This window comes from Oncorhynchus clarkii, unplaced genomic scaffold (genome assembly GCF_045791955.1).
Source record: "Oncorhynchus clarkii lewisi isolate Uvic-CL-2024 unplaced genomic scaffold, UVic_Ocla_1.0 unplaced_contig_8870_pilon_pilon, whole genome shotgun sequence".
Lineage (NCBI taxonomy): Eukaryota > Metazoa > Chordata > Actinopteri > Salmoniformes > Salmonidae > Oncorhynchus > Oncorhynchus clarkii.
Genome location: NW_027258265.1, coordinates 26,476 through 88,892, shown reverse-complemented (window position 1 = coordinate 88,892; position 62,417 = coordinate 26,476). Strand labels below are relative to the sequence as shown.

At 46.0% G+C, this 62,417-nt stretch overlaps 4 protein-coding genes across 8 annotated transcripts; 2 read left to right on the top strand and 2 right to left on the bottom strand.

The window, feature by feature from the left end:
- Positions 1–1,752: 1,752 nt before the first annotated feature.
- On the bottom strand, positions 1,753–8,653 carry LOC139396398 (heat shock factor 2-binding protein-like). The gene is made up of 6 exons (XM_071143436.1): positions 8,560–8,653; positions 6,374–6,521; positions 6,141–6,244; positions 5,339–5,488; positions 2,401–2,545; positions 1,753–1,874 (listed from the first exon to the last, which is right to left on the bottom strand). The coding sequence occupies exons 1-6, from the start codon at positions 8,608–8,610 to the stop codon at positions 1,753–1,755; spliced, it is 720 nt and encodes a 239-aa protein (XP_070999537.1). The 5' UTR covers positions 8,611–8,653.
- Positions 8,654–10,327: 1,674 nt separating this feature from the next.
- On the bottom strand, positions 10,328–15,388 carry LOC139396395 (origin recognition complex subunit 4-like). 3 transcript variants are annotated; one of them, XM_071143430.1, is made up of 14 exons: positions 15,320–15,366; positions 15,026–15,094; positions 14,663–14,739; positions 13,990–14,080; positions 13,810–13,885; positions 13,621–13,706; positions 13,490–13,538; positions 13,236–13,387; positions 12,524–12,697; positions 12,299–12,385; positions 12,100–12,208; positions 11,887–11,982; positions 11,733–11,800; positions 10,328–10,697 (listed from the first exon to the last, which is right to left on the bottom strand). In XM_071143430.1, the coding sequence occupies exons 2-14, from the start codon at positions 15,080–15,082 to the stop codon at positions 10,515–10,517; spliced, it is 1,305 nt and encodes a 434-aa protein (XP_070999531.1). In that variant the 5' UTR covers positions 15,083–15,094; positions 15,320–15,366; the 3' UTR covers positions 10,328–10,514. The 3 variants fall into 3 exon arrangements, with proteins under 3 accessions (XP_070999531.1, XP_070999532.1, XP_070999529.1); XM_071143431.1 differs by lacking the exon at positions 15,026–15,094 and having other exon boundaries at positions 14,663–14,757; positions 15,318–15,388; XM_071143428.1 differs by lacking the exon at positions 15,320–15,366 and having other exon boundaries at positions 15,026–15,152.
- A 1,418-nt stretch (positions 15,389–16,806) lies between these two features.
- On the top strand, positions 16,807–35,543 carry LOC139396397 (methyl-CpG-binding domain protein 5-like). 3 transcript variants are annotated; one of them, XM_071143434.1, is made up of 10 exons: positions 16,807–16,872; positions 19,078–19,575; positions 19,804–19,906; positions 20,831–21,011; positions 21,448–23,934; positions 26,714–26,958; positions 27,180–28,523; positions 30,524–30,597; positions 32,432–32,507; positions 33,597–35,543. In XM_071143434.1, exons 2-10 carry the CDS (start codon positions 19,454–19,456, stop codon positions 33,666–33,668), a joined length of 4,704 nt encoding a protein of 1,567 aa, XP_070999535.1. In that variant the 5' UTR covers positions 16,807–16,872; positions 19,078–19,453; the 3' UTR covers positions 33,669–35,543. The 3 variants fall into 3 exon arrangements, with proteins under 3 accessions (XP_070999535.1, XP_070999534.1, XP_070999536.1); XM_071143433.1 differs by having other exon boundaries at positions 16,818–17,249; XM_071143435.1 differs by lacking the exon at positions 16,807–16,872 and adding an exon at positions 18,587–18,791.
- Positions 35,544–37,192: 1,649 nt separating this feature from the next.
- LOC139396396 (kinesin heavy chain) lies at positions 37,193–55,586 on the top strand (the record flags this gene model as incomplete). The annotated part of the gene is made up of 15 exons (XM_071143432.1): positions 37,193–37,618; positions 40,856–40,943; positions 41,675–41,748; positions 42,353–42,457; positions 42,661–42,709; positions 43,046–43,101; positions 44,881–44,968; positions 46,020–46,144; positions 46,525–46,629; positions 47,105–47,253; positions 48,807–48,955; positions 51,695–51,876; positions 52,129–52,197; positions 54,343–54,429; positions 55,467–55,586. Coding segments are annotated over exons 1-15 (1,575 nt in total), but the record flags the coding sequence as incomplete, so codon positions are not given.
- Between the last annotated feature and the right edge of the window lie 6,831 nt (positions 55,587–62,417).

Genomic DNA, 62,417 nt, shown 5'->3' with positions numbered 1-62,417 from the left:
ATGAAACAGAAAGGGTGAGGGAAGAGAGGATGGGCAGAATCAGACAGAAACAGCATGAGAGGAAGGGAAAAGAGAGAGATAGAATGAAACAGAAAGGGTGAGGGAAGAGAGGATGGGCAGAATCAGACAGAAACAGCATGAGAGGGAGGGAAAGAGAGAGATAGAATGAAACAGAAAGGGTGAGGGAAGAGAGGATGGGCAGAATCAGACAGAAACAGCATGAGAGGAAGGGAAAAGAGAGAGATAGAATGAAACAGAAAGGGTGAGGGAAGAGAGGATGGGCAGAATCAGACAGAAACAGCATGAGAGGGAGGGAAAAGAGAGAGATAGAATGAAACAGAAAGGGTGAGGGAAGAGAGGATGGGCAGAATCAGACAGAAACAGCATGAGAGGAAGGGAAAAGAGAGAGATAGAATGAAACAGAAAGGGTGGGGGAAGAGAGGATGGGCAGAATCAGACAGAAACAGCATGAGAGGGAGGGAAAAGAGAGAGATAGAATGAAACAGAAAGGGTGAGGGAAGAGAGGATGGGCAGAATCAGACAGAAACAGCATGAGAGGAAGGGAAAAGAGAGAGCGAGAGAGAGAGAGAGAGAAAGAGAGAGGGAGAGAGAAAGAAAGAGAGAGAGAAGGAGAGAGAGAAAGAGAGAGAGAGAATGAGAGAGAGAGAAAGAGACAGAAGGAGAGAGAGAGAGAAAGAGAGAGGAGAGAGAAAAAGAGAGAGAGAAAGAGAAATATACAGTCTTAATCCTCCTAACTGACCACAACACGAGTCCTTCTTCGCTGATCTGAGTTAAACACACTGATGCCAGCTCTCTGACCTCTGATTCAGGCTCTGTCTTTCGGACACACACTGGACTCTTGGACGATTAGCCCCATTGTGGGCAATAAGAGATCCAAATTAACAAACAAACGCTTTTGAATGCACACATTTTATAACGCCACATACAAAGCACACAAGCCCACCCCTCACACCCCTCTTACCTTCCAAAAGGGTCCAGATGAGAGAGAGAAGTCCTGGAAACTCCCTGATATACTTCAGTCCCTTTACACTGATACTGACATTATACAAAGCCATCAGCATCAACCTGTAACACAGAGAAACTACAATAACCACCATCATTCATCCACTTGCAGATAAATTACAACAACCATCAGCATCCACTTGCAGATAAACTACAATAACCATCATCATTCATCCTCTTGCAGATAAACTACAATAACCATCATCATTCATCCACCTGCAGATAAACTACAATAACCATCATCATTCATCCTCTTGCAGATAAACTACAATAACCATCATCATTCATCCACTTGCAGATAAACTACAATAACCATCATCATTCATCCACCTGCAGATAAACTACAATAACCATCATCATTCATCCACCTGCAGATAAACTACAATGGACATCCACATCCACCTGCAGAAAAACTACAATAACCATCATCATTAATTTACCTGCAGAAAAACTACAATAACCATCATCATTCCTCCACCTGCAGAAAAACTACAATAACCATCATCATTAATTTACCTGCAGAAAAACTACAATAACCATCATCATTCCTCCACCTGCAGAGAAACTACAATGCCTAGTTAATTTATTATTGTAGGTATCATTTGATCTGGATTCAGATGGCTGTGTGTATTGATGTTGAGTGTGTGTTGGGTCGGCCAACATAACTGCTGAGGAGACCGTGTGTGTGTGTATGATTATTAATGTGAGTGATTTAGAAGTCCTCCAGTCTTACACTTTGAGTTTGGGGAAGACCCCAGGCTTCAGGAGCTCCAGCAGCTGCATCAGAGTCTCCAGGAGGACGTGGGCGGAGCTGGACAGGTAGTCCCGCCCACACGTCACCGCCGCCACGTCTGAGTGGACAATCAAACAGCAGAGAGGTCACCGATTGGAGAGCTAAAGATGATAACGCTGAGCAGGGTGTGCCATTTATTATAAACTGGGTGGTTCCAGCCCTGAATGCTGATTGGCTGACAGCCGTGGTATATCAGACCATATTTCACAGGTATGACAAAACGTTTATTTTTTCTGCTCTAATTACATTGGTAACCAGTTTATAATAGCAATAAGGCACCTCGGGGGTTTGTGGTGTATGGCCAATATACCACGGCTAAGGGCTGTATCCAGGCACTCGTAAGAACAGCCCTTAGCTGTGGTATATTAGCCATATACCACGCCCCCTCATGCTTTATTGCTTAATTATATGATGCAAAATATGTTATATAACACAGCATAGACTGGAATAACTCACAGTGAGATGGTGTAATTATAAACTGTGGTTATCAAAATACATTCAGTAGACAGTTTGGATGCCATGGTGACATAGCCGCACACTCACTGGTGACGACTCCGGCCATGGTGACATAGCTACACACTCACTGGTGACGACTCCGGCCAGCGCCAGAACAAACTGCTGCTCATGGGAGTTGGAGTCTTGCTGCTCGGCCTTGGCCTCCCCATCCAGAGACTTGACAAAGCTCTCCAGGGTCTGGCCCGCCACGCTCAGGAAGGACTGCAGCTTACCCTACAATTAGAGTAATGAGGCAGGGTCAGAGGTGGCCAGAGGGAAAGGGGAGGAATTAAGGAGGGGAACAAGGAGGATGATGGAAGAGGATAAAGGCAAAGAGAACCAGGATATGGACTGTAGTTTATAGAGAACCAGGACATGGACTAGAGTTTAAAGACAACCAGGACATGGACTAGAGTTTAAAGAGAACCAGGACATGGACTAGAGTTTATAGAGAACCAGGACATGGACTAGAGTTCAAAGAGAACCAGGACATGGACTAGAGTTTATAGAGAACCAGGACATGGACTGGAGTTTAAAGAGAACCAGGACATGGACTAGAGTTTAAAGACAACCAGGACATGGACTAGAGTTTAAAGAGAACCAGGACATGGACTAGAGTTCAAAGAAAACCAGGACATGGACTAGAGTTTAAAGAGAACCAGGACATGGACTAGAGTTTAAAGAGAACCAGGACATGGACTAGAGATCAAAGAGAACCAGGACATGGACTAGAGTTTAAAGACAACCAGGACATGGACTAGAGTTTAAAGAGAACCAGGACATGGACTAGAGTTTAAAGACAACCAGGACATGGACTAGAGTTCAAAGAGAACCAGGACATGGACTAGAGTTCAAAGAGAACCAGGACATGGACTAGAGTTTAAAGAGAACCAGGACATGGACTAGAGTTTATAGAGAACCAGGACATGGACTAGAGTTCAAAGAGAACCAGGACATGGACTAGAGTTTAAAGAGAACCAGGACATGGACTAGAGTTTAAAGAGAACCAGGACATGGACTAGAGTTTAAAGAGAACCAGGACATGGACTAGAGATCAAAGAGAACCAGGACATGGACTAGAGTTTAAAGACAACCAGGACATGGACTAGAGTTTAAAGAGAACCAGGACATGGACTAGAGTTTAAAGACAACCAGGACATGGACTAGAGTTCAAAGAGAACCAGGACATGGACTAGAGTTCAAAGAGAACCAGGACATGGACTAGAGTTTAAAGAGAACCAGGACATGGACTGGAGTTTAAAGAGAACCAGGACATGGACTAGAGTTCAAAGAGAACCAGGACATGGACTAGAGTTTAAAGAGAACCAGGACATGGACTAGAGTTTAAAAAGAACCAGGACATGGACTAGAGTTTAAAAAGAACCAGGACATGGACTAGAGTTTAAAGACAACCAGGACATGGATTAGAGTTTAAAGAGAACCAGGACATGGACTAGAGTTTAAAGACAACCAGGACATGGACTAGAGTTTAAAGAGAACCAGGACATGGACTAGAGTTTAAAGACAACCAGGACATGGACTAGAGTTTAAAGAGAGCCAGGACATGGACTAGAGTTCAAAGAGAACCAGGACATGGACTAGAGTTTATAGAGAACCAGGACATGGACTGTAGTTTAAAGAGAACCAGGACATGGACTAGAGTTTATAGAGAACCAGGACATGGACTAGAGTTTAAAGAGAACCAGGACATGGACTAGAGTTTATAGAGAACCAGGACATGGACTAGAGTTCAAAGAGAACCAGGACATGGACTAGAGTTTATAGAGAACCAGGACATGGACTAGAGTTCAAAGAGAACCAGGACATGGACTAGAGTTCAAAGAGAACCAGGACATGGACTAGAGTTTATAGAGAACCAGGACATGGACTGTAGTTTAAAGAGAACCAGGACATGGACTAGAGTTTATAGAGAACCAGGACATGGACTAGAGTTCAAAGAGAACCAGGACATGGACTAGAGTTTATAGAGAACCAGGACATGGACTAGAGTTCAAAGAGAACCAGGACATGGACTAGAGTTCAAAGAGAACCAGGACATGGACTAGAGTTTATAGAGAACCAGGACATGGACTAGAGTTTATAGAGAACCAGGACATGGACTAGAGTTTAAAGAGAACCAGGACATGGACTAGAGTTTAAAGAGAACCAGGACATGGACTAGAGTTTAAAGACAACCAGGACATGGACTGGAGTGGAAAGCATCAGATGAGTGCTGACCCCTGAATCTTTATTTAATCAGGTAGGCCAGTTTAGAGCAAGTTCTCATTTACAACTGCGACCTGGCCAAGATAAAGCAAAGCTGTGTGACACAAACAACAACACAGAGTTACACATAAACAAACGTACAGTCAATAACACAAATTAAATAAACATCAAAAAATCTATGTAATCTATGTAAATTGACCCCTAGGCCATCGGTACTTCTGTGTCGGCGCTATAGAGTAAAACACCACCAAGTCTATTAAAGAGTGTGATGAAGCTACTGTCATCATGTTATAACTATCCAGTCCTCTCAGATCTCCACAGGTGTGATAAAGCTACTGTCATCATGTTATAGCTATCCAGTCCTCTCAGATCTCCACAGGTGTGATGAAGCTACTGTCATCATGTTATAACTATCCAGTCCTCTCAGATCTCCACAGGTGTGATAAAGCTACTGTCATCATGTTATAGCTATCCAGTCCTCTCAGATCTCCACAGGTGTGATGAAGCTACTGTCATCATGTTATAGCTATCCAGTCCTCTCAGATCTCCACAGGTGTGATGAAGCTACTGTCATCATGTTATAGCTATCCAGTCCTCTCAGATCTCCACAGGTGTGATGAAGCTACTGTCATCATGTTATAGCTATCCAGTCCTCTCAGATCTCCACAGGTGTGATAAAGCTACTGTCATCATGGTATAGCTATCCAGTCCTCTCAGATCTCCACAGGTGTGTAAGCGGCTAGGGGTTGGTTTGGAATTGGGTGAAAGGTTTTGTAAGGTCTGTGGATGAATGCCTCTCACATCAGCCAGGATGTCTTTGACTGCCTCCTCCTTACTGGAGGTGCTCCACAGCAGGGTGCAGGAGGCAGCCCCCAGCCCAGTACAGAACTCAGCCTGCTGCTGCAGCTGCTCCCGACTCTCCCACAGCTGCTCCCTCAGAACAAGCTTCTCCTGCAGGGGCATGCAGCAGACAGGTTAACATGATGACACACACACTTACACTCAGACACACACACACACTTACACGCATACACACACACTTCCACTCAGACACACACACTTCCACTCAGACACACACACACTTCCACTCAGACACACACACTTCCACTCAGACACACACACTTCCACTCAGACACACACACTTCCACTCAGACACACACACTTACACTCAGACACACACACTTACACTCATACACACACACTTACACTCAGACACACACACACTTACACTCAGACACACACACTTACACTCAGACACACACACACACTTACACGCATACACACACATACTTACACGCATATACACACACACTTACACGCACACACACACACACATACTTGTCCCAGGAACCATCTTCTCTTGGTCTACAAGTGAGGCCTTAAGACATACTCTGACACACACAATGTTACCTAGGGAACAGGTTACCTCTCTCTTTATCTCTCATCTCTCTCTCTTTAATATCCCTCCATCTCTCACCCCTCTCTCTTTAATATCTCTCCATCTCTCACCTCTCTCTCTTTAATATCCCTCCATCTCTCACCTCTCTCTCTCTAAAATCCCTCCATCTCTCACCTCTCTCTTTAATATCCCTCCATCTCTCACCTCTCTCTCTTTCTGACACTCGCTCTGCGCTGCGTCCAGGCGAGAGCGGAGGTGCAGACACTCCTGTCTCAGTTGCTCCTGCTCCTGACCAAGGCGCTCCTTCACTACACACACACACACACAATTTTCCCTTTCACTGTTTAGGCTATTTCCCAATACAAACATTCATGTTATTCATTATCAGCCTACTTGTATGATAACATCCGCGTAGAGCCGTTTCAAGGGCAGCTTACTTGTCTCTGCAGCACGGGCTTTCTGCAGCATCTCAATCAGGTCTCCATTCACTACTTTGGGTAAGAACTCTCGGAGCTGCATGACCTCTGTAGTCAATCTCTCCAAGTCTCTTTTTCTGATTTGGACCAGGCCATCTCGGCTGTCAACCTAGAACAGAAAATCAATAGCCAGTCATGTGCATAAATGTTTTGTTACAGCTTTTACTTGATTTTTGCAAGGTGTGGCTTATTTTTGCCAATGTGCCAGGCAAATACACTACTGTTCAAAAGTTTGTGGTACTTAGAAATGTCCTTGTTTTTGAAAGAAAAGCACATTTTTTGTCCATTAAAATAACATCAAATTGATCAGAAATACAGTGCAGACATTGTTAATTAAGGCCAGCATCCCTGAGCCGCCTCTTCACTGTTGACGTTTAGACTGGTGTTTTGTACTATTTAATTATGCTGCCAGTTGAGAACTTGTGAGGCATCTGTTTCTCAAACTAGACACTCTAATGTACTTGTCCTCTTGCTCAGTTGTGCACCGGGGCCTCCCACCCCTCTTTATTTTCTGGTTAGAGCCAGTTTGTTGCTGTTCTGTGAAGGGAGTAGTACACAGCGTTGTACGAGATCTTCAGTTTCTTGTCAATTTCTCGCATGGAATAGCCTTCATTTCTCAGAACATGAATAGACTGACGAGTTTCAGAAGAAAGGTCTTTGTTTCTAGCTATTTTGAGCCTGTAATCGAACCCACAAATGCTGGTGCTCAGGATACTCAACTAGTTTAAAGGCCAGTTTTATTGCTTCTTTAATCAGTCAACCGTTTTCAGCTGTGCTAACATAATTGCAAAATGGTTTTCTAATGTTCAGTTAGCCTTTTAAAATTATAAAATTGGATTAGCTAACACAACGTGCCATTGGAACACAGGAGTGATGGTTGCTGATAACGGGCCTCTGTACGCCTATGTAGATATTCCATTTAAAAAATCTGCCGTTTCCTGCTACAATAGTCATTTACAACATTAACAATGTCTACACTGTATTTCTGGTCAATTTTATATTATTTTAATGGACACATTTTTTTTGCTTTTCTTTCAAAAACAAGGACATTTCTAAGTGACCTCAAACCTTTGAACGGTAGTGTATGTGTATGCAGTAGTCATATCTGTAGTCTCCCTAGGCACAAAGGGTGCCTTCACAATGTGAACAATGCTCCTCGTGCTGTTGCCCGAGGTCTGGGATTTCCTGAGACTATCATATCTGTAATATTAGGTGGTATGCAGTAGGCATATCTGTAATTTTAGGTGGTGTGCAGTAGTCATAGCTGTAATATTAGGTGGTATACTGTAGTCATAGCTGTAATATTAGGTGGTATGCAGTAGTCATAGCTGTAATATTAGGTGGTATGCAGTAGTCATAGCTGTAATATTAGGTGGTATGCAGTAGTCATAGCTGTAATATTAGGTGGTATACTGTAGTCATAGCTGTAATATTAGGTGGTATGCTGTAGTCATAGCTGTAATATTAGGTGGTATGCAGTAGTCATATCTGTAATATTAGGTGGTATGCAGTAGTCATATCTGTAATATTAGGTGGTATGCAGTAGTCATAGCTGTAATATTAGGCGGTATGCTGTAGTCATAGGTGTAACATTAGGCGGTATGCAGTAGTCATAGCTGTAATATTAGGTGGTATGCTGTAGTCATATCTGTAATATTAGGTTGTCATTTAAGAGTCCCTGTATGCATACAGATCACTAGAAGCAGACCATCTTTGCTAGCTCTGAAATAGTTATTGCAGGTCTGGCATCTAGTGGACAAATCTGAAAATTACAATGTAAATGTCAGGACAAGGACGGACAGAACTTTCAGGTAAATTATCTCTTCACACGACAAATAACGGACTCGCTCCTGACCAGACCGAAATAGTAACCTAATCCAACATTACTCGACCTACAAGGCTAGCTGACAGTGACTCTTCAACTTTGTTTGCTGAGATGGTTGTTACAAAGAGAGAACTTACTTGTGAATAAGTAGTAACTTCATCGTCATGTAAGTAAGTACCTGTGTATTCGTGTCTGGTTAGCTCTTGTTAGCTAATTACAGTAGCCAGCGGTAGCTAGCAAACGTGCAGCTTCATGGAAGCTAATCTGCGAGCTCAATATTTTTGTTTTACTATAGTGATAGTCAAAAATATGATATAAATACCTTTCCTTTCTTGCACAAAGCCCACATCTTTGTGTCTATGAATTGAGTCATTTTTAATTTATCTGAGGTTTGTTTTGAGATGAGTTTAGTGCACTTGTCACTAGTGATGGGCATTCCGAGTCTTTTCGGTGAGCAGAGCCGGCTCATTTGGCTCCGTTCAGGTAAAAGAGTCGGCTCATTTGGCTCCGTTCAGGTAAAAGAGCCGGCTCATTTGGCTCCGTTCAGGTAAAAGATTCGGCTCATTTGGCTCCGTTCAGGTAAAAGAGTCGGCTCATTTGGCTCCGTTCAGGTAAAAGAGTCGGCTCATTTGGCTCCGTTCAGGTAAAAGAGCCGGCTCATTTGGCTCCGTTCGGGTAAAAGAGCCGGCTCATTTTGCTCCCAAATGGCTCCTCGTTCAAAATGTTTAAATATATCTAGAACCAAGGAAAACGTGCAAATGTCCTATGTAAATCACAAAAGTAGGCTACCATTATGTCAGATCGTGAAATGCGTGTTCAAATGCATTTTTACCTGGATAAATTATTCAGTTCTTTTAAACGCACTGCACATTTTTAGGATGGACCAGAATGACGCGCTCTCCCCACTATTGATTGTTTCTGCAGTGAGAATTCACCCTCTTTAGATAATTATTTAGTAACTTATTTACAGGTAAATTGTTTTGAAAAAAACTGTTTGTAGCTGTATGTACATCACCAAAAAGAGCCGTTTGTTTTGCTCAAAGGTTTATTGGTGGAATGTTTAATTACTCCAGCATAATTTCCAATAATCATACATAATCTCTATGCAACGGCACTGTTTCACTAGGACACCAGTATCTTTTGTAAAGATACACCCACCCCCAAACATCTTCCTGCACTATGACCCCTGGGCCCTGACCTACATCATGTCACGTTTGACCTTTCTAGCTTCCAGTGGGCTAGCTACAGTTCAGTTTCAAGAGTTCCTCCGTCATGTACTAAACATCTACAGTACTCGCTGTATATTTGACCTCTCTCTCTCACGGTTCAAATGTCTCATTCTCTCTGGTCGTGCTGTTGTTAAAGTGTACGAACGCAGTACGGCGGCTGGACCTCCTAAACAAGAAATTGTATGTCTGAGACCAGCCCCTCACGCCTCATGGAGGGGGCAGTACCTCCGCTGACCGGGCGTCCACTGTTTCTACAGAGGGGAGCCGTGTTCTTGAGGATTGTGGTTGACTGAGTGGTAGCTGTAGATGGAGAAACTACCACGTCATGTTCATTAGAACAGGTACTGACTGTTGAATGACAGCTCTTCATCAGCCCAATACACACACCTTATCTTTTGAGCTAGTCCCTCAGTGGTAGTGATGTCTGGGTGGATTCTACAGTTAGCTGAAGTGTCCTGCTCCCTGACAGAGGGAAAGGTGCAGAAGGCTGTGCAGTACGCTGCTGGGGACACCAGCATCAATGCAGGTCTTCCAGACCCCAGAACCTGTAAAAGTGCTGCGTCTCTAGCATGGTAAACACATTTAATGCAAAACCTTAAACTGACATACTACTGTTCAGGAGTATTACATTTTCTTATTTTCTGAGTGACATTGACGATTATGCGTTTATCTTTGCATTAATTTCAGATGCCTGGTTAAATATTGTACAGAGAAAGTGTATGCTATTCCCCCTGACATAAAGCATGATTGCTCAATGTGAATGGATTTGTACCCTGTAATGTCAGTTCCAAAACAGACCACTAGATGGTGGCATTTAGCATTGAATACTTCTTAGGTTTCAAGAACTGGTAAACTGATGACCCCCAAAAATTGCATGACTTTATTCAATAAGTACAGCCAAATATTTACATTTACACACAAGGAATGAACACATGGCAGAAACATTTGTTAGGTCATTCATTGTCTATCCCCGAGGACAGGGTCCAGGCCACAGTCCCATATCTTTCATAACTGCCCCACTGGACGCAATATAGAGGAATATGTACCTTTAACCAAAAGCAGACATGGCCCACTGTTTAACATCTGTGGGGCATTGTGGGTATTTCTGCAGGGCCTCCATGATCTGGCTGTGGTCCAACAAAAGTTTCATCAGCTGGTACTCCTTCTGGATCTTTGCTGTGGAGCTGTCCATAGACTTAATCAGCTCCAACTGCTGCAGGTGTTCAAACGCCTGGAACAGAGTGTTGTTGGGTTGAGTAAATCTTGAGTATCAAATAATACAGTCTTAGCCACATGTATGCCATTGTATGTATACAATAAACTTTAGTCAGGGGTATTACAGAGAAGGGAAAACCAACTGCATTACATACTGAATAAAAATAAAACGCAACATCCAACAATTTTACTAAGTTACAGTTCAAGGAAATCAGGCAATTTAAATAAATGAATTAGTCCGTAATCTATGGATTTCACATGACTGGGCAGGGGCTCATCAATGGGTGGGCATAGGCCCAGCTAATCCAAATCAGTTTTTCCCCACAAAAGGGCTTTATTAGAGACAAAAATAATCCTGTTTCATCAGCTATCCGGGTAGCTGGTCTCATACGATCCTGCAGGTTAAGAAGCCGGATGTGGAGGTCCTGGGCTGGTGTGGTTACACGTGGTCTGCGGTTGTGAGGCCGTACTGCAAAATTCTCAAAAAATGCCGTTGGAGGTGGCTTATGGTAGAGAAATTAACATCCAATTCTCTGGAAACATTCCTGGTGGACATTGGCAGCATGCCAATTGTATACACCCTCAAAACGTGAGACATCTGTGGCATTGTGTTGTGTGACAAAACTGCACATTTTAGAGTGGCCTTTTATTGTCCCCAGCAGAAGGTGCACCTGTGTAATGATCAAGCTGTTAATCAGCTTCTTGATATACCACACCTGTCAGGTGGATGGATTATCTTGGCAAAGGAGAAATTATCACTAACAGGGATGTAAACAAATTTGTGCACAAAATAACAGAAATAAGCTTTATGTGCTTATGGAACATTTCTGGGATCTTTTATTTCAGCTCATGAAACATGACCCCACTTTACATGTTGCGTTTATATTTTTGTTCAGTATACATCAACATTCAGCACATATCCACCCTTCTTCATTGTGTAATAAACTTACCTTGAGAACGATCTACAAAAACATTATAGGAATTTTATGAAATATACTATTGGAAGGGTCTGATGTCATTCTACTGAGACCATGATGTCATGCAGACCCACCTTTATGACGACTGGCTTGTCAAAGTTATGTATAGAATGGGATTTCCTCTGCAGGAATTTCTTGAACTCTGACAAAAAATAAAATATCTATTAACACAAACGGATGTCATTCCCAACTATTACACACCAGCTCTTACTAACTGTTGATCCTTACCATTGTGAACCATCTGGAAGTTAAACGGCTCTCCTTCATAGATGTCATTCAAGTGTTTCATGGCAATTATCAGGCACAGTTCGAGAATGGACAGGCCTGGAAAGACCAACAAAGCAAAATGCAGGCCAAATTATCAATGTTTCATCAAATGGTCATGTGTCCATCAAAGAAATCCTCTAATAATGACCTTTACCCCTAATGGCTTTAAATTACCATGAAGTATGTTTGCTTTAGAGTCCACCATACAGACTCTACTGGCCTCCAGAAGATCAGTGGGCTTGATGGCAGGTTTAGATGCGCTCACTCGGCTCAGAGCCAGCATCTGCAGAGAGGGGTCCACACACACACACAGCAATATTTAGAGGGTTTTTCCCCCACTCTTTGCTTTGATACGACAGATACACACTCTTACCAGTAACAAGTGCAGGGAACGGAAGTCTTTGCTGGAGTTATAATGACTTTGTAAAACGTCCACCACTAGTTGGTCTTCACATAGCGTCTGAAAGAAAGTCAGAGAGCATTGTGGGTAAGAAGAAAAATGCCTTTCAGATAAAAGCCAACTACAGCACATCACAAATCTAGTACTGTTAAAAAATATATATATAATATTAAGTTTACAGTCCTGGACTGGCCTCACCTTGATGCCGTCATTCCACTCGTCATAGAACTTGGTGTCGGGGAAGTCTTGTGGCAGGCTGAGCTGTGAGCGGACGTTGTCCAGGTACTGTATGAAGCTCAGGGAGTTGAGCAGGTGGATCTGTCTGTGGCTGAACCTGGACTTGACCCTCTTCTCTAGCAGCTCCAGGACATCCTGCAGCAAGCAGAGATGAGACCAGTTGTGATCACCAGAGGAGAAGGTAGAGTAAAGTCACAGGAGACTGCTGAGGGGAGGATGGCTCATAATGCCTGGAATGGAGTAAACAGAATTTTATTTTTTTTATTTAACCTTTGTTTAACTAGGCAAGTCAGTTAAGAACAAATTCTTATTTTCAATGACGACCTAGGAACAGTGGGTTAACTGCCTGTTCAGGGGCAGAACGACAGATTTTGTACCTTGTCAGCTGGGGGATTTGAACTTGCAACCTTTCGGTTACTAGTCCAATGCTCTAACCACTAGGCTACCCTGCCGCCGAATGGTATCTATACGCATGCAAACCATGTGTTCGATACTATTCAATTGATTCTGTTCCAGCCATTACTTAGAGCCCGTCCTCCCCAATTAAGGTACCACCTGTGAGTAGAGTAGAATATAATTAGATTGAAACCTATCCTTTTGAAGCTAAAACTAGTTCATCACTGGAGAGGTCTAAAAGCTAGATAGTACACAACTGAGGTAGAAGAGACCCTACCAGTCTGCAGGTGAGGCCGATCACAGCGACGGGAGCCTGGGCAGACTGGGAGACATCCAGGAGGTTGTAGAGCAGAGTCTGGTTCTTATGGTGGGCAAACAGGTCAAACTCATCCAGAATGAAGAGGACAGGACGACTGCTGCTACGATCACCTGGGACAAAGAGAGAACAGTACACTGTAGAGACATACTGTCAGCATAAAGGAGGGAGGATTCTCCAAAATTATAGCGAGGGCAATGTGCAGAAATTATTACCTTTCTTTAACGCCTCAAGAAGGAAGGCCAGGTTTTCTGCAAAACTACCCTGAAAATAACAATAAAATTAAGAGCAAGCAAAAAAATTGCAAAGGGACAAAACATACAGCATAACTTCTGTAAACACTTACAAACACTTTGTCTCCAACAACATTCTCCAGATTGAGCTGGCGTGTGATTTCTTTGAGCGCTATTCTATCATCAGTCTGTAAAAGACCTAGAGAGACAGTAAAGAAGAGTTGGGGAGAGAATTAACAGAGTGCAGAAACAGACAGAGAATCAACAGACACAGAAACAATCACAGACATCCTACTACCAACCATTCAGGTGGACAGGTAACACATTCTTATTGACATCCTTCACCTCCAGCAACTCTCTCAAGACACAGTTAAGGAGCTGGAGAAAACAGAAGAAAGTCAACATGCATGACGACGACAATAGAAGTTGGCTATACAGCACAAACAGATCTGGGACAAGGCTATCCTCGTAGCATTCCATACCATTGTTTTCCCAGATCCCCTGGGTCCAACGATGAGTACAGAATTACTCTCTCCATGGACAGCTGTCCTCCTCAGCAGCTCCAGCAGGTGTCTGGAACATCAACACAAGGACCGTTACCCACAATGCCCCACTCTCTGCAGATCAGTAAACAACCTGGCCAATTGCCACGTTCAAAACAACTGAGAACTCTCCGACTTCAGCGTGTTCAAAACAAATGGGAACTTGGGGAAAAAAAACAAGCTTCGACTGGGAACAATCTATTTAAACGGTTATCTAACTCGGGAACTCAGGCCTCTTTCTAGAGCTCTGACCTCGTATTTCTCAGAGTTCCCAGTTGTTTTAAACGTGGCCGATGGCCGCCACACAGAAACTAGCTTGACAGGTGTAGGTGGGGCTGGAGACAAATAATAAACAACAGCTGGGTCCTTGTGAAATTGAAAATCTAAACAGTTAATCTTATTATGCTGAGACTTTCACCCCCCCAACAAAATGCACATTGCCATGACACTGTGGAGTACCCCTCATTAAACACACTTGTCATGTGTTATGGCAAATAGACCCAACTCATACCATTACCCTTACATTAATCAATCTGCTACAGTAGTCAGTGAATGTCACGTTTGTCAATTAATAAAACCTTAGTTAGCAGGTCAGCACCACCAAGGAACCTACTTGTGTTGTGACTCCATTCCCACTGGCTTTTCAGGAAGTCTCTGATGACAGAATCTCTCCCTCAATATCATCTGAACCTGAAAAATATATCCATACTAAAAAGAGTCATTATTAAGTATTTGCGAATAATGTTGTCCATGGGACATCATACCTTAATGTGTTATCTGGGTAAGGTTTAAAAAAAAATGTTTAACCTTTGTTTAACTAGGCAAGTCAGTTAAGTACAAATTCTTATTTACAATGACGGCCTAGGAACAGTGGGTTAACTGCCTGTTCAGGGGCAGAACGACAGATTTTTACCAGCTCGGGGATTCGATCTAGCAAGGTCACCACAACCAACTCATGTAACAAACGAATACAAACCTGAGAAATACATTCGCCGACTGGCATGTGTGTTTCCTTCACTTTTCGTTTACTCATGGTGGCAACAGTCTAGAATGGACAAAACACAAGAGACTTGCGCTGAAGCTAACTACAGTAACGTTAGCTAGCTAGCAAGCAACATGGCATGCAGCGCAAACAACGCGATATATTTCTCTATTATAGGAACTAACGTTAGCTGCTGACTCGCCTTATAAAAATACAAGAGTAAGATGAAACATATAACTAAGTGATATTTACAAGTTTGGTGACGTTAATAATAATAACTATTTACTTTTTTTTCCCGATGACAGTGGTCTAAGCGCGAAATTGGAATCTTTGCGAAGACATTTCTCATTTAACAATCACAACTCCGACCCACTTCCGGGTCACCTAATTATTGGACCTACAATAGGAGGCTATATTACTGCACAAAACAATCTACACACATTTAAATTAATAATTCCAGTATGTAAGATTCCCTGCATCTAATTAATATCAAATGTACTTAATCAAGGAAGGGATGTTCTCTTCCAACAGTGATTATCTTACCACCGCCACCAAGTTAGCACTTGTGATGGGAATGCATAATGAATGGTCCAGACCTTTTGGTAGACAGAAGTAGTAGTATGCTCTTGGAAGCTTTACTTATTCTATATCAGGTCAGACACATATGTGTTGAGCCTTTTATCAGTGGTGGAATAAGTACCCAATTGTCATACTAGAGTAAAAATGAAGATACCTTCATAGAAAATGACTCAAGTAAAAGTGAAAGTCACCCAGTAAAATACTACTTGAGTAAAAGTCTAAAAATATTTGGCTTTAAATATACTTAAGTATCCAAAGTGAAAGTATAAATAATTTCTAATTGCTTCTATTAGGTAATCCAAACGGCAGAAATGTATTTTATTTATTATTTACGGATAGTCAAGGGAATACTACAACATTCAGACATCATTTACAAACAAAGCATTTGTGTTTAGTGAGTCAGCCGGATTGGTGGCAGTATTGATGACCTGGGATGTTCTCTTGATAAATGTGTGAATTTGACATTTTTCCTGTCGTGTTAAGCATTCAAAATGTAACAAGTACTTTTGGGTGTAAGGGAAAATGTAAAAATTACATTATTTTCTTTAGGAATATAGTGGAGTAAAAGTTGCCAAAAATATCAATAGTATAGTACAGATACACCCCAAAAAGTTGTTTTACTTAAGTACTTTACACCACTACCTTTTATTGAATCAGCAGAAGTGAAACGTGACAGATTTGTAATTTAATTTGAATTAATATCTGGACAGACACTTTTCTGTTGGGTTCCATGTGTAACACGATGTGTTTCTTGTTTTTGCTCTTTGCTCTAGTCCTGTCAGATAAACATCTCCCCCCACTGTGCTCTCGGGAAAATACTAAATGGAATCCTTGGGACATCCCAATTCTGACGTCACTCCTTTAGAGTTGCAATTTAAAAAGACAAAGGCAAAGGCAAATAGGAAAAAAAGGCAAAGGAGGCAAAAAAGGGCAAAGGAGGCAAAAAAAAGCAAAGGAGGCAAAAAAGGGCAAAGGAGGCAAAAAAGGGCAAAGGAGGCAAAAAAGGGCAAAGGAGGCAAAAAAGGGCAAAGGAGGCAAAAAAAAGGCAAAGGAGGCAAAAAAAGGCAAAGAAAAAGGACAAAGACAAAAAAGGAAAAGAAAAATTGCAAGGTTTAGAGTTTAGGGTAAGGACGTCCCAAGGATTCCGAATTGCGCTAACTCTGTGCTCTCCAGCTCTCTCCTCATCTCTCTGAGGCGCAGGAGCAGTAAAGCACTCCATCTTTATCCCAAGCCTAGGGAGAACCAGCCGAGACATTTGATGGGTAGGCTTTTTATTTTTATTTTTAAAGGGCCAGAAGAAGCAAATTGGAGGGAGTTGAAATATACTATTTCAGCCACCATGGACTTTCAAGGAATCATTTGATACTCTGAAAGATGGAAAAACGTTTTTATAGGCAATAAGATTGGAATCTCAAAAGCTCCTGTCTTTGCAAAGCAACCCTCTGCTCAGCTATTCTTTCACTGGCCTGTCTCTGCCTCGTCCCTAGCTGGAGACGTTTCACATTGGAAAATACGCTCAACGCTCCCCAGTTACGATTTTAAAAAAACTTCGACTTTCAATTCGGGATATACTTTTTTCGTACAGTGGAATATCGTTAAAGGCATGTTAATGTTTTGGAGTTTGTGTTAGATTACACGGGTATGTTTATTTACAATTGCTTTTCGGTTAACGTTAGCTACTTACTAGCATTAGCATTCTGCTAGTTAGCTAGCTTAGCTAAGTTGGTTACCTAGCCTGCCATCGATAAATCATGTTTGGCTAGCTGTCTACTAGCTAACGTTAGATAGCTAGTCATTATCGGTGGGCTAAATAAGGCCCGCTAGTGGTTGTTTTTCTTCGTTAAAACAACCGTCTTATATAGACTTTGTAACGTTAGACCGAAGAGTTAGCTAACTGTTAGTGAGCTAATATCAGGTGACTAGATATCACCCACCTACCAGTAAACATGTTGATTCTTTGTAGCTAACGTTAGCTAGCTAGGTTAAGTAACGTTGGATATCAGCTGATATGCTAGTTTAGTAGCTAGCTATGTAGGTAGTTCAGTTGGCAAGGTAGCCAACTATGCCACTATCTAGCTAACGTTAGCTAGATAAAAACTCTGTATGTCCCCCAAAGCTAGCTAACGTTATCTGGGTAGCTAGCTAACTTGTAATAATTTATAGTAGCTAGACCTTTTTGATTCTGCAGACGAAAAGGAGTGCTCTATGTACAGTAACGTTATGCTATATGATGCATTGATCGACCCATTTCCACAAGCCATTTGATTTGGCATTTCAGATTTCTTTGGTGCAATAGCTTGCCATTATAGATCGTGCCAATTATTAACAATAGCCTAGTTTCGCAGCTGTACAGGTGTGTGTCTTTCTTCCTCATCTTCGTGTGGTTGTCAGTTTAATAAGAGTTAGTGAGCTACCTGCTGTCATTTCTCAAAATATATTGTGGAAATGCAGCACCTGACTCACAGAGAGCTGTGCAATGCCATTATGCCTGCTGTCATAAATGGGTCGTTGCTTTTCTGCAACCCAAAATGGGCCCAGTCTGATGTGTCAGCCCCATGACATTCCAGAGGTTCAGCCAGTAGATCTTTCACCAAATGAAATCCTCACGCAGGAGATTTGTCATAGATGTATTAGCCCTGTAACACCTCCCTATTCATATTCAGTGTTTTTGGCATGATGATTTCCATAAAGACGATTAGGTGTTCTTTGACAGTGAATAGAGGTTTTACATAATCAACTATCATAAGTAGTAAGTAGCCTTGGCTTGTGCAAGTGGAGCGGCTCATCTCCTGTTTCTGTATTGTGAGGCAGCTTGATGTACACTTACACCTTCTGGACAAGACGCTAGTCTATAGCAGGGCCTTTACCCGCAATCAATCTCCTTAACGCTGAGTGCCAAGCAGAGATGCATCAGGTCCCTATCATAGCTACATCATATAATACAGAGCCTTCTCTCTTCCCATCTGCTTGTTGTGACCCTGGGCGCCTCTCCACCCGTCCGCCCATACCTTGACTCCAGATAGAACCTGATGCTTGTGTTGCCTCTTTAGCTCTCCCCCTCCCTCCATCCTTACACAGGGACAGTTATGAGTCAGCACACAAGGGCTTGGATTAGTAGCCTGTGACAGTACAGCACTGAGCCTTCCGACAGTCAAGGCCAACGCATGGCCACACAACAATAGTAAGATCCTTAGTCTTTAGAAAATACATTTCCATGCCCGGAGTGCCACTCCTATATATTTGACAGAACTTGTCTGCAATGAATTATTCAGTGTATCAAACTGATGTTAAATCTGCACCGTCAGATAATGGTGGGTAGGTCTGAATTGGACATAACATGAATGTAGGCTACAACAACTGCACATACACAAACCTTTCAGTTTGTTGTTGCATGTAGTTTTGTGTAAATGTTGGTTGATGTCATACAACAATGTTTTCTAATACTTTTCTTTATTTGTCCCAATCAGGAACCATGGGAATCCCTCAAATAACCTGCCCCAGAAGGAACCCCTAGCATGTCTTCATGAGCCACTCCTGGTTCCATCTGTTGCCCCAGCCTCTCTGAATCTGATTCAGTGTCTATGGCTCTGAATGACCGAGACAAATATGGAAATCTCGTTGGTGTTCAGTAGTAAAACTATGAAGGGTCTGAAAGGTTAGGATTCACAGTGAGCTTGCCTCACATCACACAGACCCCAGCCCATACTTCATCCAACTTTGAGAGTGAAATTGTAGTGCACTACAAAGTCCTCTTTATTGGAAGACAAAGATGCCATGTACTCTGAAGTCTCTGGTTGATGTGTGATATGCTCTAAGGTGTTGTGTACTAAACCAACTAGAACAATGAATGGAGGAAAGGACTGTAAGGGAGGGGTCTCAGAGGGGGTGGGGCATACAGCCCCTGTCCAGGTCCCTATTGGCTGGCATCGCAAGGTGGATCCAACTAATGGAGTCCTCTACATCAGGTAAGACCCATTGCAGTGCTCTGTTTTTTTGTAATGATACCACAATAATGCACTTCTATTTGGTTTGTAACCTACAGTCTTGGTGGGCTAGTATCATCTATCCAACCTGTGTGTTTCTTTCAGAGAGGTTGGGATAAAGTAACAGATACATTTCCTTATGAGACACTCATGTATATTGGACGATAAATGTTTTTCTTCTAAACATTAGTTTTGGTTTGTAACCTCCAGTCCCAGTGGCTCGGTGCTGTCCTGTCTAGACCAGGTGAAGAGCTACCTGCTCACAGACGGGACCTGCAAGTGTGGCCTGGAGTGCCCGCTCATCCTCCCAAAGGTACGTTCACTAACCATCTTGGTTGTCCTGTCTGTCTCAGTCTTTAGCTAACCTAAATTGACTCTCTGAATGCGTAGCTGCCAAAGAAACACCACACAAAGCTTGAAGGGATACTTTGGGATTTTGTCAACAAGGCCCTTTATCTACTTCCCCAGAGTCAGCATGCTAGCAGAGTTAGCAACTGCGCTAGTAAGCAACTTCATTCAAACCGCACGCAGAGAAATAAAACTGGTATCCACAAGTTTATCAGACTCTGGGGAAGTATCAGGCCTCATTTCCAATATCCCAAAGTATCCCTTTTAAGGGTGGAGATTAAAGTTTACTCCCAAGTGATGCAATGAACAGTTTTGTTAAACCCAGATATTCAATTAAACAGAGGCTGTTTTCCCATATATAGCAGGGTTATATTTAAAAAAAACATATAGCAGGTTATATTAAAAAAACATATAGCAGGGTTATATTAAAAAAACATATAGCAGGGTTATATTAAAAAACATATAGCAGGGTTATATTAAAAAACATATTGCAGGGTTATATTAAAAAAACATATAGCAGGTTATATTAAAAAAACATATAGCAGGGTTATATTAAAAAACATATAGCAGGGTTATATTAAAAAAACATATAGTAGGCTATATTTTCTGCTGCATACAGTCTTAATTTATACTTTTTTTGTGTGTTGCGTTATATTGAAACTGAGACTGGGAAGGGAACTGCGTTCCTATTCAAGGCAAGGCCAATATGTATTCATATGCAAATGTGATGTGGTCTTCTGGAGAAGCAGGAGGCTTGGAGGAGGATGTGACCTGACAAGTAGCGGACGTTCCATTTTTTACTGATGTTTACTTTATGTACTTGTGGATAAACGCCGCTCCTTTCACCAAGACAGGCCAGGTAACAGAGAGCTGACTCTCCTTTCCTCAGGTGTTTAACTTTGATCCGGGGGCTGCCGTTAAACAGAGGACGGCAGAGGACGTGAGGGCAGATGAAGACGTCACCAAGCTGTGTATCCATAAGAGAAAGCTGCTGGCTGTGGCCACTCTACACAAAACTATGGCGCTACCACACCCTGCTCTGACCCTTACCAGTCCCGGTGGAGGTACAAGTAAGTATCCTAGTGACTGTGTATCACTACTGTTTTGGTTGTTTTTCAATGATAAATTTCTCACAGATTTCAGACTGTTTCATGGGTGATATAGAACAAGGTCAGGAAAAAAAGGTGGACATTTTGAAATTGGCTTCACAGTGACATTAAACACTTTCAATGTTATAAAGCTGGAATCCGTAATGGTGAAACTGCTGCGTCTCTTTGCGGTATTACAAAAACAAAGATGATGCTTCAAACAACAAACACTGTTTATAATCACTCTGACATTGTATGAGCGATAAAACAATCAAGCCTTTTTTTCTCTCCCTCCACAGTGGTGAATCTCCTCTTCTCTTTCATCAACAATAACAGATGTCCTCAGGCAAACAGTGGTGCTGTTTCCTCTATTGCAGCTTTCAGCTTGAACACTCATTTCACTTCTCTTCCCCCTCAGGTTCAACATCAATGGCCCCGTCACATTCCACGAATCCCCGAGCAATACGGAATACATCTCACCAGTCACCGCTACCCAACTCTGTGGTTCCCAACTGCAAGAACCCTTTCAAAATGATGATGGCGGCTGCAGCAGGTCACCGGCACTTTCCCCAAGAGCTAGGAGGTCCGCCCCAGCAGCTGGAGCTTTACCCTGGTTATCCCAACAGACAGCGGAGACTGAGCAGTGAGCCTGGGCCCAGGTCTTCGTACTGCTCTGGCTATGGTAGCATACTGAGTCCAGGGGGCCCCGGCTCCCAGCTCTATGGGCCCAGGGACGGGTCACCACTCTCCCCTAGCCTCAGGTCTGATCCTCTGGGGAGCCCAGATGGGTTTAGAAACAACCCCTGTGGCTTCCCTGGAGCCACCAGCTCCAGCCCCATCCACGGGGCCAACAGAATGCCTCTCTCCCCACCAGGGATGCTCCTCCACGGTTCTCCGACTGGGACCCAGACGTCCTGCGCTATGGCAGGAAGGACTAGCACACCCCTCTCCCCTACCGCCACTGCCAAAAGCCCAGTCATGATGAAGAAGCCTGTGTGTAACTTCCCCAGATCCCCCAGTATGGATATTTCCATACGACCACCGTTTCACCTCAATACACAGCCCAGCGCCCCACACCCCGGCCCCCCGTCTGCCATACCTCCCTCCTGCACCCTCCAGAAAAAGCAGATGACCTCTGAAAAGGACCCGTTAGGCATCCTAGACCCCATCCCCAGCAAGCCTAGCATCAGTATCAGCCAGACAAACTCCAAAACAAACTCCAACTTCCACCCTAGTGTCCATTCCTCTCAGGTACCAATGATGAATGTAAACATGAACAACCACCCTCCTCCCGCCATTGTCCCCTTGCCAAGCAACCTCCCTCTCCCCACTGTCAAACCCGGCCCAGTGGGCCACAGCCATGGAGGTCACATGCAGAGGACTCAACATCAGACCTCCATAACCACCTCCATGTCCCCCTCTCCCGTCACCTCCCCAGTCCACATGTCAGGCCCTGTCCTGGGCAGCAGGATGGAGGCCTCTCCCCAGCGCTCTCGCTCCTCCTCCACCTCCTCGGACCATGGGAGCTTTGCCATGCCCTCAGGCCCCAGTCAGGGTCCGTGTGGCGGGATGAAGGCTCCTCCTCGCTCCCCCCGGCCCGCCATGCCCATTAACATGCCCTCCAGCCCCTCCTCTGCCAAGCCTGACTCACACCCACTCCACCAGTACAAAGACCTACCCAGTCAGCTGCTGGTTGAGATGAGTAACCAGAACGCTATCAACACCCAGCACAACAACCCCGGCATGTACCCCTCTGCCACCTCCTCTGGCCCCTCCATCGCTGCTCCTCACCAGGCCCAGAACCAGAAGGGACAGAACCACCCAGGACTGTTAGGGATGCCCCTCAACCAGATCGTGAACCAGCAGAATGCTGCGTCCTTCCCCGCCAGCAGCCTACTGTCAGCAGCAGCCAAAGCACAGCTAGCAAATCAAAACAAACATGGTGACAACAGCAGTGAGACTGGCAGTAGAGGTGGAGGCCCAGGTAGGGTTGATGGTAATGGTGATAGTAGTGGAGTTGGGCATCCCAGTGGCCCTCTCAGCGGCATAGAGAGGCCCAGTAGCAGCACTTTAAACCCCATGCTTCCCCCTAACCCCACCATGCCCACTGCGGAAGCAGCAGCAGCAGGGGGCCAGAGCGGTCGGGCTGCCCTCCGGGACAAGCTCATGGCCCAGCAGAGAGACAGAGGAGACCCCCTGCTCCGTAAGCGCAAGCAGCAGCCGCCAGGCCCACCACCGCCCAACAACTCCCTCAACCACCACGACAGCATGGTCTTCAACATGCTCAACAAGTCTCCTAACATGGGTGGAGGTCCAGGTCCCAGGCTACCACTACCAAGCTCAGCAGAACAGCTGAGGAAAGTGGCCCGGCTTGGGGGCCTACAGACCAACACCTCCATGGCCCAGCTGCTTCAGTCCATGAGCAACCACAACAACCACCATAACCAGCACCAAGGCCCTGTAGGCCCCCCAGGACCTGGTCAGATGCACTACAGCGATGTGGCTGGGATCATGCCTCCTGGAGCCTCCCAGCAGCAGAGCCTACTGGCCCAACAGAGGATGCTAGGCCAAGGGGAGGGTCAAGGTATGTACTGCCGGAGTATGGACTCTGGAGGCCCTCATTCTCACAGCCCTCGGTTCCCAGGGTTGATGAACCAGATCCAGGCCAATTCGTTGGTGAACTGTGGCCCTCTGGGGCCCGGTGGACAATTGGGCCTTGGCCCAGGGAACATGCCCCTGAGCCACCATCCTAACACTAACCCACCACCACTGTCCCACCCAAGTCAACATCCACATCCGCAGCAGCAGCACAGTCACCTTCACGCTGCGCTGGGAAGGACTAGTATGTCAGGAATGACACTCGGCAACAATGATGGGAGTTGTGGTCCAATCATCTCGGAGCCAGGTGAGCTACTGAGAGAAACACACACTTTGTTCGATGATCGCGCTTTGCTCTGTGATGGTGTGTGAGTTTGATAAATCCACCTAGATGGCCTTTGAGTTGAACGACAGTCTTTAGTCTCTCGTAGAGAGTGTACGTTGAGAGGCTGGCCCTCATGTTTGTATAATCATTGTGGCTTCTCTCTTTATTAGCATGCTAGTTGCAGTGCTCAGCTCAGTGGCAGAATAACATGAAAACAGATCTTTTTTTCTCCCTCCTTTTTTAAGAAACAAGCTCTTGACCAGATATAGTGAAGAGCTGGTGTGAGCTGGCTGGTAGCTATAGTAACGCTTGCTTCTGAATGGAGGCCTGGGTGAAGCCTTTGGAGAAGGGTTGTGTTCCTTCATTAGCCTTATTATGTGTCTGCTCTGATATAGGCCTAACTGAATAGATACTTTTTTCCTTTGGCCCACTGTGTTACACATGGCTGTATTTGGCCTACTGTTGTGTGAACACGATAGCAGGAAATAATGCTAAATACTATAAGATATGGCATATGTTTATCAGGAAGCATAGTGGCTATCTTTCATCTCTTTGTGGACTGCTAGCCTATCTCCCTAGATGGGTTCATTCCAACCAAGCACTTCTCTTCTCCTACCTCATGCCCAGACAGCTCCCCCTCCCCAGCCACCACCATCCAAGCATCCAGCCCTGCCTCTGACCCCATCCCCCTGCCTAGGCTATTAAATCACATCCCTTCCTCAACCCCCAGTCTTCTTCCAGGCTGCAACCTCTGAAATAAGCCACGGCTCAGACAGCACCACCAATCACACCGTTCCCATAGCAACCTCCCCGGCAACCATCACCACTATATCATAGCAGTGCAGCCACACTGGTTGAGCACTGCGGAGGCTAGTGGGAAGGGAGGGGAGGCTAGTGGGAAGGGAGGGGAGGCTAGTGGGAGGGGAGGCTAGTGGGAGGGGAGGCTATTGGGGGAGCTGGGGAGGGAGGCTAGTGAGAGTGGAGGGGAGGAGAGTGGCGTCTAGTGGGGGGAGGTGAGGAGCTTGGGAGGGGAGGCTAGTGAGAGGTGAGGCTGAGGCAGAGGCTGGTGAGAGGAGGAGAGGAGCTAGACTGGTGAGAGGAGGAGAGGAGCTAGACTGGTGAGAGGAGGAAAGGAGCTAGACTGGTGAGAGGAGGAGAGGAGCTAGACTGGTGAGAGGAGCTAGACTGGTGAGAGGAGCTAGACTGGTGAGAGGAGCTAGACTGGTGAGAGGAGGAGAGGAGCTAGACTGGTGAGAGGAGGAGAGGAGCTAGACTGGTGGGAGGAGGAGAGGAGCTAGACTGGTGAGAGGAGGAGAGGAGCTAGACTGGTGAGAGGAGGAGAGGAGCTAGACTGGTGAGAGGAGCTAGACTGGTGAGAGGAGCTAGACTGGTGAGAGGAGCTAGACTGGGGAGAGGAGCTAGACTGGGGAGAGGAGGAGAGGAGCTAGACTGGGGAGAGGAGGAGAGGAGCTAGACTGGGGAGAGGAGGAGGGGAGCTAGTGAGCGAGGAGGAGCTAGACTAGTGAGAGGAGGGGAGCTAGTGAGCGAGGAGGAGCTAGACTAGTGAGAGGAGGGGAGCTAGTGAGCGAGGAGGAGCTAGACTAGTGAGAGGAGGGGAGCTAGTGAGCGAGGAGGAGCTAGACTAGTGAGGGGAGCTAGTGAGCGAAGAGGAGAGGAGCTAGACTAGTGAGAGGAGGGGAGGTAGTAAGCGAGGAGGAGAGGAGCTTGACTAGTGAGAGGAGGGGAGCTAGTGAGCGAGGAGGAGAGGAGCTAGACTAGTGAGAGTAGGGGAGCTAGACTAGTGAGAGGAGGGGAGCAAGTGTGCGAGGAGGAGAGGAGCTAGACTAGTGAGAGGAGGGGAGCTAGTGAGCGAGGAGGAGAGGAGCTAGACTAGTGAGAGGAGAGGAGCTAGACTAGTGAGAGGAGAGGGGCTAGACTAGTGAGAGGAGAGGGGCTAGACTAGTGAGAGGAGAGGGGCTAGACTAGTGAGAGGAGAGGAGCTAGACTAGTGAGAGGAGAGGAGCTAGACTAGTGAGAGGAGAGGAGCTAGACTAGTGAGAGGAGAGGAGCTAGACTAGTGAGAGGAGAGGGGCTAGACTAGTGAGAGGAGAGGGGCTAGACTAGTGAGAGGAGAGGGGCTAGACTAGTGAGAGGAGAGGGGCTAGACTAGTGAGAGGAGAGGAGCTAGACTAGTGAGAGGAGAGGAGCTAGACTAGTGAGAGGAGAGGAGCTAGACTAGTGAGAGGAGAGGAGCTAGACTAGTGAGAGGAGAGGGGCTAGACTAGTGAGAGGAGAGGAGCTAGACTAGTGAGAGGAGGGGAGCTAGTGAGCGAGGAGGAGAGGAGCTAGACTAGTGAGAGGAGGGGAGCTAGACTAGTGAGAGGAGGGGAGCTAGTGAGCGAGGAGGAGAGGAGCTAGACTAGTGAGAGGAGAGGGGCTAGACTAGTGAGAGGAGGGGAGCTAGTGAGCGAGGAGGAGAGCTAGTGAGCGAGGAGGAGAGGAGCTAGACTAGTGAGAGGACGGGAGCTAGTGAGGAGGAGAAAATAGACCTGTGAGGAGTGGAGAACAGTACTACAGCCTAAGCCATCAGGCTCTCCAGTTTATTTGTTCAATTACAAGAATTTCCATTATCCCACTCTTCTTCCATCATTTGGCTCAGAATTGAGTTACCCCTCTGACCTGTCTTCTCCAGGCAGTTAAGGTGTGGAATTTCCCTGATTTGAGAATAACAATGAACAGTATTATTCTTCCACCCCAACAGGAGACCCATCTAACCTCGTAAACTGCAGCATGACCAGCCTCCAGCCCCACGTCATCAACAGCTCCAGCGGTGGTACCCAGGTGTTCCAGCAGCGTCATGCCCAGCAGCAGCAGCTTCATCAGGGCATTCAGCGGGCCATGCAGGGCCTCCCTCCTGGCTACCAGGGCTCACAGCAACCTGGCTTCCCTGAAAACAACAACTCCTCCAACGCCCACCCTATGGCCTGCCTGTTCCAGAACTTCCAGGTTAGTCTGTCTGTTTGAAGGGTGTGTTCAGTGACGTGAAACGCTCTGAGCGTTGCAGATAGAAATAGAATGAATAGAGATGACAAGATTATCTGATTCACTCTTCACTACGGGTGGATGATCTACATTATATATTCCGTCCTCCTTCTCTGACATGCTAGGAGTGATAATGACACGTTTTCAGTTTTCTCTCAATGAACTTTACGTCTGTGTTGTTTCAGGGGTGTTTGCCAGACAACAGCATTTCAGTCCCTCACTCACAGATGATCTCTCAGTCTGGTATGACATCACTTCCTGAGTCTCAGGGGATGCTGTCACACACCCAGTTTGGTGTCAGCCAACAGGAGATGCAACAGACTCAGGGAGAGGGGCTTCCCCCAGGGATGCACGGCTCTGATAGGCTACCCAGCGGAGGGGTGGAGTCTGTAGATGCCATCTACAGGGCTGTGGTGGATGCGGCCAGTAAAGGAATGCATGTAGTCATCACCACCACGGTTAGTGGCACTACCCAGTCCAGCCCGGTACCCACTCTCAGCACCATGACTGCCTTCACTAACTCCGTAGGGGAGCCGGTCAGCATCAACCACAACCTCCCTCACAGCCATGCTGCAGTCAGCCATAGTGGCCACCTGGTGGCGCACCAGGAGGGGGAGCAGACACCGACCCTGAGCCAACAGCCCAGACCCAGGCAGGTCAGAGCAGGACGGCCCCGGAAGCACTCTGGTCAGGGGAAGAGTACTGTTAGCATCCCCGAGGGTCAGGGAGCACTTCCAGAGGCCTCCCACCAGGACTACTTCAGATCCCCAGGCCATGGCACCCCCAGGGGGCAGTGGGAAGGCGAGACTGGGTACTCCGGAAGTCTGGACAGAGGTCACACGGCATGGGGCGGTGAGGAGTTCCTAGAGTGCTCCACTCATGTCCGCAGCAGCCCCTGTATGGAGAGACCTGGGAGTCTTGCTCCTGCACCCCCCTGTCCAGCCGACAGCTCCCCCCACGAAGGTCACCACCACTCTCTCCCCGTCCCCTCAGACAAGGCCTTCCTGGAGGATGGATTCAACCGCTTCAACAACTGCAATCGGACGGCCGTGAACATCGTTAACTACAAAGAGAGGTTGGATCAGACTGTGGAGAGATGCGCCCATATGAACGGAGGTGGCGTCGGACCCCCCCAGGTCCAGTTCTCTCTACGGGGGTACGGTGTGTCTGACCCCCTCGGCCCCCCCAGACAGGGGGACCTAACCGGGGACGACCAGTCTCCCAGCTCCTCCACCAGCCTGGAGGGTCCGTTGGTTAAAGAGTACGTGGGCCACTACAACGGGCACTTCAACGGAGGCTGTGCCCCCAGCCCGTCTGACACCAAGTCCCTGAGCAGCGAGGAGGACCTGAGGCAGCCGGACAGCCCATCGTCAGAGATGCTCCACTATAGACCCAGGACGTTTAACATGGGGGATCTGGTCTGGGGACAGGGCTTTAAAGGGTTCCCATCCTGGCCTGGTAAACTGTCAGGGGAGGAGGCGGGGCACAACCATCACCATGGCAGCCTGCAGCTCAGAGAGGACAGCAAGGTGAGATGTCTTCAGAGACAGGTGAAAGAGAAATACACACCCACAAATCTAGTTTTCTTTCACTATTTACTTGACTTTTGTACCTTTTTAGATGAAAGTAACTCTCTGCGATCACTACTTCTGCTACTGATGGTCATGTTGATGGGACCTAGTCAGGCTTTTGGTCCTATTCTTAGACCCAACATAATGTCTGACATCTGTTATTACCCCAGGTGGAGACGGAGAAGCTGAAAACACTGTCTGACATCTGTTATTACCCCAGGTGGAGACGGAGAAGCTGACAACACTGTCTGACATCTGTTATTACCCCAGGTGGAGACGGAGAAGCTGACAACACTGTCTGACATCTGTTATTACCCCAGGTGGAGACGAAGAAGCTGAACACTGTCTGACATCTGTTATTACCCCAGGTGGAGACGAAGAAGCTGAACACTGTCTGACATCTGTTATTACCCCAGGTGGAGACGGAGAAGCTGACAACACTGTCTGACATCTGTTATTACCCCAGGTGGAGACGGAGAAGCTGAAAACACTGTCTGACATCTGTTATTACCCCAGGTGGAGACGGAGAAGCTGACAACACTGTCTGACATCTGTTATTACCCCAGGTGGAGACGGAGAAGCTGACAACACTGTCTGACATCTGTTATTACCCCAGGTGGAGACGGAGAAGCTGACAACACTGTCTGACATCTGTTATTACCCCAGGTGGAGACGGAGAAGCTGACAACACTGTCTGACATCTGTTATTACCCCAGGTGGAGACGAAGAAGCTGAACACTGTCTGACATCTGTTATTACCCCAGGTGGAGACGAAGAAGCTGAACACTGTCTGACATCTGTTATTACCCCAGGTGGAGACGGAGAAGCTGACAACACTGTCTGACATCTGTTATTACCCCAGGTGGAGACGGAGAAGCTGAAAACACTGTCTGACATCTGTTATTACCCCAGGTGGAGACGGAGAAGCTGACAACACTGTCTGACATCTGTTATTACCCCAGGTGGAGACGAAGAAGCTGAACACTGTCTGACATCTGTTATTACCCCAGGTGGAGACGAAGAAGCTGAACACTGTCTGACATCTGTTATTACCCCAGGTGGAGACGGAGAAGCTGACAACACTGTCTGACATCTGTTATTACCCCAGGTGGAGACGGAGAAGCTGAAAACACTGTCTGACATCTGTTATTACCCCAGGTGGAGACGGAGAAGCTGACAACACTGTCTGACATCTGTTATTACCCCAGGTGGAGACGGAGAAGCTGACAACACTGTCTGACATCTGTTATTACCCCAGGTGGAGACGGAGAAGCTGACAACACTGTCTGACATCTGTTATTACCCCAGGTGGAGACGGAGAAGCTGAAAACACTGTCTGACATCTGTTATTACCCCAGGTGGAGACGGAGAAGCTGACAACACTGTCTGACATCTGTTATTACCCCAGGTGGAGACGGAGAAGCTGAAAACACTGTCTGACATCTGTTATTACCCCAGGTGGAGACGGAGAAGCTGACAACGCTGTCTGACATCTGTTATTACCCCAGGTGGAGACGGAGAAGCTGACAACACTGTCTGACATCTGTTATTACCCCAGGTGGAGACGGAGAAGCTGAAAACACTGTCTGACATCTGTTATTACCCCAGGTGGAGACGGAGAAGCTGAAAACACTGTCTGACATCTGTTATTACCCCAGGTGGAGACGGAGAAGCTGAAAACACTGTCTGACATCTGTTATTACCCCAGGTGGAGACGGAGAAGCTGACAACACTGTCTGACATCTGTTATTACCCCAGGTGGAGACGGAGAAGCTGACAACACTGTCTGACATCTGTTATTACCCCAGGTGGAGACGGAGAAGCTGAAAACACTGTCTGACATCTGTTATTACCCCAGGTGGAGACGAAGAAGCTGAAAACACTGTCTGACATCTATTATTACCCCAGGTGGAGACGGAGAAGCTGACAACACTGTCTGACATCTGTTATTACCCCAGGTGGAGACGGAGAAGCTGAAAACACTGACACATGACCTAGAGGCCCTTGACAGAGCGACCAAGAGGAACAGAAAGTAAGTTTTATATTGCTGTAGGATGGATGGTACTGGACATGTGATTATTTACATCAGTGTGTATGTGGAACCAGTTTCTCCTGTGTTTTAAAAAGATGAACAGATGTGTTTTATTTGCTCTATTTTAAGAGTGGAATTCCATTCTAGAATGTTGATGGGCCAGGTTAGTTCCATCCTGGCTGGTTAGTTCCATCCTGGCTGGTTAGTTCCATCCTGGCTGGTTAGTTCCATCCTGGCTGGTTAGTTCTATCCTGGCTGGCTAGTTCCATCCTGGCTGGTTAGTTCCATCCTGGCTGGCTAGTTCCATCCTGGCTGGCTAGTTCCATCCTGGCTGGCTGCTCTGTTTTGAGGAGAGGTTAATACCACTGACTACTGAATCACCTGTCTGTACTCTCTGTCCCAGTCTGAGCCCTGGTCAAAGTAATGCACTGAATAGGGTGTTTTTGGCACTGCTGCTTCCCTGATGATGCCCTGGCTGGCTAGTCATTACCCCTGATGATGATGCCCTGGCTGGCTAGTCATTACCCCCTGATGATGATGATGCCCTGGCTGGCTCGTCATTACCCCCTGATGATGCCCTGGCAGGATAGTCATTACTCCTTATGATGCCCTGGCTGGCTAGTCATTACCCCTGATGATGCCCTGGTGCTGCCCTGGCAGGATAGTCATTACTCCTTATGCTGCCCTGGCTGGCTAGTCATTACCCCCTGCTGATGCTGCCCTGGCTGGCTAGTCATTACCCCTTGGTGTTGCCCTGGCTGGCTAGTCATTACCCCCTGTTGATGCCCTGGCTGGCTAGTCATTACCCCCTGTTGATGCCCTGGCTGGCTAGTCATTACCCCCTGATGATGCCCTGGCTGGCTAGTCATTACCCCCTGCTGTTGCCCTGGCTGGCTAGTCATTACCCCCTGTTGATGCCCTGGTGTTGCCCTGGCTGGCTAGTCATTACCCCCTGTTGATGCCCTGGTGTTGCCCTGGCTGGCTAGTCATTACCCCCTGGATGCCCTGGCTGGCTAGTCATTATCCCCTGGATGCCTTGGCTGGCTAGTCATTACCCCCTGGCGTTGCCCTGGCTGGCTAGCCATTACCCCCTGTTGATGCCCTGGTGTTGCCCTGGCTGGCTAGTCATTACCCCCTGTTGATGCCCTGGTGTTGCCCTGGCTGGCTAGTCATTATCCCCCGGATGCCCTGGCTGGCTAGTCATTATCCCCTGGATGCCCTGGCTGGCTAGTCATTACCCCCTGGCGTTGCCCTGGCTGGCTAGTCATTACCCCCTGGCGTTGCCCTGGCTGGCTAGCCATTACCCCCTGTTGATGCCCTGGTGTTGCCCTGGCCTGCTAGTCATTACCCCCTGTATGCCCTGGCTGGCTAGTCATTACCCCCTGTATGCCCTGGCAGGCTAGTCATTACCCCCTGGATGCCCTGGCAGGCTAGTCATTACCCCCTGGATGCCCTGGCTGGCTAGTCATTACCCCCTGGATGCCCTGGCAGGCTAGTCATTACCCCCTGGATGCCCTGGCCGGCTAGTCATTACCCCCTGATGATGAAAAACCTCCTCCACTGCACCTGTTCTCTCTCTCTCTCACACACACACACACAGCGCTTACCTTAGCTCTTCTCCCTCAATGTTCTGTAAAAATGTACCTGGACCACAGTCAGTGTCATTGCTTACAGTTCATGTTATAATTGCATACTTTATCCCTGCGTAGCAGGAGGCAGAGTTGAACAAATCTATTCATGTTTTTGTCCAAAGCGAAAAAGAAAACGCTGAGTATTTAGGTATGGACTTATTGATGTTTCTGAGACATGATTTTGTTTTCATTGTTCCCAACAGAGCTGGGAAGTTGAATAATCATTTAGAAGCTGCTATACATGAGGCCATGAGTGAGCTGGACAAGATGTCAGGGACTGTGAGTATACTAGTACCATCTAGAAAGATTAGAACACCATGCTCTCGCAGATGGCCTCTCCTCTCTGTCTCCCTCTGCCCTCCTTCTCTCTCCCTCTGCCCTCCTTCTCTCTCCCTCTGCCCCTCCTTCTCTCTCCCTCTGCCCCTCCTTCTCTCTCCCTCTGCCCCTCCGCCTCTCTCCCTCTGCCCCTCCTCCTCTCTCCCTCTGCCCCTCCTCCTCTCTCCCTCTGCCCCTCCTCCTCCCTCCCTCTGCCCCTCCCTCCCTCTGCCCCTCCTCCTCTGTCCCTCTGCCCCTCCTCCTCTCTCCCTCTGCCCCTCCTCCTCTCTCCCTCTGCCCCTCCTCCTCTCTCCCTCTGCCCCTCCTCCTCTCTCCCTCTGCCCCTCTACCTATCTCCCTCTACCCCCATCCCTCTACCTCTCTCCCTCTGCCCCTCTACCTCTCTCCCTCTACCTCTCTCCCTTTGCCCCTCCTGTCTCCCTCTACTCCCTCCCTCCCTCTCTAGACTGTCCCCCAGGCTAAGCTGAGCAGAACTAAGACTACAGCCACTGTTGATCAAAGAGCTGTCTCTGTGTCAGCTGGGAGACACCTCACACACACACCCCAGTCAGAGGATTACATAAACAAGCTGCAACAACCCCTCAACCAGCACCACATTTCAATTTGAAAAGGATTCACTGTGCTGTTAATGCATCTTGCTGCCTTTCCTCTGAATTCAGACAGGCGAAATATGAAACCAGACACTTTGAGTGGAAAAGAGGACAGCTTAGTCAGATTAGGATGTCTGTGGAGTTCTGTCTGAACTCAGATGCTATTAAACACTGTAGAATGTACTCTACTACCCGCACAAGCCAACAGAGACTGGGTTGTTTGGTTGCTATTAATACATCTTCTATTGTCTTCTCTGTCCTTAGGTTAGGGTTAAATGTTAAGGTTAAAAGTTAGGGTTTGGGTTAAAAAATAAATGTCATACCTGGGTATACAGTCTGATTATACCACGACTGTCAGCCAATCAGCATTCAGGGCCGGAACCACCCAGTTAAATTAGAGCCCTGGCCATGCATTAATGTATTATGTCTTCTCTGTCCTCAGGTTCATCAGATCCCTTCCAGAGACAGACAGGTGAAGCTGCCCAAGCCCAAGAGGAGAAAGATCTCCAGATAACGTTGAATGTGTTTGGTCAGCTAATGACAGTCCAGTATCTAGCCAGTGCCCAGCCTTGGAACAACGGTTCAGACCGCCCCCGCCGCGACCTTTGAACTCCAACCAGGTGCTACAACATGGATAGTCGTGGTACATTATCGTCCCACGACCTCCCTAGCTGACTGACATTGAAAGTCCTGGAAAAGACAAACAAAAATATGACAGTTTTGAATTTCAACTGTAAAAAACAACGGTTGTAATTTGTCTACAGCTAGCTGAATGACAACTATTTTTTCTAGAATAACGTATAAAAAACCTGATAGAAGAAAAATACTACATTGTAAAGAAGATAGACAGTCCAAATATTTCTGATACATTTTCAATATGTATATAGGTAATACGGAAGATTTCATGAATATTAAGAAACGTATGTAAATGTTGTACACTGGTAATGTACAACATACTTAATAATGCACATGTGAACTTGTATTGTACAAAGCAGCAGCAGCAGAAGTGCACCGATGTCCTGGTTTTTATTCAGCACACGCAGACGTTCTGACTGTATGCAAGGGACATGTAAAGACTAGATACATACAGCCGGAAGCTTTTACATGGTGATGTTATAGACCTGCTGTTTATTGGATTGACCAGCAGGGTCTGTATTCAGAAAGCATTCGGGGAGTAGGAGTGCTGATCACGGATCAGTTTCACTTTTAATATTATAATGAATAAGATGACAAATACAGAGGGGGGCCTGCTACTAGATCATCACTGGCAGTAGGATCAGGTCCCCCCCCACCTTGTCCACATCATCTTAATTAGGATCTAAGAGGGGCGAGACTGATCCTAGTTCAGCACCCCCAACTCTGAGACGCTTTCTGAATCCAGACCCAGGAGAAACGGGCTTCACTTCAACACCACTAAGTGGTTGTTCATTTTATGCGTTTTAAAAACAGAGTCAACTTTACCAGCTGAAAGGCTTTCTGTTTCTACGGTTACCATAGAAACAGGATGATTGGAATGAAGCATCCTTCTAATTCCAGGATCTCAACCTACTAAAACCACAGACTGTTGTCAAATACCAGTCAGCTGTTTTTGCATCATTTAAATGTTCTTTTTGATGTGATTTTATTTTTCTTAATATCATTTTCAAACAGTGTCATCATTTTATCACACAGCTATAGCTTTAGATCACGTAACCAACCACAAGCATATGACGTAAGAGTGGATTGTGAAAATAACACTAACTGCCTGAGGTAAAATGGTGGAAAAGAGTTCATCCTACAATTTAGGGGCCTTATGTGTAGTTTATTTGTTATAAATTATTTATGTACAGTATTTCATATTTATTTTAAGCTTTACAATATTCTAGATGGCAATAATACAACCGAGAGTTATAAACTCAAAGCCTTACGTGTTTATTTGACACAGAAATATGCTGTATTCAGTTTAGCCATTAACCTGACTGTTTTCCAGTTTGATTTCAAATGTGTTCTTTTTGGATCCCGTGACGTTGTGTCCTACTGTGTTTTTCCCTTCTGCTAGCTATCTCTTCTGTCGTGTTTGTTACAGTAGACCATGTCCTGAAGAGGTCATTGACTGCCTCCTTCCAGAAAGTTAAGGTGGCGTATCTCCAGTCTCTGGGGACCATCCTTATTTATAAGCATAAGGTCTGAAAAGGCTTCTCTATATATTTAGGCAGCATGCGATCTTTAAAAACAAATTATGATTCAGAATCAACTTTTAACAACCTAAATGATTCATTAAAATCAGTGCAGATAGTACAATAATAGTTAAAAGGATAGAAGAAACGTTTAAAATGCATAATGGGCAGTATGTCATATTAGTATGGAAAGAAAGAAGTGACGGTTTGGGCCTTCAGGCCGAGCCCTGTCGGTTTGGGCCTTCAGGCCGAGCCCTGTCGGTTTGGCCCTTCAGGCCGAGCCCTGTCGGTTTGGGCCCTCAGGCCGAGCCCTGTCGGTTTGGGCCCTCAGGCCGAGCCCTGTCGGTTTGGGCCCTCAGGCCGAGCCCTGTCGGTTTGGGCCTTCAGGCCGAGCCCTGACGGTTTGGGCCTTCAGGCCGAGCCCTGTCGGTTTGGGCCCTCAGGCCGAGCCCTGTCGGTTTGGGCCCTCAGGCCGAGCCCTGTCGGTTTGGGCCTTCAGGCCGAGCCCTGACGGTTTGGGCCTTCAGGCCGAGCCCTGTCAGTGCTGTCGTGGAGTTGTTTAGTGGAGAAATCACTACTGAATACAATTCCAATAGAAGTGTGTTAATCGGAGACTGTCCCCATATAGAACAGCTTCACTACGTTTTGTGCTGATGAGATTTGGATGCGTTTTATTGCCCCATTGAAAACAGACTTGTTATATTCACTACAGCGTGTTGTGTGCAATACAAATAAGTTACATCATAAATCATTAAAACAACTTCAGAACGTCAACCTTTAAAAAATATAAAAAATTATAATCTGTGTAACCGTTCATGTTATTCAAACCATGTCTAGATGGATCAACTGTAATTCACTCCAGACAGAAAAGTATTTCACTCTACTTCTAGAAAAGTATTCATGCTTTTAATGAAGCCTTTCCCAAATACTCTTGAGAGCAGTCGAGAGAACACGTGAAGTTCCTTCTGCCCTTGTGCAACGACCGACAGACCCAGTCAGTCTCATGTTCAAACCCCATGTTGTATAACGTCTTTTCACTTTTACCTTTCTGTTGTCGGTCAAATGGTCAGTGCAGCACAATTTATTCACACGTGTGTGTGTGTGTGTGTGTTTTATTTTTGGAGGTGTGTGTGTGTGCTGTTTTTCTTACCCTTGCTTGCTCTTTGAATCTTTATTTGTGTGTTATTAACATGTTGCTGTTGTCAGTGTTGTTTTTTCCACATGTAACTAAGTTCTCACTAATATGTGTGTGTGTGTGTGTGTGTGTGTGTGTACTTTACAAAAGTAGACTACTTTGTAAAGTGTGTTGTGCACTTGATGTCATTTGTTGCATTGTGGGTGCTAGGACAAATAGTGTGAAGTTCCATATTTTCTCATTGTTTGGCGTTGTCTATTATTTCATGTCAGCAGCCGTTTTTTATTTTGTAAATATTGTAAACATGACAGGTCATACAGTGATGTAACGTTTGAACAATGTTGCACAGATGTTTTAAGATATTAAAAACTGGTCACTCCTACTTTAATTATCTGGCGTTTTAAGTGCACTCTTATTGAACCTTTTATGTATTGATACACATGATACTGTTTTAAACGTTCATGCACATCCAATCGTCACATTCTATCATAAAGGAATTTAAATATATTGCAATTAGTTGCAGGTAGTAGTTTTTTTTTCCATTGATGGGCAATAGAATTTCAAATTTGAAACGATTCATTTCCTTTAGAGTTAAACACTGACCTCTAGCGGTTATATCGAGCAGCGAGATGCTTGGCTCCAGCCCAGAGGGAGGGGGGAGGAGGAAGGGGAGTGGTACTGATGCTGATGCAGTGTGGAAGAGAAGAGCGCAGAGCAACGTGCAGTACGATGCGGGGGTTTCTCAACTCCGCGGCACTCGTCTCTTCTGAAGGATAGGCTTTACCTATCCCTTTGTAAATTATATTTTTGTAGGATTTTTATAATTTTTTCTTCCAAGACTGTCTCCGGACCAATATTTTGCGTTCTGATCGGAATGGACGATTGCAGTTGATTTCTCTGTCTCAACTAAATGCCCGTGGCGTAGAGAAATAGAGGCACTTTGAGTGAAGGACGAGTTGGTTTACTTACAATCATTCAACAGATAAAAACCATCCGCGGATCAAAGTTGATCTGGATATCTTCTTGCCTGGATAGAACGCAACCATGGCGGATGCTGCAGCCGAATACGGCGTGAAAGTAATGTGCCGATTCAGGCCACTAAATGAATCCGAAATAACAAGAGGAGACAAATACATCCCCAAATTCAAAGAAGACGACACCGTGGTTATAACTGTAAGTGCTGTATCTAATAGTTCATGTATCTGCTGTATATAACGTTGCTTGTGTAGGTCTATTGTTGCCACAACTAGACGACTCAAACACTAGCAAAACGCGCAGAGGCAATGTGCAATGCAGTGAGCATTTGCAATAGAGAGCGCCCAATGTATTGACAATCTTTACACGCAGCACATTGGATTGTAGCCTATGGGTTTTTGTTTAAAAAAAATGTTTGTTGCAACTTCCACAAACATTCCAAAAAATGTTTGTGACCCCCTGCAGAGGATTTGTTGGTAGCCTACATGTTTTGATTGTGTTGCGCTGTAGCTATCTCTAGCGGCAGCTGATGGCCTGAGAGATGGAGTATTGGGAATTGTTGTCAGACAGGACCTGGGCCATTGCCAGAGAGAGACAGGGACCGGAGGCTGTTGCCAGAGAGAGACAGGGACCCGGGGCTGTTGCCAAAGAGACAGATTGTGCTTTGACACTGCTGTTATGCGGTATTCACTCTGCTGAGGTGGCAGATTCCAGGTGGCTAACATACTGTCCTTCTCTGTCACCTGTGGTGAATGGAAGCACTCATAATAGGGAAATAAACACCATATAAGGCATTTCCTCTCATTCTACTAACTACAAAGCACACGCAGCCTATACCTTTGAACGTGTTGATTGGATTGGATCTAATAGGATTTATTTAATGTTACCATTTTAAAAGTGGCAAGCCTGTTAAATTGATGTCAATGGATTACAGTACAGTAGTTGGATGACTGGCTTGGCTTGAATGATTCTTCAAGTTCAGGTTTTCAGCTAGTGACAAGGGAGTCATATACACTTCTCCAGCCTTACGCTGTGTGTGCCCATCACCTGCCTAATCAAGATACACTATATATGCAAATGTATGTGGACATCCCTTCCAAATAATGGATTCAGCTATTTCAGCCGCACCTGTTGCTGACAGGTGTATAAAATCGAACACATAGCCGTGCAATCTCCATAGACAAACATTGGCAGTAGTATGGCCTTACTGAAGAGCTCAGTGACTTTGAATGTGGCACCATCATAGGATGCCACCTTTCCGACAAGTCAGTTGGTCAAATGTCTTCCCTAGTGGAGCTGCCCCAGTCAACTGTAAGTGCTTTTATGGTGAAGTGGAAACATCTATGAGCAACAGCAGCTCAGCCGCGAAGTGGTAGGCCACACAAGCTATCAGAACGGAACCGCTGAAGCGAGCAGCCGCACACAAGCCTAAGATCAACATCTGCAATGCCATGCCTCGGCTGGAGTGGTGCTCGCCGCCATTGGACTCTGGAGCAGTGGAAATGCGTTCTCTGTGGTGATGAATCACGCTTCACCATCTCTCAGCACGACTGACAAATCTGGGTTTGGCGGATGCCAGGAGAACACTACCTGCCCGAATGCATAGTGCCAACTGTAAAGTTTGGTGGAGGAGGAATTATGGCCTGGGGCTGTTTTTCATGCATCGGACTAGGCCCCTTAGTTCCATTGAAGGAAAATCTTAACGCTACAGCATACAATGACCTTCTAGATGATCATTTGCTTCCAACTTTGTGGCAACAGTTTGGGGAAGGCCCTTTCCTGTTTCAGCAAGACAATGCCACCGTGCAAGGTCGATAGAGAAATGGTTTGTCGAGATGGTGTCGAAGAACTTGACTGGCTTGCACAGTGCCCTGACCTCAACCCCGTCAAACACCTTTGGGATGAATTGAAACGCTGACTGCGAGCCAGTCCTATTCACCCAAAATCAGTACCCGACCTCACTAATGCTCTTGTGGCTGAATAAAAGCAAATCCCCGCCGCAATGTTCCAACATCTAGTGGAAAGCCTTCCCAGAAGAGTAGAGAGGCTGTTACAGCAGTAATGTTCCAACATCTAGTGGAAAACCTTCCCAGAGGAGTGGAGAGGCTGTTACAGCAGTAATGTTCCAACATCTAGTGGAAAGCCTTCCCAGAAGAGTTGAGAGGCTGTTACAGCAGTAATGTTCCAACATCTAGTGGAAAACCTTCCCAGAAGAGTGGAGAGGCTGTTACAGCAGTAAAGGGTGGAACAATTCCATATTAATGCCCATAAATTTGGAATAAAACGCTCAACGAGCAAGTGTCGACAGATTCTTGCAAAACATCTAGATAAGAGCTAAAGGGTCTTATTTTGCATGCTCACGGGCAGCATCTTATTAAAATGTCTTCTATACAGAAGGCCTACAGAGTTCTCATCACAATAGCTTGTCTGTCTGTAAACAGTATCTCGTCATTAAGCTCCTCCCCTTGCTCAACACCCGTTCAGTGTTCATGTATTATGCATAAGGTTGCCTGCCATCATAATGAAACATTGTGTCAGTGTGTGTGTTAAGGAAGTACACTGTATACCACATATTTACCTAATATAATATGAAATTGAGGCCTAATGCAGTTGTGTATTATGAAGGCCGATGAGATCTCACATCAATCACTTTAGTTCCAGAGAAAGAACAGAAGCCTCTGTTTAAAGCAGTAGGCCTGCTAGCTGTTACAGACATCAATGCATTCTCCTGCAGCCTGCAGATAGCTCAGCTGTTACAGATATCTCCCCATTCTCCTGTAGTCTACAGACAGATAGCTCAGTTGGTACAGACATCTCCTCATTCTCCTGTAGTCTACAGACAGACAGCTCAGCTGGTACAGACATCTCCTCATTCTCCTGTAGTCTACAGACAGACAGCTCAGCTGGTACAGACATCTCCTCATTCTCCTGTAGTCTACAGACAGATAGCTCAGCTGGTACAGACATCTCCTCATTCTCCTGTAGTCTACAGACAGACAGCTCAGCTGTTGACAGGCTGGTTGTCTTGTGTTGTGTCTGTCCCCATAGACCAGGCTGGATCGTGTTGATTAAACCTGCTGCTTGTAGCTCTATTGTAATTGTTTCACAAGCTCTGCTATTGATTATTAATTATCATTCACAAGCTCTGCTATTGATGATTGATTACCATTCACAAGCTCTGCTATTGATGATTGATTACCATTCACAAGCTCTGCTATTGATGATTGATTACCATTCACAAGCTCTGGTTTTGATGATTGATTACCATTCACAAGCTCTGCTATTGAATATTTATTACCATTCACAAACTCTGCTATTGATGATTGATTACCATTAACATAGTGTTAGAGAGAACAAAGTATGAGGTGGTATTTACCCATTACCTCTTTCCCATAGAGCTCTGTAATCACTGTGCATTTTGTCTGTTCTGGACAGGGTAAACCGTATGTCTTTGACCGCGTCCTGCCTCCCAATACAGCCCAGGAGCAGGTCTATGATGCCTGCGCCAAACAGATTGTTAAAGGTAGGTTAATCCCAAACAGATTGTTGAAGGTAGGTTAACCCCAAACAGATGGTTGAAGGTAGGTTAACCCCAAACAGATTGTTGAAGGTAGGTTAACCCCAAACAGATTGTTGAAGGTAGGTTAACCCCAAACAGATTGTTGAAGGTAGGTTAACCCCAAACAGATTGTTGAAGATAGGTTAACCCGAAACAGATTGTTGAAGGTCGGCTAACCCCAGAAAAATTGTTGAAGGTAGGTTAACCCCAAACAGATTGTTGAAGATTGTTGAAAGTAGGCTAACCCCAGACAGATTGTTGAAGGATGCTAACCCCAGACAGATTGTTGAAGGTAGGTTAACCCCAAACAGATTGTTGATGGTAGGTTAACCCCAAACAGATTGTTAAAGGTAGGTTAACCCGAAACAGATTGTTGAAGGTCGGCTAACCCCAGACAGATTGTTGAAGGATGCTAACCCCAGACAGATTGTTGAAGGTAGGCTAACCCCAGACAGATTGTTGAAGGATGCTAACCCCAGACAGATTGTTGAAGGTAGGCTAACCCCAGACAGATTGTTGAAGGATGCTAACCCCAGCTGGTGAGTCCTTCCCCTTGTAGAATAAGTGTTATTATGACTGATCCACATTCCTTGTGTATGTGTGGTGTCCGGCGGGTTGGTAAAAAAACACCAGACAGCAAAAATACACATTTCTGGACAAATGAAGTTGAACTGTATTGTATTGTATTCACACAGATGTCCTTGGAGGATACAATGGAACCATCTTTGCCTATGGACAGACCTCCTCGGGGAAGACCCACACCATGGAGGTCAGCCTGATTCTCTGTAGTAATGGCACCTGCCTAAATGAACAGAGACAGGGAATATATGATCTAAAGGCAGCCTGTATGTTGTAGGTACAGTACGCCCTGAGAACACGGTACCAAGACGACTGAACGGATTATTCTCAGACAGTTCAGCAGAGAGCCTTCTGACATGATGTTTCACTGGAAGTCAGTCCAGCCTTTCTAAGAGCAATAAAACACATCAGATCAGTTAGGGTGGCAGACATACATTGCGTAATTTCATTACTCTCTGAGACTGAATTGATTTAGGGTGAGATTATGGTTCTGTAGTGTGGGTGATTTACAGAACTGGACCACCAACGCATAGGTTGCGTTTATCCTTGAGCAGTTAATGGCTTTTTAAAGTGGCCATTGTTTCTTCATCCCTGAACAGCAAGGATCAGCTAAAGCCAGCAGTAGATAGAGAACAGCTGCTTCTTGGGGGTATAGATGTCTATTACATAGAACCGCTGTAGATATTCAGTGTATATAGAACAGGTTGGCTATACGGGATGTTCCCCGGACCCCAGACTATTTAGTGATAATAATCAGTATTGAGTGTGATGTAATGTATTGTTCCTCATCGCAGGGCAAGCTCCACGACCCCCAGCTGATGGGCATCATCCCACGCATCGCTCACGACATCTTCGATCACATCTACTCCATGGACGAGAACCTCGAGTTCCACATCAAGGTATTCAATTGTTAAATTCAACTTTATTTATTCCCTCAGGGCCCAATAAAAAAGACAAAGTCATTCTACAAGTATCAAATCGATATCAACAAGATGTCTGGTCATCAAAATGTTTTTTTTTTTTTTAAGGAGCGCAGACGGCCTCCTACCATTTCTATGGTCATCAAAATGTACCCTGTATTGATTCCTGTTTTCTTGTGCAGGTCTCTTATTTTGAGATCTACCTGGACAAGATCCGAGACTTACTAGATGGTAAGAAGAACTCGTGTTGGATGGACTTCAAAGAGAAGTCTTTTGAAGAGATAATTTTAGACAGGTCATAATGGGGTAGCCTAGTGGTTAAGAGCGTTGAGCCAGTAACCGAAAGGTCACTGGTTCAAATCCCCGAGGCGGCAAGGTGGAAAAATCTGGCGTTCTACTCTTGAACAAGGCAGAACAAGACAGCAACTGCTCTCATGGATGAGAGCATCCCCCCCCCCCCCCCCCGCACCTCTCTGATTCAGACACATTTCAGTTGAATGCATTCAGTTGGACAACTGACTAGCTGTCCCCCTTCCTTTCCTAATGACTCGTTTCCCTCTTTTCCAGTGTCGAAGACCAACCTGGCTGTGCATGAGGACAAGAACAGAGTTCCCTATGTCAAGGTGAGCAGGACAGATGGTTAGGTAACACATGTCAAGGTGAGCAGAACAGATGGTTAGGTAACACATGTCAAGGTGAGCAGGACAGATGGTTAGGTAACACATGTCAAGGTGAGCAGGACAGATGGTTAGGTAACACATGTCAAGGTGAGCAGAACAGATGGTTAGGTAACACATGTCAAGGTGAGCAGAACAGATGGTTAGGTAACACATGTCAAGGTGAGCAGAACAGATGGTTAGGTAACACATGTCAAGGTGAGCAGAACAGATGGTTAGGTAACACATGTCAAGGTGAGCAGAACAGATGGTTAGGTAACACATGTCAAGGTGAGCAGGACAGATGGTTAGGTAACACATGTCAAGGTGAGCAGGACAGATGGTTAGGTAACACATGTCAAGGTGAGCAGGACAGATGGTTAGGTAACACATGTCAAGGTGAGCAGAACAGATGGTTAGGTAACACATGTCAAGGTGAGCAGAACAGATGGTTAGGTAACACATGTCAAGGTGAGCAGGACAGATGGTTAGGTAACACATGTCAAGGTGAGCAGGACAGATGGTTAGGTAACACATGTCAAGGTGAGCAGGACAGATGGTTAGGTAACACATGTCAAGGTGAGCAGAACAGATGGTTAGGTAACACATGTCAAGGTGAGCAGGACAGATGGTTAGGTAACACATGTCAAGGTGAGCAGGACAGATGGTTAGGTAACACATGTCAAGGTGAGCAGAACAGATGGTTAGGTAACACATGTCAAGGTGAGCAGGACAGATGGTTAGGTAACACATGTCAAGGTGAGCAGGACAGATGGTTAGGTAACACATGTCAAGGTGAGCAGGACAGATGGTTAGGTAACACATGTCAAGGTGAGCAGAACAGATGGTTAGGTAACACATGTCAAGGTGAGCAGGACAGATGGTTAGGTAACACATGTCAAGGTGAGCAGAACAGATGGTTAGGTAACACATGTCAAGGTGAGCAGAACAGATGGTTAGGTAACACATGTCAAGGTGAGCAGGACAGATGGTTAGGTAACACATGTCAAGGTGAGCAGGACAGATGGTTAGGTAACACATGTCAAGGTGAGCAGGACAGATGGTTAGGTAACACATGTCAAGGTGAGCAGGACAGATGGTTAGGTAACACATGTCAAGGTGAGCAGGACAGATGGTTAGGTAACACATGTCAAGGTGAGCAGAACAGATGGTTAGGTAACACATGTCAAGGTGAGCAGGACAGATGGTTAGGTAACACATGTCAAGGTGAGCAGAACAGATGGTTAGGTAACACATGTCAAGGTGAGCAGGACAGATGGTTAGGTAACACATGTCAAGGTGAGCAGGACAGATGGTTAGGTAACACATGTCAAGGTGAGCAGGACAGATGGTTAGGTAACACATTCTACAGGTGTATAATGCTTTATTTCTTGTCATAAGCATGTTTCAGCCTATCTAATGTCTTATTATAAGGCTGCCCCCTGAGTGGCGCAGCGGTCTAAGGCACTGCATCGCAGTGCTAGAGGCGTCACTACAGGCGTCACTACAGACTCGGGTTTGATCCCGGGCTGTATCACAACCGGCCGTGGTCGGGAGCCCCATAGGGCGGCGCACAATTGGCCCAGCGTCGTCCGGGTTAGGGAAGGGTTTGGCCGGGTTAGGCTGTCATTTTAAATAATAATTTGTTCTTAACTGACTTGCCTAGTTAATTGTTCAAATAACAAAATGTTAGAGAAATCATAAAAGGCACCAACCTGTTAAAGCTGTGATGTGATCCTGTCCCAGGGTTGTACAGAACGCTTTGTGTCCAGTCCAGAGGAAGTCATGGATGTCATCGATGAGGGAAAGGCCAACCGGCACGTGGCTGTGACAAGTATGTTGTGTCTCTTCTATCAATCAATCACATTTATTTATGAAGCCCTTCTTAGATCAACAGTTGTCAACGTGTTTAACAGTATCCCGGCCTGCAAGCAGATGCACAGAGGCCAGGAAACTTTCCCTAGAAGGGTGTATCATTGCTACTATAATATATACTACTTCTATAATATATACTTCTTCAATAATATATACCTCTTCTGTAAGATATACTTCTTATATAAGATATACTTCTTCTATAATATATACTTCTTCTATAATATATACTTATTCTATAAGATCTACTTTTTCTATAATATATACTTCAATTAGACATACTTATTTGATAAGATATACTTCTATAAGATATACTTATTCTATTAGATATACTTCTATTAGATATACTTATTCTATTAGATATACTTCTATTAGATATACTTATTCTATTAGATATACTTCTATTAGATATACTTCTTCAATAATATATACTTCTTCTATAATATATACTTCTTCTATAATATATACTTCTATTAGATATACTTCTATAATATATACTTCTACTATAATATATACTTATTCTATAATATATACTTCTACTATAATATATACTTCTTCTATAATATATACTTCTTCTATAATATATACTTCTTCTATAATATATACTTCTATAATATATACTTCTTCTATAATATATACTTCTATAATATATACTTCTTCTATTAGATATACTTCTATTAGATATACTTCTATAATATATACTTCTACTATAATATATACTTATTCTATAATATATACTTCTACTATAATATATACTTCTTCTATAATATATACTTCTTCTATAATATATACTTCTTCTATAATATATACTTCTACTATAATATATACTTCTTCTATAATATATACTTCTTCTATTAGATATACTTCTATTAGATATACTTCTATAATATATACTTCTACTATAATATATACTTCTATAATATATACTTCTATAATATATACTTCTTCTATAATATATACTTCTATAATATATACTTCTTCTATAATATATATGTATTTTGTCCTGTTCATAGACATGAATGAGCACAGTTCCAGAAGCCACAGCATCTTCCTGATCAACATCAAACAAGAGAATGTGGAAACAGAGAAGAAACTGTCAGGGAAGTTATACCTGGTGGATCTGGCTGGGAGTGAGAAGGTAAATCAGTATGATGGTAAAGGCAGACCCCAACAAACCACCATAACTTGTGTTAGAACTGTTTATAACTTGTCATAACTGTGTTATAGCTCTTATTAGAACTGCATACCTGTGTTATAACTACAACTGTGCTATTATTGTGTTATAAGGTGTTATAACTCCCAGCTTGTCAGTCAGGTGTAAGATGCTAAAGCATCCTATGTCCTCTCCCGCCTGCTGACTCATGAAGACAGACTCCCAACAAACTAATTGTGTTATGACTGTTATAACTGTTTTATAAGGTGTTATAACTCCAGACCTGTCAGTTAGAAGATGCTGCTGAATTGTGTGGCCTCTCTCCCCTGCTGACAGTCGTTTCTCTCTCTGTTTGTCTCTTTAAGGTCAGTAAGACAGGTGCTGAAGGAGCCGTGTTGGACGAAGCTAAAAATATCAATAAGTCCCTCTCTGCTCTGGGGAATGTCATCTCTGCTCTGGCTGAGGGGACAGTGAGTTCTCTCTATATATCTTACCCTTCTCTCTTTAATATAGGGACATCAGCAGGGATTACTGAATACTTTGCTTATGTGACATTGAAACTGTGTAAAAACAATAAACCAAAATGTGCTTTTGCTGAAAAAAGTTGTGTGTCAGCAGTAAGGTCATGTTTTTCCTCTGATCTGGCCCTGATGGCTGACTGGTTATCTATGTGGCTGTCTGTTGAAAGGCCCTGATGGCTGACTGGTTATCTATGAGACTGACTGGTTATCTATGAGACTGACTGGTTATCTATGAGACTGTCTGCTGAAGGGCCCTGATGGCTGACTGGTTATCTATGAGACTGACTGGTTATCTATGAGACTGACTGGTTATCTATGAGACTGACTGGTTATCTATGAGACTGACTGGTTATCTATGAGACTGTTTGTTGAAAGGCCCTGATGGCTGACTGGTTATCTATGAGGCTGTGTTGTTTGTTTTCAGAAAACCCACGTCCCGTACAGGGACAGCAAGATGACCCGTATCCTGCAGGACTCTCTAGGGGGGAACTGTAGGACCACCATCATCATCTGTGCATCTCCCTCCATCTACAACGAGTGTGAGACCAAGTCTACCCTCATGTTCGGACAGAGGTGGGTCAGCACCTCTCTACAGTTTACCTGGTCTAGTGGCAGACTGTTAGCATAAGTCTCCCTGTTGGGACAGAGGTGGGTCAGCACCTCTCTACAGTTTACCTTGTCTAGTGGCAGACTGTTAGCATAAGTCTACCCTGTTGGGACAAAGGTGGGTCAGCACCCCTCTACAGTTTACCTGGTCTAGTGGCAGACTGTTAGCATAAGTCTACCCTGTTGGGACAGAGGTGGGTCAGCACCTCTCTACAGTTTACCTGGTCTAGTGGCAGACTGTTAGCATAAGTCTACCCTGTTGGGACAGAGGTGGGTCAGCACCCCTCTACAGTTTACCTGGTCTAGTGGCAGACTGTTAGTATAAGTCTACCCTGTTGGGACAGAGGTGAGCTGAGAGATCCACTGCACCATACCCAGTTCCCCTATTTTATGTGAACAATGAAAGGTTTCCCATGGCAGATGGGCCGTCCTTAATCCACCAGGAGACGGATAGTGACTGTTGATGATGAGTAGAGCTTGTGATTCCCAGTATCTTCCCTCCTATTCAGTGCTGACTGAGTGGTTGCATAACAAGCCTCTTCTCTAAATCTTTATCCAGATGATGAAGACATTGTTCATCTCTCTGACCTTTAGCTAAGTGTTACATCCATCCACTCCCCTAAATCCTGATCTGTAGGGTTTTATCCTGCCTCCTGGCTGGACAGCAACAGTAGCAACAGTGGGAGTTAGCCTAGGCTGCTCTTTGTGTTAGAGGACACAATGAACTTCCAGCACATTCTATCTCTGCTGCCCTGCTAGAGGACACAGGGGACTTCCAGCACATTCTGTCTCTGCCGCCCTGCCAGGCTTAGGAGAGGAGTTAGATAGAGGTAGAACAGTAGGGCTACAGAGCGATGTGCTGTGGTGTGGCATGGTGTGGTGTGGTGTGGCGTTGTGTGGTGTGGCGTGGTGCGGTGTGGCATGGTGTGGTGTGGCATGGTGTGGTGTGGCATGGTGTGGCGTGGTGTGGCATGGTGTGGTGCGGCATGGTGCGGTGTGGTGCGGCATGGTGTGGTGTGGTGCGGCATGGTGTGGTGTGGTGCGGCATGGTGTGGTGTGGTGTGGCGTGGTGTGGCGTGGTGTGGCGTGGTGCGCTCCACTGCACTGTCTGCACCCATGTGACCACCACTGCTGTCTGTGAGAGGAGGCTGAGAGGAGTTGGACTTTACACATCATTGTACGGTCTAAAGTACCCAGCAGGGCTAATTAGTCCCCGGTCATCTTCACAGGGGACAACCTCCTGCAATAGATCTCAGACCAGTTCAAATATGGAGCTATCTGCCTCCCTGCTTCTTATTGGATCACCTCCTCCAGTTGTGTTGATTCAATGTTTATCCATCTGTTCCTGTTCTGACAGAAAAATATTCCTTGGAGAAAAAAGTGATGAGTAAATGAGGCCACAATGTCCTTTAGTGGATGAATTACAGCCCATTAGCCATGTCAAAGTAGTGCACTGCTGTATAGGGAATAGGGTGTGATTAGATATAGGGATCTGAGTGTCTGTCCCACCCTCCACACAGAGCCAAGACCATCAAGAACACCGTGTCTGTGAACCTGGAGCTGACTGCTGAGGAGTGGAAGAACAAGTACAACAAGGAGAAAGACAAGAACAAGAGTCTGAAGAACGTTATCCACAGGCTGGAGATGGAACTCAACCGCTGGAGGAACGGTGAGGGAGGAGGGAGGGAGGGAGATGAGGAGGGAGGGAGGGAGATGGGGAGGGAGGGAGGGAGATGGAGCTCAACCGCTGGAGGAACGGTGAGGGAGGAGGGAGGGAGGGAGATGAGGAGGGAGGGAGGGAGATGGGGAGGGAGGGAGATGGAACTCAACCGCTGGAGGAACGGTGAGGGAGATGGGGAGGGAGATGAGGAGGGAGGGAGATGAGGAGGTAGGGAGGGAGATGGAGCTCAACCGCTGGAGGAACGGTGAGGGAGGAGGGAGGGAGATGGGGAGGGAGGGAGATGGGGAGGTAGGGAGGGAGATGGAGCTCAACCGCTGGAGGAACAGTGAGGGAGGAGGGAGGGAGGGAGATGGAGCTCAACCGCTGGAGGAACGGTGAGGGAGGAGGGAGGGAGATGGGGAGGAGATGGGGAGGGAGGGAGGGAGATGGAGCTCAACCGCTGGAGGAACGGTGAGGGAGGAGGGAGGGAGATGAGGAGGGAGGGAGATGGGGAGGGAGGGAGGGAGAGAGATGGAGCTTAACTGCTGTAGGAACAGTGAGGGAGGAGGGTGGGAGATGAGGAGGGAGGGAGGGAGAGGGAGCTCAATCGCTGGAGGAACGGTGAGGAGGGAGGGAGATGAGGAGGGAGGGAGATGGAGCTCAACCGCTGGAGGAACGGTGAGGGAGGAGGGAGGGAGATAGAGCTCAACCGCTGGAGGAACGGTGAGGGAGGAGGGAGGGAGATGGAGCTCAACCGCTGGAGGAATGGTGAGGGAGGAGGGAGGGAGATGGGGAGGGAGGGAGATGGGGAGGGAGATGGAGCTTAACTGCTGGAGGAACGGTGAGGGAGGAGGGAGGGAGATGGAGCTCAACCGCTGGAGGAACGGTGAGGGAGGAGGGAGGGAGATGAGGAGGGAGGGAGATGGAGCTCAACCACTGGAGGAAGGGTGAGGGAGGAGGAAGGGAGATGGAGCTCAACCGCTGGAGGAATGGTGAGGGAGGGAGATGGGGAGTAGGGAGGGAGATGGAGCTCAACCACTGGAGGAACGGTGAGAGAGGAGGGAGGGAGGGAGATGGAGCTCAACCGCTGGAGGAACAGTGAGGGAGGAGGGAGGGAGATGGAGCTCAACCGCTGGAGGAACGGTGAGGGAGGGAGATGGAGCTTAACCGCTGGAGGAACGGTGAGGGAGGAGGGAGGGAGAGAGGAGTCAGGGAGATGGGGAGGAGGGAGGGAGATGGGGAGGAGGGAGGGAGATGGAGCCCAACCACTGGAGGAACGGTGAGGGAGGAGGGAGGGAGATGGGGAGGAGGGAGGGAGATGGGGAGGGAGATGGAGCTCAACCGTTGGAGGAACAGTGAGGGAGGAGGGAGGGAGATGGAGCTCAACCACTGGAGGAACGGTGAGGGAGGGAGATGGAGCTCAACCGCTGGAGGAACAGTGAGGGAGGAGGGAGGGAGATGGAGCTCAACCGTTGGAGGAACAGTGAGGGAGGAGGGAGGGAGATGGAGCTCAACCACTGGAGGAACGTTGAGGGAGGGAGATGGAGCTCAACCGCTGGAGGAACAGTAAGGGAGGAGGGAGGGAGATGGAGCTCAACCGCTGGAGGAACAGTGAGGGAGGAGGGAGGGAGATGGAGCTCAACCGCTGGAGGAACGGTGAGGGAGGGAGATGGAGCTTAACCGCTGGAGGAATGGTGAGGGAGGAGGGAGATGGAGCTCAACTGCTGGAGGAACAGTGAGGGAGGAGGGAGGGAGAGAGGAGTCAGGGAGATGGGGAGGAGGGAGGGAGATGGAGCCCAACCACTGGAGGAACGGTGAGGGAGGAGGGAGGGAGATGGGGAGGAGGGAGGGAGATGGAGCTCAACCGTTGGAGGAACAGTGAGGGAGGAGGGAGGGAGATGGAGCTTAACCGCTGGAGGAATGGTGAGGGAGGAGGGAGGGAGATGGAGCTCAACCGCTGGAGGAATGGTGAGGGAGATGGGGAGGGAGGGAGATGGAGCTTAACCGCTGGAGGAATGGTGAGGGAGGAGGGAGGGAGATGGGGAGGAGGGAGGGAGATGGAGCTTAACCGCTGGAGGAATGGTGAGGGAGATGGGGAGGGAGGGAGGGAGATGGGGAGTGAGGGGTGGGCAGAGGAGGAGATGGCGGGGAGGAGGGAGGGAGATGGAGCTTAACCGCTGGAGGAATGGTGAGGGAGATGGGGAGGGAGGGAGGGAGATGGGGAGTGAGGGGTGGGCAGAGGAGGAGATGGCAAGGAGAGTGGGGGAGGGAGAGAGGGAGGGAGTGAGACAGAGAGGGAGGGAGAGGGAGGAGGGCGAGAGAGGGAGCAGGGGTAGGGAGGGAGAGATTGAGGAGGGAGGGAGTGGGGAGGGAGGGAGGGAGATGGAGCTTAACCGCTGGAGGAATGGTGAGGGAGATGGGGAGGGAGGGAGGGAGGGAGATGGGGAGTGAGGGGTGGGCAGAGGAGGAGATGGCGGGGAGAGTGGGGGAGGGAGAGAGGGAGGGAGTGAGACAGAGAGGGAGGGAGAGGGAGGAGGGCGAGAGAGGGAGCAGGGGTAGGGAGGGAGAGATTGAGGAGGGAGGGAGTGGGGAGGGAGGGAGGGCAGAGAGAGAGAGAAATGATTGAAACTCCTTCATATGAAATCGACAGAGCCACACTGAGTTGGACATGAGTTAGTGTTCCAATGGTAGATATTGAGTGAATGAGTGCACAGTTCAAGGTAGAGAATCTGTTTGTCCTCGTCTCAGGTGAGAACGTCCCTGAGGAGGAGCAGCTGAGTGCTAAGGAGCAGAAGCACCTGGAGCCGTGTGACAACACTCCCATCATAGATAACATGGCTCCAGCTAACGGACTGGTTCTGGTCTCCACCGAGGAGAAGAGCAAGTACGAGGAGGACATCAGCAATCTGTACAAACAACTGGACGACAAGGTCAACAAGGGAAATCTAACCAGACTAGATTAGAGAACTGAGTCAAATCATTTTGAAGGGTACAAACTCAACGTACATAAAGAATAACAGACATTAAAACACAGTGTAAATAACAAACATGCATCAACATTAAACGGTAGACTAGATTGGGCAGGAACAGGAAGGGGTTGGATTTTTTACAGACAAATCAATGTTTCCAATTCTATTCTAACTGAAATGTAAATCGCTGCTTGTTTTGTTTGTGTCACCCAGGATGATGAGATCAACCAGCAGAGCCAGCTGGCTGAGAAACTCAAGGAACAGATGTTAGACCAGGATGAGGTGACCAATCATGAACAACCCTCTTTTCTCATGTTAAAGGAGAATGTCACTCAAAAACTATATTTTGGTATTGTTTCTCATTAGTCCACTGTTGATACAGTCTGTCAGTCCAAAATGTTTTGCATGTAAGCAGTCAATGCCATACAATTCTCCTTCCGTGGCCTCCAATTGCTCTTAAATACAAGCAAAACTAAATACATGCTCTTCAACCGATCGCTACCTGCACCTGCCCGCCCGTCCAGCATCACTACTCTGGACGGTTCTGACTTAGAATATGTGGACAACTACAAATACCTAGGTGTCTGGTTAGACTGTAAACTCTCCTTCCAGACTCATATCAAACATCTCCAATCCAAAGTTAAATCTAGAATTGGCTTCCGATTTCGCAACAAAGCATCCTTCACTCATGCTGCCAAACATACCCTTGTAAAACTGACCATCCTACCGATCCTCGACTTCGGCGATGTCATTTACAAAATAGCCTCCAATACCCTTCTCAATAAATTGGATGCAGTCTATCACAGTGCCATCCGTTTTGTCACCAAAGTCCCATATAATACCCACCACTGCGACCTGTATGCTCTCGTTGGCTGGCCCTCGCTTCATACTCGTCGCCAAACCCACTGGCTACAGGTCATCTACAAGACCCTGCTAGGTAAAGTCCCCCCTTATCTCAGCTCGCTGGCCACCATAGCAGCACCCACCTGTAGCACGTGCTCCAGCAGGTATATCTCTCTGGTCACCCCCAAAACCAATTCTTCCTTTGCCAATTCTTCCTTCTTCCTTCCTTCCAGTTCTCTGCTGCCAATGACTGGAACGAACTACAAACATCTCTAAAACTGGAAACACTTATCTCCCTCACTAGCTTTAAGCGCCAGCTGTCAGAGCAGCTCACAGATTACTGCACCTGTACATAGCCCATCTATAATTTAGCCCAAACAACTACCTCTCCCCCTACTGTGTTTATTTATTTATTTTGCTCCTTTGCACCCCATTATTTTTATTTCTACTTTGCACATTCTCCCATTGCAAATCTACCATTCCAGTGTTTTACTTGCTATATTGTATTTACTTTGCCACCATGGCCTTTTTTGCCTTTACCTCCCTTATCTCACCTCATTTGCTCACATCGTATATAGACTTATCTTACTACTGTATTATTGGCTGTATGTTTGTTTTACTCCATGTGTAACTCTGTGTCGTTGTATGTGTCGAACTGCTTTGCTTTATCTTGGCCGGGTCGCAATTGTAAATGAGAACTTGTTCTCAACTTGCCTACCTGGTTAAATAAAGGTGAAATAAATACATTTTACAATTTTAAAAAGTCAAGTTGTCAAGATATTGGACGTTTTGAGTCATCTGATGCATTTTGCTTCTTCGTCATGGTGATGTGGCTGGAGACACTGTTCTTCTTAAAAGTCCAATGTCTTGATGATGCTTTCAGATGGATGATCTACATCTAAGGGGGATTCAACCATGTTAAATGGTGTGCATTTGCCTGTGTGTGTTCCCTTTTTCTTGTGTCTCCCTGTGTGTGTCCCTTTGTGTATGTGTGTCCCTGTGTGTGTCCCTGTGTGTGTCCCTGTCTGTGTCCCTGTCTGTGTCCCTTTGTGTATGTGTGTCCCTGTCTGTGTCCCTTTGTGTATGTGTGTCCCTGTGTGTGTCCCTGTCTGTGTCCCTTTGTGTATGTGTGTCCCTGTGTGTGTCCCTGTCTGTGTCCCTTTGTGTATGTGTGTCCCTGTGTGTGTCCCTGTCTGTGTTCCTTTGTGTATGTGTGTCCCTGTGTGTGTCCCTGTCTGTGTCCCTTTGTGTATGTGTGTCCCTGTGTGTGTCCCTGTGTGTGTCCCTGTGTGTATATGTGTCTCCCTGTGTGTGTCCCTGTGTGTATGTGTCTCCCTGTGTGTGTCCCTGTGTGTGTCCCTGTGTGTATGTGTCTCCTGTGTGTGTCTGTGTCTCCCTGTGTGTATGTGTCTTCTGTGTGTGTCCCTGTGTGTATGTGTGTCCCTGTGTGTGTCCCTGTGTGTATGTGTGTCTCCTGTGTGTGTCCCTGTGTGTATGTGTGTCCCTGTGTGTATGTGTGTCCCTGTGTGTATGTGTGTCCCTGTGTGTGCCCCTGTGTGTGTTCCCGTGTGGGCCTCTCCTCAGCTGCTGGCGTCGACGAGAAGGGACTATGAGAAGATCCATGAGGATCTGTCTCGTCTGCAGACGGAGAACGAGGCTGCCAAGGAGGAGGTGAAGGAGAATATTCTGGATGAATCCATGTTATTCCAGAATTCTAAATGAGCCCATCAAATTGTATTAGTCACATGCGCTGAATACAGCAGGTGTAGATCTTACAGTGAAATGCTGAATACAGCAGGTGTAGATCTTACAGTGAAATGCTTACTTACGAGCCCCTAACCGACAGTGCAGTTTCAAAAAATACGGATAAGAATAAGAGATAAAAGTAACAAGTAATTAAAGAGGAGCAGTAAAAAATAACAATATATACAGGGGGGTACCGGTACAGAGTCAATGTGCAGGGGCACCGGTTAGTTGAGGTAGTATGTACAGAGTTAATGTGGAGGCTATATACAGGGGGGAGCCGGTACAGAGTCAATGTGCAGGGGCACCGGTTAGTTGAGGTAGTATGTACAGAGTTAATGTGGAGGCTATATACAGGGGGGTACCGGTACAGAGTCAATGTGCAGGGGCACCGGTTAGTTGAGGTAGTATGTACAGAGTTAATGTGGAGGCTATATACAGGGGGGTACCGGTACAGAGTCAATGTGCAGGGGCACCGGTTAGTTGAGGTAGTATGTACAGAGTTAATGTGGAGGCTATATACAGGGGGGAGCCGGTACAGAGTCAATGTGCAGGGGCACCGGTTAGTTGAGGTAGTATGTACAGAGTTAATGTGGAGGCTATATACAGGGGGGTACCGGTACAGAGTCAATGTGCAGGGGCACAGGTTAGTTGAGGTAGTATGTACAGAGTTAATGTGGAGGCTATATACAGGGGGGTACCGGTACAGAGTCAATGTGCAGGGGCACCGGTTAGTTGAGGTAGTATGTACAGAGTTAATGTGGAGGCTATATACAGGGGGGTACCGGTACAGAGTCAATGTGCAGGGGCACCGGTTAGTTGAGGTAGTATGTACAGAGTTAATTAAAGTGACTGTATCGATGACAACAGAGAGTGGCAGTGGTGTGGAGAGGGGAGGGGGGAGATGTGAATAGTCTGGGTAGCCATTTGACTAGATGTTCATCATTATGTTCTTATGGCTCTAGGTGAAGGAGGTGCTGCAGGCGTTGGAGGAGCTGGCTGTGAACTACGACCAGAAGAGCCAGGAGGTGGAGGACAGCAGCCAGGCCAACCAACAGCTGCAGGAGGAGCTGCAGCAGAGGACTGTGGGTCTCTGGGCATGATGGGAGGGACAGAGGGGCCTAGAGCAGTTCAGCTTATTATGGGGTTTACTGCACCCTTAATGACATTTTATTCTGCCGAGGTACCCCCTGATGTGTGAGTGATCCATATACCTATGTTCTAATGAGTCTTCCCAAGTTTCCCCTGTGGATAGATGAGGTACTAGAACCGTATATAGAGGGTCCTTAATGACATTTTATTCTGAGGTACCCCCTGATGTGTGAGTGATCCATATACCTATGTTCTAATGAGTCTTCCCAAGTTTCCCCTGTGGATAGATGAGGTACTAGAACCGTATATAGAGGGTCCTTAATGACATTTTATTCTGCCGAGGTACCCCCTGATGTGTGGGTGATCCATATACCTATGTTCTAATGAGTCTTCCCAAGTTTCCCCTGTGGATAGATGAGGTACTAGAACCGTATATAGAGGGTCCTTAATGACATTTTATTCTGCCGAGGTACCCCCTGATGTGTGGGTGATCCATATACCTATGTTCTAATGAGTCTTCCCAAGTTTCCCCTGTGGATAGATGAGGTACTAGAACCGTATAGAGGGTCCTTAATGACATTTTATTCTGCCGAGGTACCCCCTGATGTGTGAGTGATCCATATACCTATGTTCTAATGAGTCTTCCCAAGTTTCCCCTGTGGATAGATGAGGTACTAGAACCGTATATAGAGGGTCCTTAATGACATTTTATTCTGCCGAGGTACCCCCTGATGTGTGAGTGATCCATATACCTATGTTCTAATGAGTCTTCCCAAGTTTCCCCTGTGGATAGATGAGGTACTAGAACCGTATATAGAGGGTCCTTAATGACATTTTATTCTGCCGAGGTACCCCCTGATGTGTGGGTGATCCATATACCTATGTTCTAATGAGTCTTCCCAAGTTTCCCCTGTGGATAGATGAGGTACTAGAACTGTATATAGAGGGTCCTTAATGACATTTTATTCTGCCGAGGTACCCCCTGATGTGTGGGTGATCCATATACCTATGTTCTAATGAGTCTTCCCAAGTTTCCCCTGTGGATAGATGAGGTACTAGAACCGTATATAGAGGGTCCTTAATGACATTTTATTCTGCCGAGGTACCCCCTGATGTGTGAGTGATCCATATACCTATGTTCTAATGAGTCTTCCAAAGTTTCCCCTGTGGATAGATGAGGTACTAGAACCGTATAGAGGGTCCTTAATGACATTTTATTCTGAGGTACCCCCTGATGTGTGAGTGATCCATATACCTATGTTCTAATGAGTCTTCCCAAGTTTCCCCTGTGGATAGATGAGGTACTAGAACCGTATAGAGGATCCTTAATGACATTTTATTCTGAGGTACCCCCTGATGTGTGAGTGATCCATATACCTATGTTCTAATGAGTCTTCCCAAGTTTCCCCTGTGGATAGATGAGGTACTAGAACCGTATAGAAGGTCCTTAATGACATTTTATTCTGCCGAGGTACCCCCTGATGTGTGGGTGATCCATATACCTATGTTCTAATGAGTCTTCCCAAGTTTCCCCTGTGGATAGATGAGGTACTCGAACCGTATAGAGGGTCCTTAATGACATTTTATTCTGCCGAGGTACCCCCTGATGTGGGGGTGATCCATATACCTATGTTCTAATGAGTCTTCCCAAGTTTCCCCTGTGGATAGATGAGGTACTAGAACCGTATATAGAGGGTCCTTAATGACATTTTATTCTGCCGAGGTACCCCCTGATGTGTGGGTGATCCATATACCTATGTTCTAATGAGTCTTCCCAAGTTTCCCCTGTGGATAGATGAGGTACTAGAACCGTATATAGAGGGTCCTTAATGACATTTTATTCTGCCGAGGTACCCCCTGATGTGTGAGTGATCCATATACCTATGTTCTAATGAGTCTTCCCAAGTTTCCCCTGTGGATAGATGAGGTACTAGAACCGTATAGAGGGTCCTTAATGACATTTTATTCTGAAGTACCCCCTGATGTGTGAGTGATCCATATACCTATGTTCTAATGAGTCTTCCCAAGTTTCCCCTGTGGATAGATGAGGTACTAGAACCGTATAGAGGGTCCTTAATGACATTTTATTCTGCCGAGGTACCCCCTGATGTGTGGGTGATCCATATACCTATGTTCTAATGAGTCTTCCCAAGTTTCCCCTGTGGATAGATGAGGTACTAGAACCGTATATAGAGGGTCCTTAATGACATTTTATTCTGCCGAGGTACCCCCTGATGTGGGGGTGATCCATATACCTATGTTCTAATGAGTCTTCCCAAGTTTCCCCTGTGGATAGATGAGGTACTAGAACCGTATATAGAGGGTCCTTAATGACATTTTATTCTGCCGAGGTACCCCCTGATGTGTGGGTGATCCATATACCTATGTTCTAATGAGTCTTCCCAAGTTTCCCCTGTGGATAGATGAGGTACTAGAACCGTATATAGAGGGTCCTTAATGACATTTTATTCTGCCGAGGTACCCCCTGATGTGTGAGTGATCCATATACCTATGTTCTAATGAGTCTTCCCAAGTTTCCCCTGTGGATAGATGAGGTACTAGAACCGTATATAGAGGGTCCTTAATGACATTTTATTCTGCCGAGGTACCCCCTGATGTGTGAGTGATCCATATACCTATGTTCTAATGAGTCTTCCCAAGTTTCCCCTGTGGATAGATGAGGTACTAGAACCGTACATAGAGGGTCCTTAATGACATTTTATTCTGCCGAGGTACCCCCTGATGTGTGAGTGATCCATATACCTATGTTCTAATGATTCTTCCCAAGTTTCCCCTGTGGATAGATGAGGTACTAGAACCGTATATAGAGGGTCCTTAATGACATTTTATTCTGCCGAGGTACCCCCTGATGTGTGAGTGATCCATATACCTATGTTCTAATGAGTCTTCCCAAGTTTCCCCTGTGGATAGATGAGGTACTAGAACCGTATATAGAGGGTCCTTAATGACATTTTATTCTGCCGAGGTACCCCCTGATGTGTGAGTGATCCATATACCTATGTTCTAATGAGTCTTCCCAAGTTTCCCCTGTGGATAGATGAGGTACTAGAACCGTATATAGCTGGTCCTTAATGACATTTTATTCTGCCAAGGTACCCCCTGATGTGTGGGTGATCCATATACCTATGTTCTAATGAGTCTTCCCAAGTTTCCCCTGTGGATAGATGAGGTACTAGAACCGTATATAGAGGGTCCTTAATGACATTTTATTCTGCCGAGGTACCCCCTGATGTGTGGGTGATCCATATACCTATGTTCTAATGAGTCTTCCCAAGTTTCCCCTGTGGATAGATGAGGTACTAGAACCGTATATAGAGGGTCCTTAATGACATTTTATTCTGCCGAGGTACCCCCTGATGTGTGGGTGATCCATATACCTATGTTCTAATGAGTCTTCCCAAGTTTCCCCTGTGGATAGATGAGGTACTAGAACCGTATATAGAGGGTCCTTAATGACATTTTATTCTGCCGAGGTACCCCCTGATGTGTGAGTGATCCATATACCTATGTTCTAATGAGTCTTCCCAAGTTTCCCCTGTGGATAGATGAGGTACTAGAACCGTATATAGAGGGTCCTTAATGACATTTTATTCTGCCGAGGTACCCCCTGATGTGTGGGTGATCCATATACCTATGTTCTAATGAGTCTTCCCAAGTTTCCCCTGTGGATAGATGAGGTACTAGAACTGTATATAGAGGGTCCTTAATGACATTTTATTCTGCCGAGGTACCCCCTGATGTGTGGGTGATCCATATACCTATGTTCTAATGAGTCTTCCCAAGTTTCCCCTGTGGATAGATGAGGTACTAGAACCGTATATAGAGGGTCCTTAATGACATTTTATTCTGCCGAGGTACCCCCTGATGTGTGAGTGATCCATATACCTATGTTCTAATGAGTCTTCCAAAGTTTCCCCTGTGGATAGATGAGGTACTAGAACCGTATAGAGGGTCCTTAATGACATTTTATTCTGAGGTACCCCCTGATGTGTGAGTGATCCATATACCTATGTTCTAATGAGTCTTCCCAAGTTTCCCCTGTGGATAGATGAGGTACTAGAACCGTATAGAGGATCCTTAATGACATTTTATTCTGAGGTACCCCCTGATGTGTGAGTGATCCATATACCTATGTTCTAATGAGTCTTCCCAAGTTTCCCCTGTGGATAGATGAGGTACTAGAACCGTATAGAAGGTCCTTAATGACATTTTATTCTGCCGAGGTACCCCCTGATGTGTGAGTGATCCATATACCTATGTTCTAATGAGTCTTCCCAAGTTTCCCCTGTGGATAGATGAGGTACTCGAACCGTATAGAGGGTCCTTAATGACATTTTATTCTGCCGAGGTACCCCCTGATGTGGGGGTGATCCATATACCTATGTTCTAATGAGTCTTCCCAAGTTTCCCCTGTGGATAGATGAGGTACTAGAACCGTATATAGAGGGTCCTTAATGACATTTTATTCTGCCGAGGTACCCCCTGATGTGTGGGTGATCCATATACCTATGTTCTAATGAGTCTTCCCAAGTTTCCCCTGTGGATAGATGAGGTACTAGAACCGTATATAGAGGGTCCTTAATGACATTTTATTCTGCCGAGGTACCCCCTGATGTGTGAGTGATCCATATACCTATGTTCTAATGAGTCTTCCCAAGTTTCCCCTGTGGATAGATGAGGTACTAGAACCGTATAGAGGGTCCTTAATGACATTTTATTCTGAAGTACCCCCTGATGTGTGAGTGATCCATATACCTATGTTCTAATGAGTCTTCCCAAGTTTCCCCTGTGGATAGATGAGGTACTAGAACCGTATAGAGGGTCCTTAATGACATTTTATTCTGCCGAGGTACCCCCTGATGTGTGGGTGATCCATATACCTATGTTCTAATGAGTCTTCCCAAGTTTCCCCTGTGGATAGATGAGGTACTAGAACCGTATATAGAGGGTCCTTAATGACATTTTATTCTGCCGAGGTACCCCCTGATGTGGGGGTGATCCATATACCTATGTTCTAATGAGTCTTCCCAAGTTTCCCCTGTGGATAGATGAGGTACTAGAACCGTATATAGAGGGTCCTTAATGACATTTTATTCTGCCGAGGTACCCCCTGATGTGTGGGTGATCCATATACCTATGTTCTAATGAGTCTTCCCAAGTTTCCCCTGTGGATAGATGAGGTACTAGAACCGTATATAGAGGGTCCTTAATGACATTTTATTCTGCCGAGGTACCCCCTGATGTGTGAGTGATCCATATACCTATGTTCTAATGAGTCTTCCCAAGTTTCCCCTGTGGATAGATGAGGTACTAGAACCGTATATAGAGGGTCCTTAATGACATTTTATTCTGCCGAGGTACCCCCTGATGTGTGAGTGATCCATATACCTATGTTCTAATGAGTCTTCCCAAGTTTCCCCTGTGGATAGATGAGGTACTAGAACCGTACATAGAGGGTCCTTAATGACATTTTATTCTGCCGAGGTACCCCCTGATGTGTGAGTGATCCATATACCTATGTTCTAATGATTCTTCCCAAGTTTCCCCTGTGGATAGATGAGGTACTAGAACCGTATATAGAGGGTCCTTAATGACATTTTATTCTGCCGAGGTACCCCCTGATGTGTGAGTGATCCATATACCTATGTTCTAATGAGTCTTCCCAAGTTTCCCCTGTGGATAGATGAGGTACTAGAACCGTATATAGAGGGTCCTTAATGACATTTTATTCTGCCGAGGTACCCCCTGATGTGTGAGTGATCCATATACCTATGTTCTAATGAGTCTTCCCAAGTTTCCCCTGTGGATAGATGAGGTACTAGAACCGTATATAGCTGGTCCTTAATGACATTTTATTCTGCCAAGGTACCCCCTGATGTGTGGGTGATCCATATACCTATGTTCTAATGAGTCTTCCCAAGTTTCCCCTGTGGATAGATGAGGTACTAGAACCGTATATAGAGGGTCCTTAATGACATTTTATTCTGCCGAGGTACCCCCTGATGTGTGGGTGATCCATATACCTATGTTCTAATGAGTCTTCCCAAGTTTCCCCTGTGGATAGATGAGGTACTAGAACCGTATATAGAGGGTCCTTAATGACATTTTATTCTGCCGAGGTACCCCCTGATGTGTGGGTGATCCATATACCTATGTTCTAATGAGTCTTCCCAAGTTTCCCCTGTGGATAGATGAGGTACTAGAACCGTATATAGAGGGTCCTTAATGACATTTTATTCTGCCGAGGTACCCCCTGATGTGTGAGTGATCCATATACCTATGTTCTAATGAGTCTTCCCAAGTTTCCCCTGTGGATAGATGAGGTACTAGAACCGTATAGAGGGTCCTTAATGACATTTTATTCTGCCGAGGTACCCCCTGATGTGTGGGTGATCCATATACCTATGTTCTAATGAGTCTTCCCAAGTTTCCCCTGTGGATAGATGAGGTACTAGAACCGTATATAGAGGGTCCTTAATGACATTTTATTCTGCCGAGGTACCCCCTGATGTGTGAGTGATCCATATACCTATGTTCTAATGAGTCTTCCCAAGTTTCCCCTGTGGATAGATGAGGTACTAGAACCGTATATAGAGGGTCCTTAATGACATTTTATTCTGCCGAGGTACCCCCTGATGTGTAAGTGATCCATATACCTATGTTCTAATGAGTCTTCCCAAGTTTCCCCTGTGGATAGATGAGGTACTAGAACCGTATATAGAGGGTCCTTAATGACATTTTATTCTGCCGAGGTACCCCCTGATGTGTGAGTGATCCATATACCTATGTTCTAATGAGTCTTC

What these genes read in the sequence shown, in the direction of transcription:
- LOC139396395 (XM_071143431.1), bottom strand. Translation starts at nt 15,380, where the DNA reads ATGAGAAATGTCTTCGCAAAGATTCCAATTTCGCGCTTAGACCACTGT. An exon ending in GGGGATCTGGGAAAACAATG is followed by an intron (nt 13,886 to 13,989) that starts GTATGGAATGCT and finishes TGTTTTCTCCAG; the next exon opens with CTCCTTAACTGTGTCTTGAG. An exon ending in TAAAGCAAACATACTTCATG is followed by an intron (nt 11,983 to 12,099) that starts GTAATTTAAAGC and finishes TGGTCTTTCCAG; the next exon opens with GCCTGTCCATTCTCGAACTG.
- LOC139396397 (XM_071143434.1), top strand. Translation starts at nt 19,454, where the DNA reads ATGAATGGAGGAAAGGACTGTAAGGGAGGGGTCTCAGAGGGGGTGGGG. An exon ending in GCCCGCTCATCCTCCCAAAG is followed by an intron (nt 19,907 to 20,830) that starts GTACGTTCACTA and finishes TCCTTTCCTCAG; the next exon opens with GTGTTTAACTTTGATCCGGG. An exon ending in TGGACAAGATGTCAGGGACT is followed by an intron (nt 32,508 to 33,596) that starts GTGAGTATACTA and finishes CTCTGTCCTCAG; the next exon opens with GTTCATCAGATCCCTTCCAG.
- LOC139396398 (XM_071143436.1), bottom strand. Translation starts at nt 8,610, where the DNA reads ATGACTCAATTCATAGACACAAAGATGTGGGCTTTGTGCAAGAAAGGA. An exon ending in AGTGTCAGAAAGAGAGAGAG is followed by an intron (nt 5,489 to 6,140) that starts GTGAGAGATGGA and finishes ATGCCCCTGCAG; the next exon opens with GAGAAGCTTGTTCTGAGGGA. An exon ending in TCAAAGACATCCTGGCTGAT is followed by an intron (nt 2,546 to 5,338) that starts GTGAGAGGCATT and finishes CTCTAATTGTAG; the next exon opens with GGTAAGCTGCAGTCCTTCCT.